We start from the raw sequence: 72,089 nt of genomic DNA, 5'->3' as shown, positions 1-72,089 counted from the left end.
TGGCTTGGACATTTCAATTAAGGCCATTTAAAATTCAGCATTTGCAAAATTGACCCCAGCTATATTGAACCATGAATTGGTTAATTATGAGGTGGTCATTTATGCAAGAATAACAATAACTAAAATCATAATTTTAAAACAATTTTGCCAAAATGGCACAAATATGCACATATATCAATAATTCAAAGCTTGAGGGGTAAAATTATAAAGTCTCTTAATTACTCAAATTCCTTGGATATAAAATAAAAATAAATTGCCTTTTATCTATTTTTTCTGATTTTACCGAATTAAATTAACAATTGTTTAAAATTGTTCTGCTATTGATAAATTATAAAAATATTGTAAAATGCTGTAAAACTGCTGATAAATTTCTGAATAATTAATAGAGCCTTGAAGGTTCCCCCATTAATTTAGAAGTAAAATAGTGACCTGAATAATTGTTTAAAATTATTCGGAATTTCTGTGAGTGTGCAAAATTGTCTTATTTAGTATCCAAGGACCCTAAGTAATAAAAATAAATTACGGGAGGTCAAAAATCATGTGTCAACCTGTAGTATTTTGGACCTTTTCTATTTTGTTGACAAAAACTTCATTATCATCAAATTGGTTGCTCTTGATTTGAATCCGTCTTGAACCTGTCTTCAACCTTGTTGAACTTGGCACTGATACCACTTGTTGGGATCAAAATAATCACGGCGTCATGCGGAAGCTAATAATTGCAAACCTTAGATAAATCAGACGACAAAGAAAACTATACTAAAAGAACCATACTATTCTAATAAGGTTTGATCAACTGAATACATATGAAAAATTAATATTAAAACATAAAATTATTGAGAGAAACACACCCCTCCCCCCCCCCCCCCCAAAAAAAAAAAAACAAACAAGACTCTCTAAATGACTACATTGTGGATGCTAATTTGTTGTTGTGTGAGAAGAAATGATCTCCATTTATAAAAGTACAAAACTTCTCCTCCAAGAAAATGATAGATATAAAAGAGTCCTTTTCTACCAAGTAAACCTGTTCCACCAATAAAACATGTTTGAAGTAAAACACAATTTGTAGGATCTAAATAAGGTAGAAAAATTCAGGGCAAACCATAACAGGCCTAACCGCATTTAAAATCTGAATCTTCTTTGTAAAATGCTATCTCTAGGCAAAAATGTTAAATCCAGACCTTGCAGTGTCAAAACAGATTCTGAGATTTCATTTGTTGTTTCGAATTTGTGAAAGTAGGAGCTGAAACTTGTTTGTCTCACTAAGCTAATTAAGTGAATAAGTTAAAGAAATCCAGTTGTTTTTGAAGGTGAGACACAATAATGAAACCGTGGCTTCGTGGTGATTACCAAAGAAAAAGAAAACACAGCTTATGATGATTCCCTTTTTCTCAGGGCATTCTCTCGCTGAAAAGCGAGTGTGAAATGCCTTATGTACTTTCTTTGGGGCTATACACTAAGCAACTCACGCCAAAAAGGGTCTTGATCAAGGCACCGGCCTTCTGCCTTCTCGTGCCACAACTCAATCCTAATGGATTGTTCTTCCACTATTCACAATTTCCAGTTTGAGCAAAAGCGGTTTTTAGATAAAATAACGAAAGACGAAAACCGATCTGCTGCCTTAACTTTAGAAAGATAAAAAAGGTATTCCTATACGTTGCAACTCTTTAGATAAATAGAAACTGAAAGTGTCATATGTCGAGATTCAACTATTATAACAGAAGGGACAGGGACTAACCGTGGTCAAATTTGTCAACCGTAGTCACGCTTGATGGAGAAGAACCAATCACGAGTTCAGCCATTAGACATAGTTGAACCGTGTCATTGAACTACTGCGAGTTACAAAAGGAAGAAAAAAAAGGAGGCTTGAAGTTCACAGGCCGACCCCGGCAATGGTTGCCCAAACGTAACCACGGTCAATAATTAAGGATCATGGGTCGACGGTCAACCATACAAACAGTTACTCAAACAATCATCAATTTTATTTTCTAACTTAGAAGAAAGTAGAGTATTTTGTGCAAGTCGTCTACATGAAGAAGTAAGGTATCTAAATGAAAAAATTCGACAAGTTTAAGGGTCGCATATATATATATATATATATCATAGGCTATTATAAAAGAAAAGTAGTTAATCGAAATTATTCATTTGCAATAAAAAAATTAACTAGAAATTTCAGGGATACAAGAGCATATACATAGAAGAAAGGGAAAAGGATCATATATAACCATGTACTTTGGGAAAAGGTCTGCATTTACCCTCCGTTATGATTTTACCCTTGCCATTATACTTTTGACTAAATGTATCCCTTTTGACTAACAGACCACTAAAAGCTTGGATATCCAAATTGTTGGCGAAGAAATAAGTACTTTTGAAAATTGAATACCTTTTTTTATTTTTAAGCGGAAATTGAAAAAGTTAGCTTTACAACATTCTTAGTTTTACGACTTATTGAGGCTAATGTATATAATTAAAAGAGGTTATATATTTTACATGATTAACGTGTCTAAGCAATGGAATTTTGAGAACACGCACAAAAACTTTTTCAAACTTTGAGCCAGAAGTGTCTAATAGAAACACTTTATCATGTTTGGTGCTCTCAGTACATGTCGTAGTTTGAGTGTTTATAAATGAAATTTACTGGCAAGTTTAAAGGCCTATCGATGTATTCTGCCAAGCAAAAAACATGCATGTTAGAAAACTAAGGTGTATATCCAAACTTTTGGTGAAGAAATAAATACTTTAGAGTAATAGTGAAAATGATATTTCAGCTTTTAAGTAGTAAAAGAAATAGCTTCTCTAAAAAAAAAAAAAAAAGAGTTTTTATTATTCTTTTTGTAGAAAAGGACAAAAATGCTCCAACAAGTAAAAGTTTTGTCTTGGTTCGAGTGGGATCATAACATTTCTCTTCTGCATATCTATGGAGTTTTAAAAAAATTCAAACATCTCAGAAATAAATAGCGAGATAGGAATTTCTCGAACGAACTGCAGTCCTTCGTATGTGTTAGGAGTCCATTGATGAGTTTGTGATTTTTTTTTTTATACTAGATGTCACTGCCCTTGCTAGCATGGTCCCAACAATTTAGTTGTTTGTTTTTTAAATTTAATTATTATTTTCTTGAGCTAGAAGTTTTATCTCTTCTACTTTGCATTGTTTGTTTTCTGTTGTGCAGACTATTTTAGCCATGACTCATTGTTGTTGGTTCTTATTAAATGTTTATTGCATTTTATTTCACAATTTATTTTTGTTACAGTTTTTTTTGGCCGTCATTCAAGTACTAATTAATAATTATTAGGTATTAATATTGCTGCATATCAGGGAACCAGCATGCTCAGAATTTACCAATCACAGAAGAGGAAGAATTTTTCAAAAGTAAAGTTCTAAAAGTTCTATGTTATGCTGAAATAATTTTTAAATATATTAAATTTATTTAAACGTTTGGTCTATAAGTTTTGTCGAATCTCATTTAACTAGAGGTAGAAGGCTCGACTATTACAATACCTGAATTTTCAAGAAATTACGCTTAAGTATTTTGCACTGATCCACAATGGATATATGGAATATTTATTTTTATATTTATCATTAAACATTAGAAATTACATTTGGCGGTTCTAAAATGTAGCAGGAATAGTTATATTTTAAAGTTGGTCCGGGTTAAAACAAAGAGAATTTAAAGTTTGTGCTTTAGAGTTGAAGGTTTATAGCTCTTGCATTAAAATGTCAGTAGTGATATTTTCTAGAAACGGGTTAAACTATGCACTACTTACACGGACTTTTTTGAGCAAATTTCACTTAACATTTTTAATATTTTGGACTTGGGAATCAATACCCCTTCACCTTGTGAAAGATATAACAGGCCCCCTTAATCTTATAACGGCAAAAAATGAATTGAATCATTGCATGTATATTTAAAATGTCAAGAATAGCCTTCAATTAATATGGACTATAATATGTACCTTTTTCAATAACTAAATACTTTAAGCAAGTGCAATGTATCGTATAGAATTTTAAATTTTGATACCTCTAATTTTTCTCATTTAGCTCTTCTTTTGATTTTCAAAACCTCATTTTGCTCCATGAAATATTCCTTGTGTAGGTTGCCTGGATGATACAATCTACACAAACATCCTAGATGGTGAAAAAACACCTAAAGCAGCCACTTACCCGGACCAAATAGGAGTGCCGGAGCATGATCTCAAACAAATTCATAAATTCCCTATCAAATGGATGTATAACCAACTCAGAGGTGAATTCCAAAACGCAACTTGGAGAAAGCTTGTTTGTATCAATTATGGCACTCCCAGACGGATATTTATCATGTACTTAGTCATACATGGCAGGCTGCAAACTAAAGATAAAGAGTGGCTAAATGGACTGACATTGATGATTTATCATGTTCACTGTGTGCTAGCCAACCTGAGACACTGGACCATCTGTTCTTTCTCTGTCCAGTGTCAAGTGCAATATGGAACAAGGTTTTACAATGGCAATGAATGAAGAGAAGTCCAACAACCTGAAGTGATGAAGTAAACTGGGGAATCACCAATGCTAGAGGCAACTCAGTATGGGGACATATCTATAGGATGAACCTGTTGGAAATTTGGGAGAGCAAGACAACACAAACACTCAAAAACTCCCAAGAAGAGAAATGGAGGAAAGATGATTTTCTATTTCAACTTGACTTGATCAAATGGCTACATGACTATTTATAGGTGAATTCATTCATGTATCTAGTCTAGCATACATGTATCACTATTAATAGGTTCATACTTCACATCCTCCATGTATATGAATAAGAACTCACTAGACTAGTCTAGAACTTTCCACCAATTCATGTATCTCCTAATACATTAATCTACTAGTTCATGAATTAAATTAAATATAATGTGAACAAATTTAATAATGTGAACAAGTTTAATGTTTTCAACAGAACCTAGCTACCGAGGTATACATGATATGGAGAGAGGAATCTCGGGCACTTTTAGCAGAAGAGTGGCAGCATCACCAAGCTGAAAGCCACAATTGTGCAAGTGGTTTATTGCAGAGGAGCTATGCAAAGGAATTTAGCAAACAGGATGCAACATCTAGACAGATGATCTTATTAGGAAGAATGAGGAACCAACTGTTTTGTTTTGACAATTTTGATATGTAGTTGGTAGGTTGAATAGGATGCAGCACCAGAGTAATGGGACAATTGTCCTGTCACGATTCAAATTCGCAGTCATGGTGACACCTACACCATCCCACCAGGTAGGCGAGATCATCCCTAAAATAGCAATTTCGTTATAAAATAAAATAAAGAACTGACTACGCCTACAACATTATCCAACAGTCTGAACATGTATATATATATATATATATATATATATATATATATATATATATATATATAAATGGTATAGGGTTTTGCTATCTTACCGCATTCATATTGTAGGATTAAAAAATCCTATTAGCTAATTAAAGTAGAAACTTTCAGGGGTAGTTTGGTCTTTCCCTCAAAATCCTTAATTTCCCTCCAAACATTCCTAGACCCCAATCTTCCATTGGTTCTCTATTGAAAGCTCTGGCGAGAACTCCATCTGCAACTATGATTCGTTTTATCAAAATTCTAACCTTCCATCTCCAGCCATATGAGATTTGTCCAATTCTAAAATTTCTTTTAAGGATCTCTTCTCTTCATTACATTCTAAAGGTAAGAAATTAGTGTTCCTTTTCATCTGGTGACCAGCTTGTAGTGTAATATATTTCATTTTCTTGTGGCATGATACTATCTAAAATTATAAATTTTTGTTCAAAAGTTTATTAATAACATAAATCTTTACATTTAATTTTTCAATGACATTCAGCCTTTTTGTTATATTTGCAAGGAAAATATACTCCCAGCTTCCCTATTTTTCTATTTTCGAAAAGACGCTCCTAACAAGATTCAGAAGTCAAAATATTAATAGATAAATGAAAGGGAAATTTAAACTAAATCTGTCAGATGACCATGTTGGTTTAAGAAGGCGAGAACGAAGGAAGAGTTGCATCAGATCCTCCTGAACAGAATCTCCAAGTGAATCCATCTCCATTGGATGCCATCAGATGAGAAGTAAAAGGGAAAATTGAAAGAGGGAGAAAAGAGTACTGTGAATTTATACTCACTTTGTGAAGACAAAAAACCCAGGTATCAATATGTCAGTACTAGTATGCTGCTAGGGGTATTTTAGAAAACAAAAAGTGGGTACAATGCTAACCTACTATCTTCATGTAGTAGGTTAGCAGAAGCCATATATATATATATATATGTGTGTGCGCGCGCGCGCGCGCGGGGGGGGGGGGGGGGGGGGGGGGGGAGAAGTAACTTGGTCAAGTACAACCCAAAACCTGGTCTAACTCGTACAAGATCTTCAAATAGAATTTACAAGTCTTAGAAGATACGAGAGAAAGAAAACTCTCTCAAAATATAAAGGAAAGAATAACATAAGCAGAGGAAATCCAAGGCTGCTGGTCCAACTGTACTCACCCTAGAATCTCCAAGTGAATCGCCTCGGGATCAAATTCGAGGCCTAGAACTGGATCATGGAATGACCCAAAATAAAGTGCAACAAGTGTAGTATGAGTACAACCACTAGCAGTCGTAGGAACCATAGGCCGACAACGAAGGGACACATATATAATAAAAAGGTTGAATCCAACACTCAGAACATCAGTTCAACTTAACTTCACCAACTATGCCTTTTTAAGTCATGTCTCACACTAAGGCAGGTAACACGTATCACATACGGTAAATAAGGATAAATGGATGTATAAATACATGAATGCAATGCATTGGTCAATATCAAACCTGGTACACACATGCTAATGATCATAATATTCCATCTAGTCGCGTCCATATACCGTGTTGCGGCATGCAACTCGATCTAGGATTATTTATATGTTTCAGCATGCAACCCGATCCATAAATTTTATATATATATATGTTACGGCATTCAACCCAATCCCACATATCATCATAATTTGTAAACCTCAATCTTGCCTCTTTCACCACTTATCCATCAGTATGTAAGAATGAATGCATGTATGTAACATATAAAGTACCATATGTCATATATGTAGGAATGAATAAGCACGTGTATATCATGGACCCTCAAATATTTCAACTGAAGCACCAACATGGATCATTCTTTCACAAGTCATATAAGTCATGCAATGATGAGGTAAATAATATCAAATAATTGCAAGTATTTATCAACACGGATCTCATGACCCACATAAATAACAATCATATCAACCTAGCAGATTTATCACCACAACCATGCCCGGAAGCCCTAATATGCATTCCCCGTCTCAATTACTATTCACAATAACAACCCATACAGTTACACAGGTATCCACCCAAGTGCTCATCACAATCGCTAAGGTGGGACACCCCTTTCACGCCAAATAGCCCTCAACATTTATAAATTATATGTGCTCTCCAATCGTAGTCTAAAGAAATAAACCGTAACCTGCCTCGGAGCTGAAATAGGAGCCACGAACCCTCAAGCCAGAGCCTTTCCCTTTTGAAATGTTCCCGAATGATCAAAGACTATCAAAAATAAAATCTACATTAAAATACGAATCCGTAGATACTTATATTGTTATATTATTGTTTTGGACCCAAAAAGTCACCAAAAAAGGCAATTCTGACCCTCGAAGGTCAAAACTATAATTTCGTTGCAAAATCGTGTAACATCTCGGGTCCTCAAACTAAGGTACGAATCATTTTGAGAGTGTAAAACGAAATCTAGAAGGTTTCTTATTTTTGCAAAAGTGGCCGAGGGGCCTATTTCGGGCAACCATAACCCCTTGATTAGTTGGGAAATTGGAAAGTTACCTCAATAAAAGTTGTAGTACGTGAAAATAACTTCAATCTATATAAATATTAGGCCGAACGGATATCGGAGGAAGAAATTACGATCATCACAAAGACGCTCAGTGTGGCAGGCCACCTGCATTGGCCACACGACGCCAAAGTGTGCGTGTGCATTGGCCACGCGTCATGGGCTAGAGTGGAACAACCTGCTCTCTGACAAAAGTCTGAGTGAGACCCTGCGTTGGGCGTGCGACATGGGCCCAACGCGCATGGGTCGGATTTTCGCATTTTCTCTTATATTTAAGCTTGGGGTTTAGTTCCCTAACACCCCTTATCAAGAAAAATCATCCTAAGGCAAGAGAGAACAAGTCCCAAGCCTCAAGGACCCTCCAAGGTAAGTTCTATAATGATTCTACGTTGAATTCAAGTCCCTAATAACCTTTGAACTTGATTAAACCCTTCAAATCATTAGATATTCTATTGAGACATCATTGTTGAGCAAAGAAACCCTAGAACTCAAATTCAAGAGGATTGAACTTCAAAAGGTAATGTTTCTACTCTCTAATCATTTGTAGTGGAGAATTGATAATTCGACTCTAAGTTCTTGGACCATAAGTTGATGGGTTTGATAAAGAGAATCATATAAACTGTGGTAGGGTTTTGGATTGTTGACTTAGAATTTTTGTAATCATATGGGTGATGAAGAATGATGTTGATTACTTTTAATTGAGATTGAGAATTGCCTAGAAGTAATAGAATGGGAGTTGGGCGAAGAAAACACCATTAATGAAGGTTGTGGAGCTTTATGCCCACTAAGTGATTGATAAAATGCTTAGATGACCAAAGCATGAATATTATTGCTAATATGGAATCCCTTTGACACTTATTGCTATAGATTAAAGTTGAAGGGTTGACGAACGTTGTATTACGCTCAAAGGCAGGAAGTTAAGGTATATGAGGCTAACTCTTTACGTTTGGGAATGTTAATGATTCTCCCTCCGCTACATTTCTTTTACAACGTTACGAATTGCCTCGAAATATAGTTCGGCCTTAGTCTCCTTGAATAGTTGCGAGTTTCTACTCTCTAGTCTCGTAAATTCGTTCATGACTTTCATTCCGAACGTTGTGAGCTCAGTACGTAATCAATATAGACTTGTGTTTGATACCTATGAGTCCCAGTCTAGGATATTCAGCATGTTTATAAATAGTCAAAGCTTCAGTTCTTATAATTAGTTCATGACTATGTCTCAGTGAGTCATTGCTCAGTATGTTAGTGTTGTACTTTTCAGCATGATTCTCAGCTCTTTTATATAAATTGTTTATTGTTGAACAACTGTGTTTTGGGCCTAAGGCCACATTTATTTATAAGTATACTTGGGCCTAAGGCCACAGACTTGTGCACTTATATTGAGCCTGAGGCCACAGATTGTGATCTCAGTAAGCAGGTGATTCTCCATTCAGAAAATGAAGTATTCTTATCTTACTTCTTCTGTTCACTTCAGTTATCAATTATCAATTTAGTTTTAGTTTGAGTACTTACATTTCCTTCTTTCAGTGGCTTTACTTACCAGTGCAATTCAAATGTACTGATGTCCTTTTTGCCCGGGACTTGCATCTCGCAATGCAAGTAACGATTTACAGGACGACACATCTGCTTGCTACGATTTCCAGTATCAGCTGATTGGTGAGCCCCAGTTCTTTCGAGGCCTTATCATTTATTTACAGTCTTTACATCAGTTATAGACAATCAGGTATGTCGGGGGCCTTGTACCGGCAACATTTAGTATTTTCAGTACTTCATTAGAGGCTTCATAGACTTGATTGACAGTTAGACATAGTCGCAGGCTTTTTCAGGTTAAGCCAGGTTGGCTCCAGTTTATGATTCAGACATATCTTAGCATTTTCGCATATTGATTTATATCATTCAGACTTTCAGCATATTAGCATGTGTTGGTTTATTTTCCGCATTCAGTATGTTATGATACCACATGTTGATTCAGTCAGCCAATTAGTTAGCTCGGCACATGTAGTCAGGCACCGGGTGCCGTGTTACGTCCAGGCCCAAGTTGGGGGCGTGACAAATCGGGTCCAATATAGTCTTTTCTTTTCTTTTTTTCCTTTTGTTTTTTGAGGTCCAATATAGTCAAAATAGTAGTCTATGAGTTTAAACGAGTCCAATAATACTCATATTTCAATACTTTGATTCGGAACCCAAAAAGGTAATCCGAGCCCCCCAGGGACAAAATGGAATTTTATTTTAAAATTGGTTTACCCGTAGCTTAATTAGTCTAAATCCAGAAAATCCATTCAAAAAACCATCATCTTTATCTTCAAATCCATGATTTACCACTTTTCATTTTTGCGTTCAAAACCCCAATTTCTACAACCCAAACACGGATAAAAATGATAACCAATGAAAATAATCATGAATAAAGGTTAGATACTTACCCCCTCATTGAGACGAGAACAAAGCCACGGAAATCACTTCAAACGGGGCTCTAGAACTCAAGATATGCTCAAAATACTAAAATGTTCGATTTGTCCATTTAAAACATTGTCCAAGTGATTTTTACTCCTCGCCTTCACGCGATACCTTCGCCTTCGTGAATAGAAATTTTTCGTGTTGACTAGTCAACCCAAAAGTCCTTCATCTCGTTCATGAAGCACAAAAGCTAGCACCAGAAATCAGCAATTTTTCCCCATACTAAAATAGGCATAACTCCATCATACGGCGTCGAAATTCAATGATTCTTTTCGTATGGTTCCATAATCACGATACAGATTTAATGGTTCAATCGAAACATAAATAAAAGGTCGTTTGCTCAATATGGTACCGTTTATGGCCAAACAAACGACACTGAAACTTCAAACATGAGCGCGTCACAACCCATATATATCCAAAAACTCATCAGAATCTCACCAAAAATTGCGGACAAGTCCAAAATCATCATACAAACTTGTTGGAACTTTCAAAACATCGACACGGGGTCGTCTTGACCCGATGTTGACCGTGGTCAACTTCAATTCCTTAACTTAACTAGTTTCTCGGCCTATGACCCAAATCACATCTGAACCCTTCAGGAACTGAACCAATGACTCGACTAAGTCATAAATCACATTCTGGACTTAATGGAATAGACGAAACTTTGAAAAAAAACTCATTTACCCCCGGTGTAGACTTTGGTCAAACTTCTTCATTTCCTTAACTTAAGCATTTCCAAAATATCCTTTTCTTTTACCCAAAATTCACCCGAAAGCTTCGGGAATTGAGCCATCCATTCTCGCAAGTCATAAAGATCAATATGAAGGTAACAGAGCCAACAAATTTCCAATCTGGGTCTTATTTCTTCTCTTGATCATCTTTTCGCCATAAATAGGCATATTAAATACTAAAACTGACTTAATTATCAAAACCCAACCAAACGAACTCTAAAATTAGCTCTGTCAATTTCTACATGTTGTAAATACTATTACAAATCTAAAGAAATCTTCAGATAGCCAATCAGAGCACGTTTTCCTAAAATAACTAATTAATCCAAATAATTAAATACCGAGATTTTCAAAATGAAACCTTCTCCCAAAGTGAATCAAAACTTTGCAAACCTGTTTGACTTCAAACTTTGCAAGTCAGTCAAAATAATTATTATGGAGCTTATGGAATAGACGACATGTAAAATACAGCATCGGTTCTCAAGATGACCAACCGGGTCGTTACATGTCCATACTTGGGTCCGAATCCGCACATAAACGTTCACTTTGGTTTGTGAATAAAATGTTTACTTACCAAGAACAAAAGTTTGTCGTGAACCATCTTGTAACTTGTATTAGTATTAAAACTTTGTTTCAACTAATCATTTTTTGCAATGCATTTATTCTATTTCATGTCAATATTACATATTTGAATTTGTAATTATTTTCTTTAAAATACTTCGTTAGTAGTTATTTTTGAAAATAAAAATGTAACAATTTCGAATGATAATATAATTTATAGCTAATATAATATATAAAGATTCTGAAATTACCAGAAAATTTTAATTCAAATGATTTTTTCTTTCAAGCAAAATACGAACGCATGTTGTATTATTTCTCAGTTTTTAAGTTAAATGAAATTACTCAGTTTATACAATACATCGGGTACTTTAGTTATTCTTTTCATTAAAAAATAATAGTTGTTCATAATTGAAGGTCATATTTAACAATTTAAAATTACATGCAATAATCCAATACAATTTTGGCTGTTGATTTATGATTTAGTGGGTTTATTAGCCCACTCAAAAGGTGAAGGGGGTATTATTTCCCAAACTTGAAAGGTAAAGGGGTTAAGTGGGATTTACCTTCTTTTTTTTTTCTAATCGAACATTGTTTATCGTATGCCGAATCTTACCATGGGATTATTTCTCCTAATTTCAACCAATCGACTCCAGAATAAAAATGTTTTTTTTAAAAAAAAATTGTGCTTTGAAGTTGTGATGCGGCACTAATCTGCTTTTGAGTGTTAATCGTTGATTTTTTTTTTCAACGTTCTTAAATATTTTGAATAAATGATACTTAGTAACCTAAAATCTGATGGGACTTTTTAAATGGAACAAAGTGGTCTTAAGAGTATTAGGCGTACAAATTAATCAGTAGCCTTTTTTTTTTATTGAGTAGTACAAAAATTACTCAAAAATGTGATTAGAAAGTATAAAATAAATCAATCCAACATTGAGTTAATTCCTTAATTGGTCAATCAACTTAAGAAAATTACCTAGTAAAGTCATTTATCTTTTTTTTTTTTTGTTCTTTATAAGGTAATTCAAATTTATACATTTGTCTTATAAAGTAACACGGGCTAAAAGTCACTTTAAAAATAAAAGAAAAAGGGCCAAAGTAGTCCCTAAGTTTGAATTTTCAAATAAAATAATCCTTATTCTTTAACATAAAACACTAACATTTTAATAATACAAAATAATATAATTTTAGTTGAATTCTAATTGTGGTATTAAAAGTAACGAAACATACAAAAATTTGTGATTGATAACTTTAGAAATGAAAAAAAAAAAAAAAAAACTTTTTCATTTATCATTGGTAAAAAAAGAATATGAAATAGCCTACATGTACTCCATTTGCTAGGAAACTTAGGAGTTCATCAATAAAATATTTGCTCTATTTACTCAATTTATGAGTAATCTTTATTTTGATAAAATAGTTTTAATTAGTTGTTTGTTTCTTCTACTCTAAAAATTATTCTCAGAAAATTCATAATTAATAAGGAAGACGATGAATTTCTTCAACGAAAAAATAAACTAGGTCCCAATAGGCAAAAAAAACTTATATGTAAAGATTATAAAAGGTTTTTGTAAAGAAGAAAAAAAAAACATAGATGCATACTATTGAAGGATATTCAAAAAATATAAATCATTCGACATCACATAAAATTAAGAGATTATACCATCATTGTGTACTAAATTTTTAAAAAGTTCAAATATTATTTTTGTCAATCTCGTAATATTATTTGGGTGAAAATTATCCCCCCCCCCCTCCAACCTTGCTAAAGAAATTAAGTATCTCTCCCAACTTTGAATAATAGTTGTTTTGCCCCTTTATCTGATTTAAAATTTTTAGTACCTATTTTATCCTCTTTGTTAACAATCTTCATTTCTTTTTACTTTTAAACATTATGGTTTTTTTTTTTTTTAATCTATATTATGAACTTACCTATAGACGAACACAATCTAATTTACGAAGTAAGAAAGTGAAAAATAGTTGGAGGACTATTATTGTTCGGTGTTAAAAAAATAAGGGATGTTTTAACTGAAAGTCCAAATTTAAGAGGCTACTTTGGCCCTTTTTCTTTTATTTTAAAGTGACTTTTGACCCTTATTACTTTGTAAGGTAAATGTATAAACTTAAATGACCATATGAGAAACAAAAAAAATTGATAAATGACTTTACTAGGTAATTTTCTTAAGTTGAGTGACCACATGAAAAATTAACTCATCCAACGCTCCAACTTAGGATCCATATCAAAGAAAGGAACATAGATTTATGAGGGTACAAAACAGAATAAGGGATGGATTGGGAGAACATCTACTTAGTGTTGTGTTCGTCCAAGCCTTGTTCACTTCTAAATATGTTAAATTGTCCTGCATTAATCTATCGGCTTGTAAAAGCCCCTAACTTATCTTGTGTTTCAAATGCAGCTCTTAACAATTAAATAAATCTAAATATTTCCCTGGGAGTAACGATAAAAGTGTAGAGGTATATTTGGACCTTTTAAATTGTCCAGAAAAATATTTGAAACATTTTCAATTGCTAATGAATATATTTATGGCAAAATTATTGCATTTTTTTACAAACGGAAAAGGCTCAAAAAGGCCATTAACCTATTGGAAGACTCAAAAATACCCTTCAGAAATTGCCCCAAAAAAATGCCCTTCAGTTAACACAAGTATTACATGGAGTTTCATTAAACAAGTGACCATTTTTTATTGGTCCACATATATTTCTAACCCAATAAAAAAAATCCGACCCCAACCAACACCCAAACGCTTTTTCTCTTAATTTTGGGGGTTTTCTTTAGAGGTTTGTGCTTTCTTTCCTATTTTTTGGTCCAAAATTTTGTCTTTTAATTTCTTAATTTTCTATTCCCAGATGTCACTAATAAAATGTGGAAAAGGGTATTTGTAATTTAAGTGTTTCTGCTAGTATTAAGAATCTTGTATGTGTCATAAATTCTTGTATTTGCTATTCATTTTCTTGAGGAAAAAGAGAATTGAAGTGATTTCAGTGTTTTAAGAGTTTAGCTGTCAATTTATGTGGAGTAGGAAACTCAATAATCAATATTCATTTCCTTTGCCTCGGTTTGGTTGGTCGTTACCCATGGTTTCATAATGTACGGTATGGTATGGTATTGTATTGTATTTGTAACGACCCTTCCGGTCGTTATGGGAAATTAGGACTCCATTGGGAATTCTGAGGCCGCGGGTGGATTCGCAGGGCGTCTTTTTGTATGTATGCATGTTTTGTGTTGTGTTTTTGAGGCTTTGGAAGACATGTGGGGTGATAGGGGTAAAACTGGACAGAAAACCAAGCTCACTGCCCAAAATGCACCGCTGTGGCGGTGGGAGTACCGCTGCAGCCGTACCACTATAGCGGTGGAAACGGTCAGCCACTTTCTCTTGGGGCCGCTGTGGCGGGCCATTGCCCGCTACGGCGATGCTGCTATAGCGGGGTAGTGACCGTTATAGCGGTGAGCGGATTTATCTTGGGTCCGCTATAGGCGGTCGTCGCCGATAGCGGGACGCGGGCAGTTAGCCGCGTAGTGACCGCCGCAACGGTCGACGGGAAGGCAGAATCGGGTTTCTAATGCCTTAGTTTTATATTTTCATTCATGACACACCAACACACTTCCCAACAAGCACCTAGAGAGGATTTTCAAGCTAGGGCAAGTTAACCTTAGAGGTAAGTCTCTTTGCTTTCCATTCTACCATTCCATTCCCTCCGTTATTGTCTAATCATCTTCATGAGTCTTTAATGGTGAAAGTGAAGTAGGAACCCTAGAATATCAATAAACCTTCTAAACTTGATGGGTTGGGATTATTAACGCGTATTTATCTTTTAAATGGATTGATTAGTTGCTATTTGTCATAAATTGAACATTTAGAATAGTAAACTAAGTGATTGAGACCTAGGGTTCTATAAAAATGGTGTCTTTGCCATAAAAAACTGTTTGTAATGGGAATGTTTGATAGAATGTGGTATAAATTGATGTTTTATGAATATTTGGGGCTTTGATAGGTTGTTTATCACCTAGAAAATCATCCACCCTTAGAATGGGGAGAGGGAAGGATATTCTTGCCTTGGTATTTAAAAATTGAGCAATGTGACTCATTGAGCCTTCTATTTTTAGACCGTGAACGTATTGAGGCTTTGAGGAAAGGAAAGGTTGTAGCAGAGTGACAAGCATTGTTCCAGCTCTACTTTGAGGTAGGTTACGGTTTACTCAAGTTAGACTTTGGTTAGTTGAATGTATGTTTGGTGATCTCCGTAGGAGAAAGCATGTCTAGTTTTCATGCATGATATTATGTGGTTTAATTCCTACGTGAATGTGATTGATTGATTGTGTAAGCTCCGTGCCATTATTCCTGTATGGTAAAATCTACAGTGGATGTGTTGTGATGAGAAGCTAATATAATCTTCTCAAGGATATTGTTAAATGAAATGATGAGTTGATTCTTGGTATTGGAGAGGTAAGAAACACTGTCCTGTAAGAGGTATCAAAAGGCACTCATTTGACCTAGATTATGGGCTCGTGGTCCGAGGATCGTTCGAAAATGAGAGGCTTCGTGATATGTCCCGCGACCGAGGTTCGTTCGGGAGGAGGTTTGTGCTCGTGTCCGCTGGTATTCGAAAGGAGTGGTACATGGGCGCACGGGTCCTCCGTGTGTCAGTCATAGCCACATCGAGCTAAGACATCAGTTAGTATGTATGTACAGTGCGTGCGGTTATTGTGGTAAATTTATTTCCGTTGTTGACTTACGTGATTGTGATGCTTGACATCTTGGTGATTTGATTTTGATTGTTCTATGTTCACTTGCTGTGGTTTATTGATATTCATGACTGTTGACTAGCTTATTTTATTCTATTGATTTTAGGAAATATGCATGATACTAATCTTAGTCGGCCTATGATGCTTATCGGTACATAGTGTTTATACTGATACTACCTTGCTGCATTCTTTGAGTGCAAATTTTGATATAGAGACCGCTGATCGTCCTCACATCTAGCGTGGAGGATATTTGTTGACGGATTTTGGGGTGAGCTTCTTCCTATGCCAAGCCGCCCGAAGATCTTCTTGCTATGATGTTTTTTCGTACACTAGACATTATGGATTACTTACTTGTTAGACTTCAGATTCTTAGACATGTTTTAGCTTAGAGTCCTGTACGATGACTTTCGGATTTTAGGCATTGTAATAGTTAGAACTTCCGCACTTATTTCAATATTTATGGCATGATTTACTTGTTCTTTTGTTGTTAAATGAGTAATATTTGTTTAGCTTGGTCAATATAAGACCGGATTGAATGGTTAGGTGTCTTGTATGTTGGTTCGCCTACTAGGATTTAGATGGGCGCTTACCATGGCGTAGTTGGGTCGTGATAAGATTGTCTTGTATAATACAATGTTTGAATAGACTGTATCATTTGTTACAGTCTAATAACATTTTTTAGTGTTTGGTTTGACATTGTATTGTATAATAATATGTAAGTTTACTAAAATACCCTAACACTTGATTATAAAAGGTGGTTGGTGTAGAGTGAGGGTGGGTGGTGGTGAGGGTAGTGGGTGATAGGGTGGGTGTGAGGTGGGGGTGGGGTGGGTTTGGATGTGGTGGAGGAGGGTGGGGGTGGGGTATAATGGGGAAATGAAATACCTAACCGCGCAAAAACCACCAAATCTGTGACTTTAGCTAGTTAATAGATTTACCTTCAAATTTTGCTAACTTTGTTGTAATTTTTCGGCTCCAAAGGTCAGCTAGTTTATCTGATATTCCTCTTGGGGAAAGAAACCGGAGGTAACTAATGAAAAAAAATATCCAAGTTTTTTTCTTTATGCAATCGATTCTACTGAGTTTTATTTGGAAAAGATTATGAACCGAATGTTGTTTTCAATTTCAAAGATGCGACACTGAAGAAAGAGGGCAAATTCAACCATCAGTATCATTAAACAAGGACTTGATTTGGTTCGGTAGCTGGTTTAGTTTATTAGAAACGGGTTTTGCGTGTTGGTTCAGGTCAGATTTTTTTATTGGGTCAGAAATTTATGTGGATTGGCCACTTGTTTAATGGAACTCCATGTCATACTTCTGTTGACGGACATTTTTAACCCAATAGATAGAATGAGGGCATTTTTGAGCCTTTTCCGTTTACAAATATCCACCAAAGATCTAGGAAACATAATGATTATGGCGAATTGTTATTACAGAACTTTTGCTAGTAGGTGAAAATGAAAATAAAGTGGCGAGTTTCCGACTAATCGAAATTGGCACCTGTAAGGCTTAAACGGCGCATCTATTGTTGAATTTTTTAGGCATATTTGTTGGAATCATAGTTTTGTTTTTTTATAATCCTGATATCGGTATTAAAATGAAACGTTGTTTATGCAAATTGTTTATTTGTGAGGAAATCACAATCAACATACTGAATCATTTACCTTTAAAAGCGCTAGCTAAGTTTAAATGCGTATCAAAGAACTAGCGAAAGTACATTGCTGAAATTTACCGTTATCGCCTTGGGTGGCCTGAACCCTATCTAATCGGTTTCTTCCGTGTAGAGAATCGTTCACAAAGTCGTTTTGTCTTCTCTTCGAAGGAAGCGCCTTTGGTAATCGGTACTAGTTTGGATCAATCAATCAATTTTATCGGCGAGAGAGTGTATGTTGTTGCTTCTTCCAATGGGTTTCTTCTATGCAATAAGCTTACAAGCAGGCAGGGGGTTTATTATGTTTACAATCCTTCTACAAGGCAGCGTTTGGATGTCCCGAAACTCGAATTCTTATGGAGGATCCATATATTGGATTTATTTGTAAGGTTGATGAAGATGAGTCTGCCTCCTTTACTATAGTTCGCTATGAAATACCTGCAATAAGATTGCATAACTTATATAGTTTAACAATTGAAAGTTTCTCTTCGGAGACTAATGTGTGGACTGCTACTAAGGTAGATGTACATTTCCCATTGTTCTCTTCTAGGGATATGACTTCATCATCATCGGTTGGTGTTGTTGATGGAGTATTCCATTGGCTTGACAATCATGGATGATTAATCACTGTTTTTGATAGTGTAAAAAAGCATTTTTTTGGGCTTTGCAGTTGCCTGAACAGATAGCGGTCGATCATAGTAGTTGTTGTCTTGGATTATCAGGTGGGGAACTCTGTTTTGCATCGAATGATTGGAGAACCATCACTGGATGGCAACTCAGTAATTCTCCTAGTCGAGATAATGTAGTATGGGTTAGGAAGTATGTTGTAAATGTTGCTACTTTAATTGCAAAATGTCCAGAGGATTTGGGAGTTGGAGGTTGTAGCAGTATTAAGATTCAGAACATGATTTTTCATCCTGTTGTTCCGCATATTTTGTATTTGCATATAAGACGCAAGGTTATTTCTTATGATTTAAGAAAAAGTACTGCAGAACTTGTGTATGATTTTAGAGAAGCTTGGCGGAAGACAAAACACTACAATTTTTCTTCTTATGAGTGGCATCAATGGCCGTGCCTTCTGTAGACTATCTAACAGGTATTATTTATATGTACTTCTTCTTATGGCATTTGCTAGCTTATTATTCTATTTATTTTGAACTTAGATATAAATAAGACTTCAGTATTTGAATTTGATATTAGAACTCTTTTGATTTATGATGAGAAAAATAAAAATATGGATATCACCAAGTAACTAACAAAAGAGCGGAGATGCACAAAAGAGTCCTCCACAGTTTAGACATTCTCTTTATTGCGAAGTAAATCACAGTTATTGTTAGTATCATTCGTAATGTAATGTCAAGTTTGACTTTTTAAGTTCTAAATTGTACTTCTAAAGAAAGATGCTATATAGCATTGATTATCCCATCATTCCACTATGAGAAATTCTAGAATATACTTTGCCATAGGTTCTGTTGCTTAACTTTTTTTATTACCCTTTTCTTGCTATAGTCCTACTTAAAGATGTCAAAAGAACATTTGGGTGGTCTTATAAAGAGGTTATATGGCAATTATTGGAATCATTGAGTGATTTATTGAAATATTGGGTTAAGAATGAGTGGTAAAATATTAGAGGGGATATTATTATTTAACTTTTAAAAATTCACTTCTTAAAGATAAAATAAGTTGTCAACAAATCTGGTTAAGGATTTTTTTTTTCCATTTTGAAGGCGTCTAATATGTATGGTATCTTGAGTTAGAACTATGAATATAGAGTTTGAAAAGCTGGAAGAAGAGCAAATTTACTATTTATAACTGCATTTTCAGAAGAGATACCTAGCTCTGTAGTTTATAACTATCCTATCTATTATTTCTCTTAATTCCGAAATCACAATAATAATGAGCTTTACATATTATGAACAGAAAATATAGTGGTCAACTTTCAATTCAAAGCATATCAATACTTTTCTTTGAATGAATACATAATAAGTATAAGGCAGTCTTTGATGGCAAAACTTATCCGAATTTGGTGTTTACAATAACTTATGTTAATTTATGATGTTGAGTTATTAACTAAGGTGAACATGTATATTAATTAGCTTAAATTTAATGATAAGAATGCATATGAAGATATATGTCATGCATTTATTAGGTTGGTATAAATACCTAATGATAAGTCTTTACCGTCTTTGATTTCATAAATATTTTGTTGGGGTACATTGAATTGGAATAATTTGATTTAATATGCTAAAACAAATAAGACTTTATTTAATTTCTTTTAATATTGGCCGCGCATCGCGTGGATACGAATACTAGTTTAAAAAAAAATAGGTGATAAGGGCATTTTAAACCTTTTTGAATAGTACAGAGGCATTTTTGGCCCTTTTCCTTTTTACAAACATCCACCAAATTTTTTATTATTACAGAACTTTTTCTAGAAGATGAAAATGAATGAAAAGAAAGGGGAGTCTGGCAAGGGTTTAAGTGTTTGAAAATTGAAGTGGCGACTTGTGTTTAATCTTTTCCCAATTGGAGCCGGCAAGGCTTAAACGACACGTGTCGAGTTGTTGCATTTTTAGGCATATTTGTTGGAATCATAGTTTTGTATTTTGATAATCCTGATATCAGTATTAGAATGAAATGTTGTTTATCCAAATTGTTTATTTGTGAGGAAATCACAATCAACATACTGAATCGTTTGCCTTTAAAATCGCTAGCTAGGTTTAAATGCGTATCAAAGAACTGGCGAAAGTACATTGCTGAAATTTACCGTTGTTGCCTCGGGTGGCCTGAACCCTATCTAATCGGTTTCTTCCGTGTAGAGAATCGTTCGCAAAGTCGTTTCGTCTTCTCTTCAAAGGAAGCGCCTTTGGTAATCGGTACTAGTTTGGATCAATCAATCAGTTTTATCGGCGAGAGAGTGTATGTTGTTGCTTCTTCCAATGGGTTTCTTCTACGCAATAAGCTTACAAGCAGGCAGAGGGTTTAGTATGTTTACAATCCTGCCACAAGGCAGCGTCTGGATGTCCCGAAAACTCGAATTCTTATGGAGGATCCATACGTTGGATTTATTTGTAAGGTTGATGAAGATGAGTCTGTCTCATTTACTATAGTTTGCTATGAAATACCTGTAATAAGATTACATAGCTTATATAGTTTAACATTTGAAAGTTTCTCTTCAAACACTAATGTGTGGATAGCTACTAAGCAAGATGTACCTTTCCCATTGTTCTCTTCTAGGGATATGACTTCATCATCATCGGTTGGTGTTGTTGATGGAGTATTTTGTTGGCCTGACGTTTATGGACGATTAATCCCAGTTTTTGATAGTGTAAAAAAGCATTTTTCCTTTTCACGTAAGGAAAAAGGAGACATCAAAAAGTACGAATGGAGAAAGATGTTTGTACACAATGACCATTCCCTTCCTACTATAGATCTAAATCCATCCTAAATTTATACTTGTATTTTCCGAGACTGTCACTTCCTTAGTAGGAATTTTAAACGAAGCCCACACTCTTCTTCGCGTCTACTTTTTTCTCTCTCAAGATAGAGAAAAAACAAGGATTAAATTAGAAGAACTTAGCTGAAATAAAAAGAAGTCCACAAAATCTTCTCTATATCTAAGTTCAAAGTAAATAGAATACTAAGCTAGCAAATGAAATAAGAAGTACACATAAATAATACCTGTTAGATAGTCTACAGAAGACGCAGCCATTGATGCCACTCATAAGAAAAAAAATTGTAGTGTTTTGTCTTCCGCCAAGATTCTCCAAAATCATATACAAGTTCTGCAGTACCATTTTTCAATTCATAAGAAATAACCTTGCCTCTTAGATGCAAATACGAAAAGTGCGGGACACCAGGATGAAAAACCAAGTTCTGAATCTTAGTACTGGTATAGCCTCCCACTCCAAAATCCTCTGGACATTTTGCAATTACAGTAGCAGCATTTACAACATACTTCCTAACCCATACTGCATTATTTATACGCTCAAATTTACACTTTTAATAGCGTAAAGCGGACGATGTCAAATATAGTAACCCAACAAGGTTGGGGTCGAATCCCACAGAGAATATGGTGTGAAAAGTTTACTAAACAAGTATTATACTAATCTTGTGGTCCTGGTGTATTCCAGAAAAAGGGTTTTATAGTTGTTTTGATTTGTGGACTAATTTAAAATGACTAGAAATTTAAAGTTTTAAATATATGGGTAAAAAGAACCAAGGTTGTGTCCCCGTCAGATAAAGTGTATGATCATGGGTATCGATCTTGATATACTTCTAATGGATCGTTTGTATGGATGCACTTAACCTCTATGTGAATCTGAACTATTTCCCAATAAGAAAAGATTATTTCTTTCTATGTTTTTTCCAAAGATAAGAAAGTATGCATGAAGAACGGTTAATTATGCCAAGTAAATTCCTCTTATTCCTAAGTAAATTTATTAAACAAGATTTAAAGCCTTGAGTTCTTGTTATTTGTTCTTACCTAACCCTAGCTATTTTCCCAAATAAACTAAAGTTTATGGTGTTAGCTAATGTTTGCATCCACTAACTATATGATGAAAACGAAGAACAAATAAACCCTAACAATCCATTATGTGTATATCTTTCACGATCCCCAATCACAACACACCCATCCTTGGGTTCACAACCTTAGTAAAGGTGTTTAGCTACTCATGGCAACAAGAAAATAATAAAAGATTAAAGATTGCATAATTGAATTTTGTATTGAACTTACGAATAAAACTTGAAAGTAACGAATGTAATTTGTTTGGAAAATCTTCAAAAGTAATTACTACAAGTCTAAAACTCCATATGTCTGAAAAATAAAACCTAAACAGGTATTTATACAAGTTAAACTCGGAATAATCAATCCAGTCCTGTTCCAGCTCGGTTTGCACTTTGACGGGTCGTCGTTGCACTTTGACGGTCATCGACATGTTCTACGAGCATGACGACAATCTAATGACATATCTTCACTTTGCAGGACTTCCATCGTCAAAGCACTTCGACAGACCGTCGATCATGTCGACGGTGCAAGTCGACGATCTGATGCCTTTGTCACTTTGCAGGAACTTATCGACGAGGAAACTCGACCGACTGTCGAGCATGTTGACGGTCCGTCCTTAATGCTTATCATAACAGATCACTTGTTTTCCTCATTTTTTGCTTTCCGAGCATTCTAACTTCGAAATACCTGCACAACACACAAAACAAATCAAACTAACACAAACTTGCTCGAAAACAAGTAAAACTTAGAGTTAAAAAAGCATTAGATATTCCATAATTTCATGGCACATCAATTATCTCGACTAGGAAAATTACTGTATTGATAGTATATCGTTTATTATTACAAACATCTTTCTCATTTTATATCTCTCTTTTTCCCATACTTGAAAATGGATGAAAGAAGTTCGCTGATTGGCACGCCTCTTCCTCATACATTGAACTTACATGGTTACCATATGCCCTTCAATTGTTTTGTCCTTAAAGGACTAATTTCAAATGGGATGAGAATTACAAGCTTGATATTGCCTTTAGTGTAGGTGGACTAAAGCAGTGGCCTGAAAGCTAATTGCCTTGTGGGAGGCAGCCTTCATTTGTGCATCTTCTGTAGGTAAATGAGTTTAAATTCTAATAAAAGTGGGAAGACTTCACAAGACTTGAGTGACATGACCATCTTAAATGACATCCTCTAAACGCTTCTATAATTTTTAGTTATTCTTCTGCATTTGCATACCTATGCGGTTTTCCAATGAATATTGATCTAATTGATGTTGAATGAACTCTATAGTATATACATATTCACACACACAGTGGATTATCTCTGCTCATTAGGTGTTTATTTAGGGATATTTAGGTAGCTCATTGCGATTTCATCTTCACTTTCATGATTTTCGGTGCCAAACTATCTATTTTGTTCCTAGTTGCAACTTCATCCCCCCCCCACCCCGAATTTCATGTTTGTTAATTTATTTTGTGTTCATATTAATTTATTTAGGGTTTAGGATTATTCTAGTGCGATATTATATGATTTTTTCTTTGAAGATCGATATAACTGATGATGCCTTCCAACTATTTGTTTAAGGTATCTGCCTAAACGGCTCTATAAGTTTTAGTTATTCTTTTGCGTTTGAATGTTTAAGTGATTTCTCGATGAAGATTGATCTAATTGATGTTTGAATCTTTAGTAAATGTGGATCTAGTCCTTTTGACGGCTTTAACTGAGCTACTGCTTCGGACTTGAACCATTTATATATATATGGGCAAAATAATATAAATACACACACAGTGACAGTGACAGTGGATTTATCTTTCCTCATTAGGTGTTTATTTAGGGCTCATGAACCTCATTGCAATTTCATCTTCATGTTCTTCATTTTCATGATTTTCACGGTTGAACGATCTGTTTGTTCCTAGTTGCGACTTAGTTTTATGATTTTCCTTTCTTTCTGAATTTCATGTCTTTTTCTTTGTTCTGTGTACATGTGTATGTACCTTACTTTAATTGTTATTTTGATCTTTCCATAAAGATTGATCTAACTGATGACGCCTTTTAGCTATTTTCTTAGGGCTCCTCATGTAGCTACCAATTTCATCGTTTTGTTCTTAATTTTCATGATTTTCTTTGTCAAACTTCCTATATTATTCCTAGTTGCTATAGAAGCTTTAAGAGACGATGAAAGATGAGTTTGTATTGAATATGAAGCTGTCTTTAACTACATGAAATAAGCAACTAACTTCCTGAGAGTGCTACTTACATGAAAGATATTTATTCAAAAGAGTTTGAATGATAAATACTATCAACTAATCTGGTAGACAAACATAATACCTAATCTGGTAGATAAACATAAGCAGTAGGGAGTAACATCTTTAACAATTGTGACTTAGCTTCTCTGTTTGCCATGTATATTTCTCTGTGTTATATAAAAGTATATACTATGTTACTATGAGGTTTATGGTTACTCGCCGTGTTTCTATTTGATTTCTCCGTGTGATTGATCTAATTGATTATGCTTTCTAGCTATTCTTTTAGAGCTTTTCTGGTGGCTCATTCTTTTATTTTCCTGTTCTTCGTACTTCTATTCTTGGTCAAGCTATCTATTATATCCCTAGTTCTGACTTAGCTTTTCAATTTTCGTGTATATTTCTCTACGTTCTGTGTAGGAATACCTGTATGTTATTTTAAGTCTTGACGTTTTCGACCTCTAATTTGCGATTACTCTATTGCATTTCTGTGTATTCTCTATGTGATTGAGCTAATTGATACATGTCTCCATGTGTGCTTCTTTAGGGCTCTGTAGTTGCTCCTTCCGATTTCACCTTGTTCTTCATTTCCATGACGAACTATATCTATTCCTAGTTGCATCTTAGTTTCCAATTTTTGTGTCTATTCTCTTGTTTTGTGTGTATAAGTGCATGTAGTTGTATGTCCTCTAGACTAGCACAGCCATAGATACTCCAGTCTAGGAAGCAACGGAGGCTAATTGTCCTCTTGACTAGCACAGCCATAGATGCACCGAGCTATATGCCTCGGAGGTCAATCGTCCTCTGGACTGACACATAAATACTTGTATCGATATGTTAGGATCCATAACGGCTAATCGTCCTCTGGACTAACACAACTTTCTCATACAGGCCCAAACACAAATAAGATACAAATCATAGCATATTAGCCGAATCATCAATTATGGGATAGAAGCCGAATCCCAAGTCATATCATGATAGCCAAATTATTCCTCATGGATTATGTTCATCTTCCCATTATAGGGGTACATTAATTCATTTCAATTTTAGAAAAACAGACTCACTTCTTTAAACAAGTTTCACGTTCAACACAATCCATTTATAGAGCATCACATGAGATAATCAAGCTTTCCAAATCTCAAGTTTAAACATCCCTTAAGGGTAATTCGATTTCAAATACCAAAGCTTTATGTCTCAATATTTAATCATCCCTTAGAGAGGAAAACAATCATGAATACGTATATATGGTACAAACAAGGTTTAATGTGGGCTTGTCCCTAATGCACACAAACCACAACCAAAGTCACACAAATCGTTTCAAAAGAGTATGTTCAAAAAGACACATACAAATCACCTTTGAAGTCAAAAAGGATTTTTAAAAAAGACATACATCAAAAGAAGGTTTTCAAAAGAGACATACATCAAAGAAGGTTTTCAAAAGAGCATACATCAAATCCCGCTAAAAGCTAGCAAAAAATGGAATTCCCAAGGTTCAACAATCATTCTACAATGGATTTAGATGAGAAAGATTAAAGCTTTATTCGTTTCTACGAACATTCTTTACGTTTCGAAAACTAGGGCTTTCTAAGACTACAAACGTGTTCTTGAACCTCATATGAATCATTAGTGGATTCCAATCGTGTAGTCTAATCTATACTAGCCTAAAATTCATCAATTAAATAAGGGAAACCAAAGTTCACACCTTTTAGACGAAGTTCTACACGCCCATTCTTCTCCTCTCTTGAGTTTGCAAGAATCTAGGGTTTGGAGAGATGTACTAAGGTTAACTTGATATTAGATTGATGAAGTTAGATTGATGAAGTAATGATGGGAATTGATCAAAAACTTACCTTATATGTTTTGGGGAAACCCTAGGGTTGTTTTCTCTCAAAAAGTCGGCCAAACGAAGTGAGAATGAATATAACGAAGTTAGGCTTTTATAAAATTTGAGAAAAATCGCTTTTAGGCATAAAATGGCCTGGTGCGTCGCACACGGTATGTCTGTTTCAACGGCATCAAAATTTTGAGTTTTCTGAAAATTTGGCCTGGGGCGCCACGCACGCCTAATTTTTACACTGCACTAATGATGTTCAGTAAAATGGGCATAACTCCTAGGACAGAGCTCCGTTGGAGCTGGGAAACCTACCGTTGGAAAGGTATTTCAAAGATCTACAACTTTCATGAAGAAGTTTTCCCAAATTCCTAACGTATTTTCACAAAATTGGCTTAGAAGTCAGACCTACCAAAATTTAGACAAGTTTGAGAACTCTTACGAACTTCACTATTTGGTTTGACTTCAAAACGACTGCTTATCACCCAAATTAATCCCGAATGGATTAATATAGCTGAAATATCATCTTTATACTAGTTTTACACATTGACACCTAACTCAAATTTATGAAGTGTTACAATCATAGAATAAATAAATGCATGTCATGAATGCAAATCACAACTCAGTTCGGTAACATTATCCTTCTCCTTTCCATGTAAAAGTGATATATCAAGTGACATCGGTAAATAAAACAACAATCACAACTTATCAATAAACATGACGACAAGCCCACATAACAACATTCATACCAAACCTATCGATTTATCACCACAACCATGCCCAAAGGACTATCATGCTTTCTCTATCAAACTCTACCATCTATATGTGATTCTCTAATCGGAGTCTAATAAAGGTAAGATGTAACCTACCTCAAAAGCCGAGCAGGAGTCACGAACAATCAAGCCAATGCTTTCCCCTTGTGAAGAGCCTCTGAACAATCGAAGTCTATAAAATTAGTAATCTACGTTAGGTTACAAATCTAAGGATACCCATACTGCTACATTTCTAAAATGAACTCAACAAAAATGACCTTAAAAAGTGACCCCGGGCATACAAGGGAAAAACTGGAATCTTAAACTTGGAACATGTTACTCATAATCTAATTAGTCCAAATCTTAAGTTTCATGAAAATCTAACCCCAATTGGGCCTCCAATTTCATAGATATAAAAAAAAAAACCAATTATGGAGAAACCCTTAATTACGCACTAAGAATCTTGGGTTTAAATAGAAAATACAAGCTTAGGGATAGTTACCCATTGATTTAAATAGTCAAAATCTAGGAGATTACTCAAATCAAACCATGATATATTAGAGAAAACCCAAAATTCCACCTAGGGTTCATAACCCCTAAAACATGAATTCTAGCATGGATTCTCTAATTAATCAAAGATAGAAACATAAAAGGACGATAAGAAGCTTACCCAATAGAAGAGTCTTGAAAAACTTCACAAAATCGCCCTTACCCAAGCTCTCTAGGTCTCAGTTTGTGAACGAAATGAACTAAACATGAATTGGGAATTAAACAGTCACAGGCAGTGTTTTTCGCTATTGTAGGCCCTTTCCCCGCACCTACAGAGAAAAGGCCACAGATGCGGTCTATACTTAAGTACCAAAATCCGCAGATGCGGGGTTAAGGTCCGCAAATGCGGGCAACCCCCATCCCACTATGACTCACCCCTCCAGACCAAACCCCGCGGAGGTGGGCCCACAAGTGCGATTACACCAGAAACCAGAAATCTAATTTTCACCAAATCCAATCCAACACTCAAAACTCATCAGATGCCTCCCGGACACAAACCAAGCATGCATATCTATCATAAAACATGTTGTGAACTCCCTCGCGCCCAAAAGCGGTCTCCTTAACCCGGTGTTGACCAAAGTCAACTCCAACCAAACCAAAACCAACATTCCAACCAATGACCGAAAATGCCACCGGACGCCTCGCGACCAGAATCAAGGACCCAACTTAGTCGAAAATCACGTTTCGAACCTACCAGAACTATCATAATTCGATTCCGGATGCAATAACTCATAAGTCAACTATTGGTCAACTTTTCTTCTCTTATTCAACATAGAAAACTCTAGAATCCTCAAAATCAACCAAGACTCGCCTGATAACCTTGGGAACCGCGCCACCCACTTCCGCAAGTCATAAGCACATAAAAGAGACTACGGAAAGTGTACTTGGGGAAAAGAGAGTAAAATGCTATAAACGACCAAATGAGTCATCACACTTTGTTTTTCTCTCAATTCCACTAGTCGGAGTATGTACATGTCATAAGGGGATATTAACTATACTAGTTGTAAGCCTATAAGCTCGACTTATTATATAGTACAAAATCACTATAAATATGCAAATATGTGCAGATTCTTTTCCTCCTTTCAAATTATTTTCTTTATCTTAATATTAGAGTGTCTTGATAAATCACAACCTTCGATACAGGTACTTCCTCCACCACAGGATTGGAGCTAGAAACCCATATATGGGTTCGGCCAAATGCAGTAGCGTTTGCTCAAATATAGTATTTGTGCTAAATAAAAGTGCATTAATTATGTACAAATGTTAGATTTAGAACCCACATATTATCTCTTGAAGTCGTCATTCTAAAATTCAGAATACATAAAGTTAAAATGGCTTCGCCTCTATTCAACCATTCAACCTTTTCTCAATCTTCACTTGGTCTTCCAAGTTCTTCTCTAACTAGTTATAAAAGATTTTATTACTTGTTACATTAACCTTTTATTTTATTAGCCTGATATATTAGGCTATCCACAACGATGTCATTGAAGTCTTGTGAACTTTTATTGCATTTGAACTCATATACCTACAGAAGAAGCACACATAAAGGCTGCCTCCCCCACAAGGCATTAGCTTTCAGGCCATTGCTCTAGTCACCTACACTAAAGGCAATATCAAACTTGTACCTCTCATCACAATTGAAATTAGTCTTTGGGGAGAAAAACAATTGTAGTTTCGATATCAACGGAACTTCGTTTATCCATTTTCAGATGAGGGAAGAGGATAGATATAAAAGGAGAAAGATGCAAACAAAAGCATCAAAAAGTATGAATGGAGAAATATGTTTGTATAACAATGATAATTTCCGAGCTTGTTACTTCCTTTAGTACGGATACAAATCTTAAACGAAGCCCAGACTCTTACTTCTAGTCTTCTTTTATTTTCTTCTCAAGAAAGAGTATAACCAAGGATTAACTAAAGAATTTAGCTAAACTAGAAGAAGTCACAAAATGTTATTATCTGCTACAGAACAAGTGGCGATTAATGCCACTCATGGGAAAACAATTTGTAGTGTTGCGTCTTCCGCCAAGATTCTCCAAAATTGCACATTGGCCACCGACAACCTTCACCATCAAAGAAAAATCAACGGGACAGAGGAGTGTAAACCTCCACTCCAGATTTCATCTCTCACAAACTATCGCCACAAAATTTAAGTCTCCTCCAAGATTTTCATTTCTATTCAAAGTTTTCTTTCAAAATTATCTATAACTTGATTTTTTCTTGATCTCTTTTGGTTGCAAAAAGTAGATTTTCTTTTTATAATTTTGGTTGCGAAAAAAGAGGAAAGAAGATTTTTATTCTTCCTTAACCATTGAACAATCACTCTAATTTTTTAAGAGTGAAATAAAGTGTGCTTTGAAAGGTATTGATCGACAGAAGACGGTGACAATGGGTGGAAAGTGGGAAGGAGGTTTTTTAGGTTTTGGTTTTTCTTTTTCTGATGTAGATATGATGTGGCATGCATGTTAAACCGAGTGAGGAATATGCAGTGTCAGTAGGGTTTAAAATGTAGTTTTGATCAAGTAGATGGGTTTAAAACATAGGTTTTGATGAAGTAGGGGTGTCTAGATGAAACTCTATGAAGTACAGATACCAAGATGATAAATCAGAGCAAGTAAAGGGGTCTCCCAAGCCATTCTGTCTTTTTATTATGACTAAGATACTTTAGAGTCCACTTAGGCAACTAATGATACAATCGAGGTGCGGACAACCTAACCTAAACATAACAATTATAATTGTCAATAATCAAAACTAGGTTGGTGCATGTCATTATTGTCGATATCGAGAAAGAGAGAGAGAAAATGTGCTTTATGTTTGAGGTAAGTTCAAAATGATGCCTTATTTGAGTAATTTTGACCCTTTTAAGTTTGTCAAAAGTGAACACTTTTTTATCACAATCAAATACTTAACAAACTATGACAGTTAATCTTTATGGGATTGTACAATATAAGATTCAATCAAAAACATCATAAAATGCTCATCAAATATCAAAAACCGTAAGACAAGAATATATTAAAACTAGCAGAAATTGCACTTAAAAAAGTGAACGAAACTGCAAAAAAAATTTTAAAATAGCAAAAACTACATCTTCAACTATGAGTTCATGCAAAAAAAAATTCCACAATATCTGTTAAATCTAACAACCATCGTTCATTAGATATTTGTCAAAGGCTTTTGGCAAAATTAAAGAACTAAATATGCTCTATATTTAAAGAAAACCATTTTAAACCTACCCCAAACATAAAGGATCAATTTTTGTCATTTTATCGAAGCTGACATCCCAAATGATTTGGGGGCCATTAGGCTAAACCGACGTAATTGCACGACTTTCCCTTCAAATGAACTGGTCTTAAAAATTTATCCTTCACAATCGAACATTCAAACTTATGCCTAGCGGAACATAAATTCTTTAAGGGAATTGATATAACTTATGGATATTATGATATGTAAATTAGGTCCCTTTAGATATAAGATCGATTTTGAAGGACAAAAATTAAAGATCAGCCCATTTGAAGGATGAAAATTAAAGACCAGAACAAAATAGGGCAAAGTGCAAATGACCCGACTAAATTTAGGTTCAATACAAACAATAATTGGACGTTCATATTTAAAATGGGCTCCGCTTGGGCTAAATTGGGCTTTTATCTTCTGATGGGCTTTGAACCATTTCCTCTCTATAAAATGTCTGATATTATATTTTTTCTCAAGAGATACTTCTTTTCTCCGTCACTGTTTCACTCTGGTTTTTCAATGGCTACAGACAACAAATCAAAGCAAAAAAATGGCAACAAAAACAAGAATAGGCAACGTTATCGTCCCAACAATGTAATATTTCTTTTTCTCTATCTATACATGTAATAATACTGTAATTTTTTGCAAGTTAATTGGTAACTAACTATGATTATTTTCCTTTTTTTGTGTGCATAAAATAGAAAGCAGTGAAGAAAGGTGGATACCCTTTAAGGCCAGGAGTACAAGGGTTCTATATAACATGTGATGGTGGTAGAGAAAGACAAGCTTCTCAAGAAGCTGTTAATGTTATTGACTCTGTATGTACTACAATTTTAATGTTGCTTTCTTTAATATTATTCTGAGGTTATTGTGCCTTTAGTACTTTAATGTGTGTGAATTCTGTTCATTTTTTGCTTATGAGAGTTAATTTGACTTAACTTTTTGCAGATAAGTAAGACATAGTGATTATGTTGTTGTCCCTGAAATTATTGTCCAGTTTATTACTTTTATGTGTGTGTAAAATATTCATTTCTGCATTCTCTAGTTAAATATGTGGAAAACATTCTTTAGGAAAAGAAGTTCCTTAAAAATTGAGGAAAATGACTTCCCTAGTGGAAGGAGGGAAAACGAGTTCCAAAAGTGGCTTTTCACATTGATTGTGTCCTTCCCATCCTCCAACACGCCTCTACCCCCGTAGCCACCATCCCCACCACCCAGCACCCCTACCCCTTACCCCTATCCCTTACCCCTACCTTCCATAGTATTTGTCTAGATTATATACAAATGCTTGTAGGATAATAATTTTTTGCTTATGTACTGAACACAAGAAAATAAGTAAGAAACTAACTTATTTTCCCGGAAAACATTTTCCGTGGAGAACATTTTCCATCATACCGAACACACGCTTAGGCTGATTTATGTTGTTCAGAAATGCAATTTAGATATCTTTGAGACTACATTAGAATATTAGAAGTTGGTTTATTACTTGAATGAACATCACACTTACCTCCCTTATGGACAAAGTACAAGTAACTAGATTCATAAAGACATTTGTTTGTTTGTATCCCAGATTGGAATTTACTCTCTGCAAATATTTCTTTTAGTTCTAAATAGGTTAAAAATTAGTACTGCTACACTTCTTTGTAGCATTGAATTTGCAATAAGTAACAGTTTGATCTTTAGGTGACTGATCCCCTATTTAAAACATGAAGAGAAAAGAAAGTGATTTAAGCTAGTATTTTACTGTGAAAAAAGTTATGAGCTAGGCTAAAAACAATGCCGAAAATGTGTTGTCCAGAAAAACCACCATGTTTGTTGCTATTGGCAGGGACTACAAAAGCAGTGGTGGAGTTAAGTTTCTCACAAAGAGGGTTCAGTTGAATCCCTTTCATCTGAATTTTATATGATGCAAATAGGAAACAAAACATCTTTACTTGTATATGTATGAATTTTTGAATCCCCTTGACATAAAGGAAGTTTAAAATGCAGTAAAGGTGGTTCAAAAAATTGCTTTATGACCTAGGTGTGGCATTCTTGCATTTTTTTTTTTGAATCCTCTTGTTAGGAGTTCTGGTACTTTCACTGTCTGAAAGGATAAAAGGATATTGTGGTGCTTGGTGATCATCCAATTCAGGTTTTGTACTTTTCAAAGTTATCAGGTTGAATCCCTCCTAGAAGATCCAAGTGTCCAAATTAGATACTGAGTAAAATTTTCCATGTCTCCGCAATTTTATGAGAAAATGACAAAAATGGTCCCTTATGTTTGGGGTAGGTTTGAAGTGTCTTGTAAACATGTCCCTGATTAGTTTTGATCCTTTAAGTTTGTGAAAAGTTAGCATTTTCAGTTTTTATCAAATATTTAACAACTGTGGTTGTTAAAATTTAATGGGAACTGTGGACAAAGAAAGATCTATGGGAACTTACATTTGGAGGTGAATTTTTTGCAATTTTTGGTCTATCTTTTGGGGTCAGATGGAATATTTTGAGGCGCATGTTCTGCTATTTTAGGTCTATTTCTGGTATTTTGTGCAATTTTTTGTTTTGCAGTTTTTGAGATTTGATGGACTGGTGTTTCTAGTTAAATCGTTTTTTCATAGTTCGAGTTATATCTAACAACTAGATTTGAGTTTGTAAAATATTTGATGGAGACCAAAAGTGTTCACTTTTGACAAACTTAGGAGCAGAGTTGCTTAGGTGTACATTTCACTATTTCAGGGACTATTTTAAACCTATCCCTAGGGACTATGTTTGTCATTTTCTTGCAAATTTACTTATGCTATATAATGAACTTTTGACTTTATAATGTTTCAACGTCATCCATTTCTTTATCGTTTGTCTCTACCACATACTTTTTGATAAGGTAGTTTTAAATATGTATCAGCATCAAAGAGCATGTTGTCATGTACTAAGAGTACATCAAAAGAAGGGCCTTTACTTTTGTTATTTCACAGTTTCAAAAAAAAATAAAAAAATATCAGTCTCAAAAATAAAGTCAATCATGGCCTCAAGATCGTGAGTATCATATCATGTACATTTGCCATGTTGCTCCAAAAAGATAGTAAAGAAATACCACATGTTACCCCAAGCAAATCAAGGATGAGGATGTGTAACCAGTTATTCCATACTATGCTAGTATATGTTCTTTCTTTTGTTCAATTTATTTCCTGTAAAAGTTGATTCCTTAGTTCTGACCTCACAAAGAAGATAAAGTGTCACTTTGGACCAAAAAAGTGCCACTTTGGACCTTCTTAACGGCTGTTGGTGAACGTGTAGTACAAGCATCACTGTAAATTTGTGTTTCTCCATGTTTCTTTGACTCTTTGTGGTCAAACAAGTAGTTAGTTTTAATCCTGTATGTCCTCAAATGATTGCTGAATTGCAATTATAAGCTTGGTAATTATCTTAGGCAAAAATCAAAGTACAAGGTACAGATTAAACTGTGAATCTAGAGTAAGAAAGAATGGACAAAGTTATTTAACGATGATTACTTCCTTGGACTTCAGTAAGTTGCAAAGGTTCCATGTCTGTGAGTAAGACAAGTTTCAATGCCTGAACACCAGAAACGACAAGCTCATAAGGTAGCCTTGGAAGAGTCTGAAAGCACACTTGTGTACTCGACATTTTGTTCATGGGACTTCCTATGTTCTTCCTGTTATATAGAAAACGTCAAATTGGAACACTCATCATTTAAGAATTAAAAATTGTAAAAGAATTTTTCTTAAAATATTTTTGGCCTCTTTAGTGTGAGTTCTGAAGCCTTTGCTCAGATTTTAAGCTTGGCTGAAATTTGATTTGTGGACCAGTACTAAATAAGAGAGAAAGTTTGCTCTCTTGTTTTTTGATTGGTTTACTGTAGGCTGTGGTAGATGTAACCATGATTTTTTTTTTTAAAATTTCGTGCAGTTTTATGAAGAGCTGGTGCAGGGGACAAATTCAAAATTCGGACAGGGAGAATTATCAGAAAAACCTGTAAACAAAAAGACTGTTTTCAAATATTCTGATTCTTCTAGCAGCGATGATGATGAAGATGACGACAACGTTAATGATGAGAACCAGACCAAGGAGGAGACTTCAAAAGTTGAGCAACATGAGGAGAAAACTGATGATGAGGTTGGCAGCTTAAAAGCTGGTAAATCCGAGCCTGAAAACAAGGATAACATCTCTACTGATGAACAAATACAAGGAAATACTGAGAATAAAGAGGAGCCAGTCGAGGCAACTCATGAACAGAAAGATATTGACGTTGGGGAGCCACCTGCAAAGAAACAATGTGTTGAAAGAGAAGCACCAGAATCTGGAAATATTGCATCTGGCAAGACAGAGGAGAAATCTATTGATAAACTAATAGAAGCTGAGCTTGCTGAGTTGGGAGACAAAAGCAAGGTAAGTGGATATACTTTTTTCTTAGTGTTTCAAGTAAGCTATAACTTTAATTCCTATGCTATGTAAGTCTATTACTTATGGCTATTTAGTTTTTTTATGTATGTACTATGTATCTCTGTTGCACATCTTCTGGTCATCCTTGGTAGAGTGGTAGTTTTGTATTAGATGCTTGTTAGGGCCATTTCTGTTTGAGCACAGTGGAATGCAAGGCCTGTATAGTCTCTCACTGAAAGGGGATGGGATTGTTTTCCTCTCCTTTGGTTTTGTGGTTGACATAGTCCTATTTACTGTCTGAGCCAGTTAACTTAGTGTTGGTTCAATATGGTTCTTCTTACTTGTCTCTAGAACTTTTTTCGTAATATGTTGCTTTCCTGCAAACAGAGGCGTTTTAGCTACCTAGACTCAGGTTGCAACGGTGTTGTGTTTGTTCACATGAGCAAGAAAGATGGAGATCCTAACCCTAAGGAAATCGTTCAACATATGATGTCCTCGCTTGCCTCGACAAAGAGACATGTATCAAGGTTCGTTTATCTGCTTAATTTTTATTCATAGAGCTCTAAAGTATATTTACCATTGGAGTTTATGTCATATAGATTCTAAATATGGGATATGCCAGATGCCATGTAGTTTACTTTGTTTAATATATCTTACTCAAGAATATCATAGCCTTCAACAGGTTCATATTGAGAGTGTTACCAGTTGAAGTAACATGTTATGCATCAGAGGAGGAAATTGGAAAAGCAATAACGCCTCTCATTACAAAATACCTAACTGCTGAAAACGACACTCCGAAGAAGGTCATATTCATACTTCCTGGACCATTGTTTTCTCTGTGAAGGCTCCTCTCTTGGCATGTGGTTGAAACTCTATCTAATGTTTGACATGTATACCTGGAAATAATATTGAAACTTTACATATTACTGCCTTTGTGGATATGTTATGCACTTAATTGATCCAGGATATTTCAGCTACATGATGACCATTATTCTTTTTAGATATTGGAGTTTTGTTTCAATGTTTTTTCATGAAATATAATTCTCTGTAACTTCTGTCGGCTCACGTGTTAGAGATGTGAAAATAGGATGGAAATATGCGGTGCGCATTTATGTTGCAGTTAATTCGTTATTTTTGGCAGGGTGAATCAAGTTTTTAGCCTAATTAATTTTCTCTCACAGTTTGCAGTGCTTTATGAAGCCCGAGCAAATACTGGAATCAATAAGATGAAAATCATTGATACTGTGGCTAAAGCTGTCCCTTCACCTCACACAGTTGATCTTAGCAACCCTGAAATAAACATAGTGGTTCAAATAGTCAAGGTACATATCATTGCTTATAAATGTGCCCTATTGTTTTTTGCATTTCTCTGCCATACAGATAACTCAGGTTCTGAGTATCCCGGATTGGTCAGAACATTTACTATTTCCATCTTCTCTATCTGTTGATATGCAAAGCTGTATGCAAAAGATATTCTACTAGTCAGCTAAGAGCAAAAGAGGAAGAAACTGTCAAAGAGTATTGTCACGACCCATTTCAGCCTAGGTCATGCGGGCACCTACCTTTCCCACCTCGGTAGGCGAACCCTTAACTCAACATTCACAATAAACGAAAATAGCGGAAGAAAGTAAAATAACGTAAATCTCACACATAATATAATGTTAACAAGTGCGGAAGTAAATGAAATCCACCTTGGTCTGGTCATACAAGAGCATCTAAATCCAAATACTAAAGGTCTGAATAATAATACATAAGTAGTCTCAAATCATGTCTCTGAATGAAAAGCAAGACATAAGTAACAGAAAAGCCTTCGAGATCAGCGGATGCCATGCTCACCCTAAAAAACTCAAGTGGAAGCTGAAGAGTCGATCAGCTACGAGTTAGAGAAGTAGATCCGAACGATCCGCTACGCATTCATAAAGAATGCAAGAGCGAAAAAGTCAAGACAAACAACTGATCGGGTAGGCATCATAGGGTCGACTAAGCATAGTTAACACAATTAAGAAAATAACGCAGATAAATAAGTAAACCAATCATGCATGAAACAATATAATCGTAACCGAGTATCCGTCAACACCTATGTATGTATCTAACCCCAATATAATAAGTCTGAGTATATCCGATCCTGAAACAATCACCACAATAGAATCATCACAGTCCAATCATCAACAACACAATTGTCACAATACGCTCATCACGACATCTCACTCAAGTCATAATGCAATGCAAAGTGCAATAAGTGGTATGAATGTGATGCCATGCCATGCTATGCAAATGAGGTGTACACGTACGCACGGACGGAAATATCGACGTCTCGGAAGCACGACCCGGTGTGACTCGCGAGTCTAAGTGCCACCGTCCGGATCTTTGCCAAACGGGACAGACGGGACCAGCTAATCGCTCGCGACAGGGGAGTCTCCGGCACCATCTGGGGACCCGCGGAGCCATGCACTAACAATGATTCCTAATAACATCGGGATCGGCCATAACAACGATGCCCGAATATAACCATCGGACATCGGCCTCTCACAATCACTCAAGAGAGTTGTCAAGTATCGTTTCATAAATCAACGATTCCGAATTGAACCTCGACATCGGCCTCACAATCACTCAAGTAAAAGAGTTTATCAAGTGTCAATTTCATATAAACAACGATTAGGAATGGATCTTCTGACATCGGCCTTTTTCACAATCACTCAAGTAAAAGAGTTTATCAAATATCGGTTTCGCGCTCAATCAACGATACCGGAGCATCACCGGATATCGGCCATGCATGATAAATATGAGAAAATGCGTGCAATGCATATGTCAATCACCAACAGTCGAGTTCAATATCACCAATACCACAACGGTTATGCCAACAACGTATCACATCACAATACCAACAGTGGGTATGCCAACATATATCAATAACTCAAGTACCAACAGTGGGTACGCCAACAATATATCAAGTACAAGTACCAAAAACGGGTATGTCAATCCTATTCCAAATCAGGACAACGAGCAGAATTCTATATCTACCAACTACACATGGCATCAAGCCAACACAATTGAACAATCGACACGCATAAGGGTGGCTAGTCCCAACACACATCAAGGCCCAACCTAAGGCAATATCCAACACCAACAAGTCATGTTGTCTCGACATTATAATCTAAATATGTGACTATACGAAGTCCGTAAACCATAACCTACCTGGACTGCCGAACCGCAACACCAACAAGTCACTCTATCGCCTTGCCCTTCCTCTGAAGCTCAGAACCAAAGTAGTCTAAGCATAATCGAATTCTAAGTTAGAAATCATGGAGAATGATACTAATATTACTATGATATCAATTAGGTCCATTTTAACCCTAGAAATTGGGGTAACGGGCCCACAAGGACGAAACGGGACATTCGCGGGTAAAATACCAAATTGAATCCTAGGTGGAAGGAACACCCTTTTTCTGGTGGCCTTCAGCCGGAAATAACCCCTTCTTTCATCATCCTTCACTGAGTTATCACCTTCTGTGATAGTCTCAATCCTCTTCTTTCTTGTCCAATCAGAGCAGCCTTTTATTTTCCATGGAGGAAAATAGGATATATTTCAATGCAGGTTTCAAATCCTTCGACATTACCAGATGGCTAGTCGGCAGAGACATCTGGTTTGAATGGGTTGAGAGAAGTAACATGATGAGAAGATCAACTATGAGTTTGATAAGCATGAGATGGATATGCTCAAAGAAGCTTCCAAAGATGGGAAGAATGTGATTAGGAGGTGGAAATCCAAGGAGAAATTATCTGAGATCTTTTGTACAAGGAAAACAAACGAGCATGGAAGATATATGAGCATTCTTTTGCTGCATGGTATGGAGAGATCAGTAATTATTATCCCAGAACTGGCTTTAAATGCAGGATGGAAGGAGATAGCATTGAAGATAGAAAGGTTCATTCAATGCCCCAACCAACAGAGGATTGCTGAACCACCCAGATTTTCCAAAAAAGAGTACCCTTATGTCAGTGCAGTAAGGGAGAGTAAATGGCAAACAAATACTCTCAGAGAATCGACAGTCACTTCCAATAAAGGAGAGATACGTATCACAGAATCTCCTGGGGTTAAGGATACTGGAATCTTTAAGAGATGCTTAGTTGGGTCTTTTGCTGAAGGAGAAACAGAGGTCCCCACTCTGTCAGACATCAGGAGGTGGGTTGTGGTTACATGGAAAGCGGTGTTTGGGATTAACATCCACGAAATGGCCAACAATATGTTTCTATTCGAGTTCCCAAATAGAAACATGGCAGAACAGATCTTTCAAAAAGAATGGAGGTGGAAAAAGACCAAAATAAAGCTTCAATGGTGGAACCCTACAGCTGGATGCATACCTATGACTCAAATCGCAACAACCACCTGGATTCGAGCATTGGGAGTACCTCTTCAACTATGGTCTCAGAGGATTTTCACAGAAATTGGGAATCTCTGCGGCGGATGGGTTTCGACGGAAGAAGAGACTGACTTGAAGAATCACATGAAGTGGGCGAGAATTCAAATCTCAGGTGACGGTCAGAACTGTCCCAACGAAGTAGCAATAGAGAGAGATGGCATCAAGTTCTTCATTCCGATATGGGTAGAACAAAAAGTTCGCTTTGAAGTAGTTTCACCGGTGACTGATCTCGGGTCGCCGGAAGATATTGAAGCCATCGAAGAAACCAGTGGTACGAGGTCAGCTTTGGACCTTTGGGTAAAAGAGTTGCTCGTATCAGATAAAGGACAGAATGGCATGCAGTTTTCTGATAGGGCACAGAAAGGACAGAATAGCATGCACTTTTCTGATAGGGCACAGAAAGGACAGAGTAGCATGCACTTTTCTGATAGGGCACAGTGGGACCATGTGAGGTATGCAGATACAGCTGGAAGAATATTCAAAAAAGATCTGGGGGCACGTGATAGGGAGATGGCTTCACATTCCACTTATTATTTGGGCCAAAACAGCTTTAGGCCCAAACTAAAAAAGTGGTCTGGGCTTGATGGTGCTGCCCAGGTCATTTTTAATGATCCAAATGGGCCGCAGATTGAAATTAACTACGACCCTTTAGTTGGTGAAACTAAAAGTGACAAATCTCAGAAAGAAATAGAGACTTCTACACTTGCAGAACTTCCGTCATATGAAGCTACAAAAAATTATGGGGGAGAAACCTCTGTTATAAGCAACGAAGACATGCAGAGGAAGGAAAATATTGAGAACACGATGATAAACCTCGTCACAGGTAATTATGAGATCGAGGCACAAGCAAGGAAAAGTCAATTTATTACAGCGATTAGGCAAGGTGATACAAAGATTGAAGAGTGGGTGCTAGAAGAGGCAGAACCAATTCAACAAGACATGAGTTTAGTGCTACAAAAGGAGGAGAAGACAACTACATGGGTGAAACAACACATGCTTAAAATGGGGAAAATTTTTGGGGTTGATTTTAAGGGACATGAGGAGGAAGCACTGGAATTACTGATGCAAATAGATAGTTGCAGACAGGCAAGAAAAATGGAGTCTGTGAGTGTTTCAAAGAGGCCAAGATTCAAAGGGATCCAGGAACTTAAGGGACTCACCACTTTTGATGTAAATTTCAAGAGTGATGGGAAGAGAGGCAGGGGAAAAGATGGAAATTTTTTTCAATGAAGTTAAAATTGGTGTCATGGAATGTGAGGGGATTGAATTGTGGGGATAAGAGAAGGTTAGTAAAAAGCCTTATTTACAACTGGAATGCTGATGTTATTTGTCTTCAGGAATCTAAACTGGAAGGGGAAGTTAAAGAGATTATCAAAGATCTTTGGGGTGGGAGATGGGTGAAGTTTGCTTGTCTGCAAGCAAGTGGCACTAGAGGGGGAATCTTGATGATGTGGGATAGTAGAGTGTGGAAAGGGGAGACTCTGGAGATTGGAGCATATACTTTATCCTGCAAGTTTGTGGCACTCCTTCAAACTTTTGAGTGCCATATAACTGGAGTATATGCCCCAAACTGCAGAACAGAGAGGGAAAATGTGTGGGATGAACTAGGGGCAGTAAGGGGTTTGATAGATGGCCCCTGGGCTGTCTGTGGAGATTTCAATGTTACTAGATTTCCTTTTGAAAAAATCTGACTTCAAAAATGGAATTGGTAGACCCTCAGTTGCAGAGAGTGTTTTAGAAGATAAACTAAGAAACCATCCAGAATATTTAATTCTGTTCTCACATGAATGGGATGATAACATATTCAGAATATCAAAAACTGTTAAAAGACTGGAATCTGATCACTTCCCAGTTGACTGCAGTCATGGAGTGTGACAAGACAAGCAACACTAAAATTTCCTCCATTGGTTGAATACTGATGGGTTTGTGGAAAGAATCAGGGATTGGTGGAGCTCCTTTGTCTTTTGGCAAACCAGATTTCAAACTGGCTTGTAAGGTTCAAAGCTTTAACAAGCCAAGAAAAAAAAGATTGGACAGAGAAAAAACAGCCAAGGAAACCTGGGAAAAAAAAAGACTCAGATTCTGAGTCAATTGGGGCACTGGATGCTGTGATGGAAGAAGAATAGAAGAAGCTAACAGAAGAAGAATCAGTTATGAAGGCATCTTTGTTAATGGAATAAGAAGAGCATCTTAAAAATGAAGAAATTGCATGGAGACAAAGAAGAAGGAGAAAGGCTCTTTGGCTTGAAAGAAGAGGGATAGGAACAAAAAACCCAGTTTCTTTCATAAGTGGCCAATGCACATAAGAGAAGCAACAACATTGATCAGCTTGTGATACAAGGACTAGTGGAGGAACCAACAAGAATAATGGAGAAATTACTGATTTCTATCAGAGTTTGAACTCTGAGTCTATAGATTGGAGGCCTTCATGCAACCTAATTAACTGTCCTGCTATTAATGAAGAAGAAAAAGCAGCTTTAGAGGGAATTTGAAGAACAGAAGGTGTTGTCATGCTTGAAGCTATGTGTCATGGATAGCTATAAGGGTGATAACTATAGCATCCAGAATTGGATGGGTTTCCTTATCAAATGTTGGGATGTAAACTGAAGCCAGATATCATGGTCACTTTTGAATTTCCACTCTAATGGAATTTGTGGAAAGCCTCAATGGTGGTTGAATACTGATGGAGGAGCTCCTTTTAATCCAGGCAAAGAAGATTTCATTCTGGCTTGTAAGTTCAAAGACTTTAAAAGCCAAGTTGAAAGATTGGAGCAGAACTAGCCAAGGAAACCTGGGATTTCAAAAGACTCAGATTCTGAGTCAATTGGCTCACTAGATGCTGCGGTGGTGAATAGAGTGCTAACAGAGGAAGAATCAGTTATGAAGGCATCTTTGTTGATGGAATATGAAGAGCATCTTAAAAATGAAGAAATTGCATGGAGACAAAGATCTAGGGCTCTTTGGCTTAAAGAAGGGGATAGGAACACCAGTTTCTTTCATAAGGTGGCCAATGCACATAAGAGAAGCAACAACATTGATCAGCTTGTGATACAAGGAGAAACAGTGGAGGATCCAACAAGAATAAAGGGAGAAATTATTGATTTCTATCAGAGTTTGTACTCTGAGTCTATAGATTGGAGGCCTTCATGCAACCTAATTAACTGTCCTACTATTAATGAAGAAGAAAAAGCAGCTCTAGAGGGGACCCCCTATTTGAAGAACAAGAGGTGTTGTCATGCTTGAAGATATGTGCCATGGACAAAGCTCGGGTCTGATGGCTATACAATGGGTTTCCTTATCAAATGTTGGGATGTGCTGAAGCCAGATATCATGGCTACTTTTCAGAATTTCCACTCTAATGGAATTTTTGAGAAAAGCCTCAATGCTACCTACATAGCATTAATCCCAAAGAAGACAGGTGCTAAGGAGTTGAGAGACTTTAGACCCATTAGCCTTATAGGCAGTGTCTATAAATTGATCTCTAAGGTGCTCACAGAGAGGCTTAAAAGAGTTATAGGCAAGCTGGTGGATGTACAGCAGATGGCTTTCATTAAAGATAGGCAAATCATGGATGCCATCTTAATTGCCAATGAAGCAGTGGACTCCAGAATTAAACAAGGCAAGCCAGGAATTTTGTGCAAGTTGGATATTGAAAAGGCATATGATCATGTCAACTGGGAGTTTTTGTTGAAAGTGCTTTCATGTATGGGTTTTGGAAGAAAATGGATCAAGTGGATAAAGTATTGTATATCAAATGTCAGGTTCTCAGTTCTTATCAATGGTGCACTTGAAGGTTTTTTTCCGGCACATAGAGGGTTGAGGCAGGGTGACCCCCTATCTCCTTTTCTGTTTGTCTTAGCCATGGAGGGCCTGAATAATATGATCAAAGTGGCAAGAACCAACAACTGGATCAGAGGCTTTGAGGTTGCGACAAGCTCAAACTCAAATGCAAACATGGAAATCACACATTTACAGTATGCAGATGACACCTTAATTTTTTGTGATGCTGATGAAGATCAACTAAAGATTTTGAGAACTATTCTGGTACTGTTTGAAGGAATTTCTGGTTTACATATTAACTGGAGAAAGAGTCATATGTATCCTATCAATGAAGTGAATAATATGGAAGATTTGACCAGGATTTTGGGTGGAGAAGTAGGTTCATTGCCAACTACTTACTTGGGAATGCCTTTAGGTGCTAAATCAAAGTCTATGAATATTTGGAATTCTGTGATTGAAAAGTGTGAGAAGAAATTATCTAGGTGGAAGTCACAATACATATCACTAGGGGGCAGAGTCACTCTCATTAACTCTGTACTGGATGCACTCCCAACCTATATGATGTCCATCTTTCCCATTCCAAAGGGAGTTATCCAAAGACTTGATGAGATCAGAAGGGACTTTCTTTGGAAGGGTAACCAAGATAAGAAGGTATTCCATTTAGTTAAGTGGTGTGATGTTATACTGGGAAAGAAGCAAGGTGGTTTAGGTGTCAGAAACTTAAAGTTACAGAGCAAAGCTTTAAGACTCAAATGGCTGTGGAGGTATTCACAAACACCTCAACCATACTGGGGAAGAATCATCAAAACAAAATATGGGGAAGATAACAATTGGATGACTAAGGAGGTGAACACCCCTTATGGAGTCAGCTTGTGGAGATCTATAAGAAATCTTTGGCCTTTCTTGAGGATACATTCCACTGTTAAAGTGAACAATGGTGAAAACACTTCTTTCTGGGAGGACAAATGGTTGGGAAACACTTGTCTGAAGGAACTCTTTCCAAGCATTCATGGACTGGCAGTACATCAATATAAGAAGGTAGCTGAGAACTGGACTGCTCAAGGATGGGACATTCAGTTTAGAAGAAACTTCAATGATTGGGAAATCAATACATTGACAGAATTTTTCAAAAAACTGGAAGAATTTAAAGGAACACAGGAAGGAGCAGACAAACTATGTTGGCAAGAAGACAGCAAAGGCATTTACAAAGTGAGCTCAGCTTACAAATTCTTGATCCAGGGGAACCAACAAGTGCAACATTGGCCTTGGAAGCACATATGGAAAGTGAAGGTGCCTCACAAAGTTGCATGTTTCACTTGGCTGTTGGCAAGAGAAGCTGTCTTGACTCAAGAAAACCTCAAAAAAAGAAAGTTCTCTCTTTGTTCCAGATGCTATTTGTGTGGTGAAGAGGTTGAGACAGTTAGTCATCTATTTTTACATTGTAGGATTACAGCCCAGCTATGGAGGATTTTTATCAATCTAAGAGGCATTGTTTGGGTAATGCCAAAAAGGATTACTCAGTTACTTTATAGCTGGGAGGAGGCAGGAGTAGGAGCCTCAGACAGAGATAGATGGAGGATTGTCCCAGCCTGTATTTGGTGGACAATATGGAAAGAAAGGAACACCAGGTGTTTTGAAGACACCAGCAGTGAAGTACAGAAGATCAAACTGAATTGCATTAAGCTTTTTTGTTTTTGGTGCAAGCAGATCTACCTAGATGATACTGAGTCCATAATAGAAATCCTAGGTTCTTGTTAGAATTTCACTTTATGGACTAGTTTCCTGATTTTTGCTATGATGTAAATATGGTTTTCAGTACAACCTATGTACTGATTTAGTCAAATACATACAACTGTTACTTTCTCAAAAAAAAAAAAAAAAAAAAAAAAATGAATCCTAGGTAATCATAACCCAATCATTAGTTGTTGATTTAGCTCAAGAATTATCCCCAAATCTAATTTCTAGTAAAAAACCCCAAATTGGGTATGAACCCTAACTCTCCAAATCCGAAATTCAACGTTAAAAGTGGAAGATATGGGCTTACTAAGCTTAGATTCATCACATTTTAACATTAACATCATCAATTTATCAAGTATAATCTTAGAGAAAAAATTCCCAAAACCCTCCTTCAAATTCCATTTCTAAGGGATTGAAAAGGGAAGGGGAAAGTCTAAGATGATTGTGATTAAAGAGAAGTAAAGGATTAGACAAGGTTTTACCTCCAAGAATTCCTTCAATTTGTCTCCAAGAACAGCTTTCCCAACCCCCAATATCGAGATATGAAATAATGAGGGTCTAAGACTCATTTAATGAACATTCTTTTCTGGAAGGAAAATTGGAGTGGACAGGGGACATTACAACACTGTTTCCTCTTATTTTCTATAAGCACAAATCCGTCAATAGAGGAGATGTGGTCTCCCCAAGGCTGGAATTTGGTTTTCAGAGGACTTCTAAATGATTGGGAAATAGCATGGGTAGCAGAACTATTGACAGTAATTGGTGGATTTCAAGGAACTAATTTTGAGCCAGATAAATTGACATGGAAGCATAATCAAGATGGACTGTTCTCTGTGAATAGATTGTACAACAAGGGCTTGACTGAAATTTCAGGGAGGACACCAGGACCTTGGAAATCCATTTGGAAGAGTGTGGCACCAACTAAGGTGAAGTGTTTCACCTGGCTGGTCTTGGAGAGCCTACTTGACTCATGAAGCACGGCAGAAAAGAGGAATAAACATTGCTTCAAGATGCACATTATGCAAGGAGGCCTTAGAGACAAACAATCACCTTTTCCTTCATTTTAAAGTTACGGCACAAGTGTGGGCATTGTTCATTAATTTGGCCTGGACTATGCCTGAACACACTGCAGACCTTCTAAGCTGTTGGATAAGAAGGGGAGGGAGCAAGAGCCAGAAGATTTGGTGGGGCATCTGGTGGAACATTTGGAAGGAAAGAAACACAGAATTTTTAAAGGCAGAGAAAGTTCATTGCAGAAGATCCAATGGAAGGTCTTTACTTCATTAAGCTTTTGGTGTAAAGAACAATTAGAAGAGGAAGTTCAGTTAGTGGACTTTTTAGGATTACCGATTTCTCTTTCAGTAAAATGTAAATTTTTGGACGTGGCCAGCATACCCTTAATGCTGAGGAATACAAAATTACCAGTTTCAAAAAAAAAAAGACTCATTTAATGAACAGTCACTGCCCGTCACCGCTGTAGCGGTACCTGGGCCGCCCCAGCGGCCACCTGACTGCTTTAGCGGTCAAGCCTAAATGGCTCGTACCGCTTCAGCGGCAGGTCCACCGCCCCAGCGGTGCTGCCGTTGCGGCACCAGACACCAGAAACTTGGCCCAATATTTTCCTTCGATCCGATTTTTCGACTAACTCCCGAGGCCATCTGGATACCTAGTCCCACATAAAAAACGGAGGTCTCGGAATTCCCAACGGAGGTCTCGTTGATGGACTCAACCACCGATGCCTTAATTCCCATTTCCCATCAAACGTCCCGAAATGCATCCGAATGCATTGGGAACCGAACCAAACGCCCACACAAACTCTAAACGACTATCCGGACCTCTTGGAATTGACGGAATTCTGGAAAAGGTTCGTTTGCCCAAAAGTCAACTTGGGTCAACCACTTTCACTTTTAAGCCTATATTTTCACCAAAGTTACCCGACTCCGGTCTAGACACCTCGGGAAGCGTGTCAACGGGTCCCCTCGGGTCAAAAGTGAGCCAACCAATCCTCGGGAATGGGCGAAAGTGCCCAAAGGACTATAACGACCAAACGGGTCGTTACAAGTATCTATACACATTATACAGTTTTTTTTTTTTTTTTTTTTTTAATAAAAAAAACAGTATCTATATGCAGTATATCCCCCAAGAGAGTTTAGTTCAACTGCATGCAATCGAGCATTGTGCTTGAAAGCTAGATTTTACTCTCTTCCCAAGGTCCATGTGGTCCATGATTTGGGCAGTGTTGGCATGCATACTAACCATCTTCCTTTCCTGTAATAAAGTCATCAACCAAACCTGTTTTACTTTAGGCATTACCATAGCCATTTCAGATGGAGAGAACAGCATAATTCACATTCCAGTAGTAGCATTACATATCAGTATATCACTAATTAGGTGGTTAATCTGTTCATCTATCCTGTAGCACACGCCGAACCTTTTAGCAAGGTTCAACTTGAAAAAGTGCTGAGATTGATCCATAGCAAGAATCTCTGATAGGAGATAATTGGATATATCATTGGAAAATAATAAAATTCGCATTGCAGGAAATGACTATAACGTTTTGAAAATATATGCAGTCTAGCAACTAGGTGGCCTCATGCAGTGTAACAATAGTCTCCTTAGTCACTATTTATTTGTCTAGGTTGGAGTTTTTCTGACTGAATTTGATTCAGATGTTTTCTTTTTTTGTTATTCTTTATTTTCCTAGTGACAAACTTTTCAACTGTAGTACATTAATGGCAGTGTAGATTGTTCCAGAACTAATTTACACTTTTTTATCCAATGCCATTTAAATAATGGAACTTCATATCTTACCATAATATCATGCCGAAAGAAATAAAGGACAGCCCGGTGCACTAAGCTTCTGCCATGCATGGGATCAGGTGAAGGGCGAATAACATTGAGTTTATTCTACGCAATCTTAAGTTGCATGCCTTTAGGAGACCGTTTCCATGGCTTGAACCCCCGGACCACATTGTGTCTATTATGCCCAAACAAAATGAGATGCCAAAATTGGGATGAGGATTAAAGTACTACTGCTGAAAAGTCTGTTGCGAGGAAAATAGAGAAACAACTACTAGGACCTGAATCAAATGTGCAGCAATTTAGGACTCATTTTCGGTTTAGTTTACTAAGGTGAGGTGTAAGTTTAAAGAAACCCTTGCAAGACCTTGGATTTTTGCTGATTTTAACAGTGATAAGTTGTCTTTTTTGTATTTCGCCTTTACGTCTAGCCTTATAAGGTGTGGCACACCCTTGATTTCCAGATATATGTCCTCATATCTTTTACTGATTGAAATGTTAAAGAAAACTCACTTGTCTGATATTATTTTCTTCATATTTTACAGACTGTGTGCTTGCTTGGAGTTGTTGAGAAGTACAAGGAGTTGTCCAAGTATAACTTGAGGCAGCTTACCTCTAAGAATTAGTTCTACTGAGACATCATACAGAGTTTCAGTTAAAGCATCGGGATCGAAGAGAATTCTGCTGGGCGCTTTAAAATCTGCCATGTTTTAGGACAGTTTGAAGGAAGTTCTGCATCCAACTATCGATGTTTTAGGTTAGGTTTATAGTGTAATATGGTTAGAATTCCTATACCGAGGGGTTTGAAATTTTACTGGAACTTTATGTTAAAGAGTTATTATGTTTTCAGTTCTGAACTTCTGGCAATAATTAACACAGTTTAACTTTACAGTATTGATCTGTTCCCTTTGCTCTATTGCTTTGGTCTTGTTTCATGTTTCCAAATGTATCTTTCTGTAATTAAGTAGAGCTTACTGGGAATATAAATTAACATAATGACCTGCTATTTTGGGGGAACTTGAAATCCTAGTTGAACAAGTTTTTTCTTTAAAAAGGACAAAACAAAAGCAAGTTTTAAATTCTTGAAACAATTAACTAAACATTTGTTTCATAGAATTAATTTGCTAACTGGATGTTTTTTTCTAAATAATTACGTTTAAAACAATTGTTTGTCGAGGGAAAGTGTCATATGATACATTATAGGACTTTGTGCCAGTTCTTTAATTCTTTCCATATATATTATTACTCCATCGAATTTCAAACTTTCCTTTTCTTTTCCTTTCTTTAATTTCTTGGGGTTTACTTCTTCTTCTTCTTCTTTTTTTTTTTTTTTTTTTTTTTAAAAAAAAAAAAAATTGAAACTGTTTCCCTAGACCCCGTTTTACTATTTCTTAGTCTAGAATATTATGGTTATTTTTATTTTTAGAAATATAACAAAGTGCTTTCCAAGATGATGATTTCCAATTTGTATTTTCCAAGTCTAAAATATGGTAACTCTCATTGTTATGGTAATATTTTCAATTGACATAATAAAATAGAAAAACAAAAAATAAGGAAAGCATTGAGGCGTTAGTGTGTGTATATAAACAATGGAGTATTCATAATATGTCTCTTTAACATAAATCAAGTTAGTTCTAGACGTAAGTGAGTTTATCTCAGTTTTTTTTTAAAAAAAAAAGATTTTACAATACTCGTTTTTGTTCTTTGATTCTTCAACTTTTCTTTTTAAGTTTGATATTTTTTTATATGTTTGCTTGCACAATTTCCTACGGAAATACATATTCTCAATGAGGTATTTAAAAGTACTTCAGTTAGCCTAAATTTTAAGAAGTTTTATAATATGATCATGGATAAAATCAATACGTTTTGACATAAGAAAAGTAAATACATTGTCAGCATAGTTGAGAAGCTTTTATATTTCTTTTTAGTTTAAACTTTGTTGTGCACTTTTACATTGGCAGTTCTTCGAGTTTGATATATGTACCAAAAAAGCAAGAATGCCATCCTCAAAAGAAGAAAGAATTGCTGCAAACAAGGAGAAGTTGGAACAAGTGAGAGAACAAATAAGAGCTCAACGAGATTACATTGGACAACTTGAATCGATGAATGAAATTGAAGCTGCCATGACGTATCTCATTAACTTGAGAAATATAGATGCCATGCTCGTAAAACAATTGATGGATGATGGAGTTAGTTACTATGAATTTGTTTAAATAATTTCTAATAAGTCAGATTTAGGATTTAGGACTTTACCAGAATGGTTATTTGAATACTTCCATGTTCGTTTTGTTTTTATTTTAGATATTAAATAAAGATTACTTTAGCCATTTATTGATGATTGTTCTGCCTAACTTATGATTCTACTACTCATCGGACACGTGCGTTGTGCATCTAGTGCGAATATTACATCTTTTGTTTTTCAATTACCGGCTACCTTTATGAATTGTTCTTCATTGTGGTCCTTAATTCATTGTTTAGAAAGGATAAAAAGGAAAAAAATGGATTTATTGATAATCCATTCTAGTAGTGGTAGACAAAATGCAAGTTATGAAATCTTCATAAACCGACATGAGAAACTTTCAGTTTGCACTTGAGTCAATTTACAAGCTTTTACTATTTGCGTATTACGTTTACTTTTTACTTTCTTTTGCTCACTGCCTCAATTGGTGCCTAATAAATTATAAAATTAAAAGTTACAGTACATCAAATGCTCAATGAACAAATAGCATAGTCATCCATGTATTTGATTTCTGTTAGTTGAATTTGATTCCTTTGATTTCTGTTAGTTGAATTTGATTCCGGCTTTGGCATAAAAATCGTTCAAGTTTAGGCACTATATATAGCTTGTCTGTCTCTAATTTGACAAAAATTTTGCAGGAATATAACTTAAATTCTCTTTTGATTGTCCACATGATTTTAAAGGAAAAGCTGGCTTTGGTCTGGAACCTGCAAGACACTGCTTTGATGGAGATTAGAAGATGTGCAAATCAGGTTGCAGACGTCATGACCAAACGACAACAGGGACTTTCTTGTTTTCGACCCCAAAGACCTTCCCAGAAGTGCCAAAGGCCCGTACAATTCTTGCCAATCAGATGGCATCATAGTATTTTTAATATATTTTGTGAGCTGAATTTTTGTTGTATGTACTGTCAATAGGGAAAGAGTATATCTATCATGTAGTCGTTGCTGCAGGGTTTTTTTGGCAGAGGGGAGTTTGGCTTTCGCCACGCCTCTTTGTTAGGTCTGCGCCAACTGTAAGGTGGAAATTATAAAAACTTACTAACAAAACTGTTGAGAAAATCTGCATTCTGTATTTTGCCATCAGCTTCTCATGTCAATTTTGGTTCGGCCCAGAAGCTTCCTCTTTCATATGAAAGCGCCATCTTGGTTTGACTTGGTCGCAAGAGTTGAATAATCACAACCAATCACACCAATTTTCTCACTGAAGAGAACAAGTATTGCACAGAATGTAGATATTTCTATTCTTTCATACACAATCGAAATTGTTACAAAATATATATCACATAGGTCTTATAATATTTTGGCAAATGAAAGGATGTTTCTCCCAAAATAGAACTTCATAACCGTCTTTCTTCTCCTTTCCCTTTCAAGATAAACAGTACGAAAACCCTCCCTCATATTGGCCTAGTTTCAGCATTTTGATATTTTAGATAACACCAAGGAATTTAAGACGCAAGAGATTGAAAAAATAGAAATGGTGCTCTATATTCTCATATTTTGGTCAGAGTACACAACCCCCTTTTCCTCCTTCACACATGAAGAGAGAAGATTCTTCAAAATGAACAGGAAATAGCAACTAAAAGAATTCAAACTACATTTGTTCCATCCATATGAAAAAAGAATAACAATTCTGCACTAGCACCTAGCTACTACTACACACTAGGCTTGTATAGCTTCTCAACCATCTTTCTGTATTCTTCTTGGTTGCACCAAAGAGCAGCAGCTTGAGTGTTTAGAGGTGAGCTTATGTTTGGCTCTGATACATTACAAGAAAATTATGTTAGTGGTTTAAGCTAATAAAGATCAAATTGGAAAGTAACTAAACAAATTGCATAGTTTTTACCTCCAAGCAAACTCTGAATTGAGATAAGTATAGTCCTCACATCATAAGCAGATGACCACTTATCCTGTAATTACATGGTATTCCACACATCAGATCTGATGTTATTAAGATGTTAAATAAAACCAAACAACTAAGATAAGACCAGAGACAGATAAAGATTTAACAGATTATCCTGTAATTGGAAAATAAACTTGTTGAATCTATGTTCTGCATCAAAAAATACTAGAATTGATTGAACAAAGACAGCATCTACCTCTTGATGAGACTGTCGAAATGTTACCTGAAGAATGTCTAAGCATATGTTGCCATAAACATCAACATTGGGATGAAAGCAACCAGTCTCAAATTTGACCTTTGGTGGTTTAAAGGGGTAATCAGAAGGAAATGAAAGAGAGAGCTTGTATTCTGTTCCTTCAAATACTGTATCTTTGCTACCACTTATTGTCCCTTTCCAGCAGAATATGTTGTCTTCTTCAGGAAATGCAGATATTCCAGAGTCACCGCTCATCTAAAAGATGTGAAAACCAGTGTAAGTTGAAGGGAATTTTTTCTCACAGAATTAGAAAATGAAAAGTATGGTTCCTTACCATTAAAGCCATCAATTCAGATTGCAACCTAATAATTACAACAAAAGAAAAACCTCAATCAGATTTGTGAATAGCATTGAAAGTTTAGCTGAAACATCTAAAACCAACATAAATCAAAACATTCCCAAAACCCAATATAAAGAAACTTAAATCCCATAAGCACAAAAAATCACATAAAAATACACCCAAATCACTAAAACAAACAGGCACATACATAACCAATACGAAAGATTTCAAAAATCATCAAAAACAATTGAAGATATAATTTGAAACTCAAATTGAATGATCTACACATAGATCAAAAACCATGCCAGAACCTAGATGACGTTAAATAAATTGCATATATTAAACCAGATTTGCAAACACCTAAGCATAAAGTACCAAAATCCAAGATTTCAAACCTTTTGAGAAATAAATAATCAACAATTTTCCCAGACAAATCAAGTAATCAACCGATCAAAAACCATCTCAAAACCCTAAAACGTACACATTAAGCATAAATACCAAAATCATAAGATTTCAACATTTTGAGAAATCATCAAAAAAAAAAAAAAATCCAGATAGATCTTGACAATCAAATCGAATGATCTACTTTAATAACCCATTAAAAACCATCTCAAAACCCCAGATCAAGAAAACGAAATTCATAAGCACAAAATCAATTTTACAAACATACCCAGATACATAAACACCTTATTTCAAAAACCCATAAACCATAAATATCAAAATTCAAAGGTTTTTTTTAAAAAAAAAAAAAAGAAAAAAAAAGAGAGACCTTTAGTAAATCCATCAAAACCCCAGATCAATAAAATGAAATATGCAGTGACAAAATCAAATTACAAACATGGCCAGATAAATAAACACACCCATAAATATCGAAACTCTAAGATCCATCAAAACCCCAGATCAAGAAAATGAAATTGAAAAGCACAAAATCAAATTACAAAAATACCCATATACATAAACACCTTATTTCAACAACCCATAAACCATAAATACAAAAATTCAAAGATTTTCAAGAAAAAAGATAGTAGTACCTTTTAAGAACAGACTGAGTATCAACAGTCTTAGCAGTAGGTAGTGTTTGTTTAGGTGTAGGCATGACTTGAGTTGCAGTTGCAGGTGTGTTGCTATTGTTTCCACTGTTCATTGTAGCCATCAAATTATTTATAAAATCTTATCAAGAATGATTTTTTGGACACAAAAAGAGAGGACTCTTCTTCTTCTTCTTCTTCTTCTTGAGTTTTTGTGAAGAAGAAAGAAAGGGTTTTTATTGAGGAGATGAAGAGATTTGTGACAAGACTATATAGAAAGGGTTTTTTGAACGTTAGGGTGTGTGCGGCGCAATTGGGTGATATGTTCTAACGGCTACTTTCAAACCTGATTCCTTTCTTGGGAGAGGATGGATAATTTTTTACATCTGTTTAAATTTTTAAAAAATAAAAAATTGTATAAACATCTTTGTGAATTGGACTTGTAGCATACTCACTCCGGTCCAAGATAATTGAGATTTTAAGCTTGAGCATACGAATTACGAAATTTACTAACTCCTAAAAGTTAAGAATGGTTTTGACTAAAACATTTTTCTTTTTAGGTTGACATGATTATTATGGGGATACGAGAATGTCTCAAGGGTAAATTTGAGAAAGAGAATTAAATACCTTCTTGATTTTGTGAAATTTCAATTATTTTGGACCAACTTTTAGAGGCTAAAACCTCAATTATTTTGAACCGGAGGAAGTAAGTAATTACTTGGGAATGGGCATAAATATCGTCAGACTGTTGTCGGATTTCCAAGTTCCAACTACACACGTAGGGGTTGTTTGGTAGGTTTGAAGGTGAGTTATGCATGTATTAACAACACAACAATAACAACATACCCAGTGAAATCCCACGGTATGGGTTTGGGGAGGGTAAAGTGTACGCGGACCTTATCCCCATCTCAGAAGATAGAGAGGTTGTTTCTGAAAGACCCTCGCCTCAAGAGAAAACATGATGAGAAAAAGTTAGACAAGCACAAACAATACAAAGCAAAAAGGAAATGAAACTAACTAAAGCGACAAAAGCCATGATAAAACAGTTTGAGAAAAAGAAGCAGTAGCTAGCACAGATAAATATGATAATTGTGGTACAAGAAATGACTACTATTTGCATGTATTAAGTCCTGCATAAATAGTACCACGTTTTGTAGCTGGTTAGGAGGCAACTTAATTCAAGTATTAAATTAATACGATGTTTCGTTTGTAATTTAGAAACCCGCATAACTAATATATGTATAACTTATGAGGAGATCTATGTATTATTATATGCAGGATAGAAGGTGAAAAACTAATAAACGACTAACTAATCGCTGTATAACTAATCTCCACACAATATAATACATAAATTCCCTCACAACTAATTTATATATATTACTAATACTTGCATAACTCTAAACAGCTTCCAAACGACCCCTTACTTTTTGCAAAATTTTATCACTCCTAAACTGTTTAAAAGTAGCATTGTTAACCCCTTATACGTTAAGGTATCATATAGAGCGAAAAAGTAAAAATAAAATAAAAATGTAAGAAAAATATTTATATAATATCCCGGTCAGTAGCCCTGTTTCTTTACGTCTTTTACTTCACTTTTAATTGAGATTCAGCTCTTCATCGCTCCGATTCGTCCCTCCCCTCCCCTCCGATCAATTCAATTTCTCACTTCACTTTTCTGGCAAAGAACATGAATATCAACGACTTTTTCCAGTGAAATGTTTCTCATTTCTTCTATTTAATTCCTCTAATTTCTACCCCTCGCTTACAATCACCTCAGCACCTCCATTTCACCTTTTTATACCTCTTTTTCACTTCTCATCCATTTAATCTCCACTTCAGCACCATCACTTCATCACACATCACATCGATACCGTTACCCCCAAACCCACATCTAGGGAAAAAACATAAAACTCCATTGCCTAGATGTGTATCATAAACAAAAGAAAAGGAAAAGCAAAAATAAAAATTAGAAAAAAACTTGTTAGTTCAATGAAAAAACTCAGCGGAAATATGGAACTTGGAATCATTCCACATGCATAAGAACTCAATGTCACGCTCTAAAATAGGTTGAGACGTGGCACGGCATCTCATATATGTCAAGTTGCATCGAGTGAATCGATTTAGTACGAACGATATTCTATTTGTGTTTATGCCACGACCCTAATTACCGATCGTACGGGCACCTACTTTATTATCACTAGTAGGCGAACCCTTACCCGTTAACCCATTAATCACTAGTCAATTTCAACTTCATTAATCATTTATACTCCAACAATCAATAAATAAGTGAATAAATAAATAGTCTAACCAAGTCATAAATGATAAATAATATAAGTGCGGAAGTCTAACTATTAAATTCCCAAATCTGAAAGTCATCATACAAGGACTCTAACCAACAATATTTAAAGAATGAAATATCTGTCAAATATAATAATGAATAATGTCTGGAATGACAGTAGACATCTGGAAAGAAAGATCTTCAGGCGGCATGGCATGGATAGAAGCACACCCTCTGATCTGATCAAGCAAACTAGCTTCAAGTTAGAGATGTGGTCTGGGTGAAATCTTTGGAACACAATTTGCACTCAAAAAGGGTGCAGCAAGGTAGTATCAGTACAAACACTATATATCGGTAAGCATCATGGGCTGACTAAGATTAGTTCACGCATATAAGCATAAAATCAACAAGATAAACAGATAGGTACATAATACTCAAATCCAAGTCGCAGAATATCCCATAACTAAATCACAACCTAAGATGAAGCTTCTAAACCACTAGTTTGTCCAATCTTAATAAGCTTACCCGATAATCACAAATCCAAGTTCCGACCCTAGGTAGAGTCACTAATCCACAATTTCACTCAGTCAATGATCATATCTATACCACAACAGCCGTTTCAACAAACCATACCAAAATCAGAAATAAAAAGCCAGGTGATGATGCAGAATAAAATGTAATGATGTGCAATGCAATGCACTGGCCAAATACTCCAAACCTGTACACACATGCTAAATGATAATGTTTTTCCCAAATAGTCATGACCTGCAGGGGACCCATGGTGTCCATGTACCACTCGTTCCGGAACGAACCTCGGACCACGAGCTCACAACTAGGCCACATCGTCACCCGTCAAATGTGCCTTAATAGATGTATATGTTTCATCTCAAAATCTCATCAATAATGCCTCATGATCGTATCACAATGAATAACGAAGAACACGTATCAAAGCCGAACAATGAAGTACGGTCATAGTAACGCAAGTCATAACAAGACTCACCAATAACTCTGCTCAACCATAGCCTACTTATACAGCTATCTCAATCAATCAGTGAAGGGTATCTATGAACATCTTCCTTTCAATAATTCCAAACCATTTCCATAATGTATGAATGTGTGAATACGGAAATAGGTGTAAATATGGTATATCAATGCACTGAATTAACGATGAAGGTACAAGAAGTCATAATGCCATAAGTCATATCAAGACTTGGATAAATCGACTCAACTATAAGCAATGATCAATCAATGAAATCAAGTGCAAATAAAAGTGCAAGTTACAATGCTATAAGCCCTTCCGAACTTTAGATAAGTCTTGTATCACCAACTCAACCATGGAATGAATCATTCAAACCAAGTATAATATCACCATGAACCAACATAAAGAGTCTATGTCCCTCTTTACTTCCAAATATAACAAGTACACCCCAACTAAGTCTTGTATCACCAAGTATGTGCTCCATTTTCTCATATATCATCATCAAGACCAAGTCATAATTCAATATCATATACATATGGAATGAGAATGCATGCCAAGTATAATATCACCATGAACCGTAATTCATACATCAAGTTTTCATATGCATATTATGATACGTTTATATCATAATTCAAGTCTAAACTCATTATCCTTCCTTTCTCCAATGGTATGTGTCAATGAAAGAGAATTGGGTACAAAACATATCACAACACAACCATTCAGGTAGTAAGTTTAATCACATTAACAAGGCGGCAAGCCACCATCAACAACAACCAAGCTAATAGAATTCCATCCCGAATCGCCACAGTATGAATACAACTACACCTTCACAATGCATAAGTAACAGCGACAAGCCCACATAATCAGAAGTCATACCAACCTAGATAATATCCAACCAAACACCATGTCCGAAGACCTAATCATGCTTTCTCCCGTCAATTCTACACAACATATACGTTTCGCTAATTAAAGTCTAACTGAAATAAGTCGTAACCTACCTCGAATGCAGAAGCCTTCTATTTTCAAAGCGCCTCAGAACGGTCAAAGTCTAGCAATATGATACTAAGTAAGCAATAAACCTTCTATTCAAATAAGAACAACAATTTGGGGAAGAAGACCCAATTACTTCCACCTTTTTCAGTTGGTTAATTAATCCTTAGGACCATAATCATCCTAATTCTAGTCTCAGTCATCATATTGAACCAGTTAATGGGTTTTCTAATCGATTTAACCCTCCTTACATAGTTTTTAGGCCAAAGATTCCATTTTTATGAGAACCCTAGGTTTCAATTAAAAAATTTCACCATTTAATTTCAAATTATCATCCTAAGAAGTGATTAAATAAACTTCTAGATGAACAATTATCAATAATATCAGTAACCCATTCATTATTCTAGGGTTTTATAAACTTAGGTGTTCTATCCTTCCAATTCTCCATTAACAATCTTTTAATGATGCTAACAACACACACAAGTTATCGATTGAAGAATGAATAAAACTAATGGTGGAAAGTTACCTTGATGAAGAAGTAGTGACCTAGCCTTAGAAAATCCGCCTTAAGGGTTGGGGACTGTTCTTTGGAGTTTTGTGGGGAGTGGGGTCCAAATAAGGTATATAAACAGGGTTTCTTATTTAATAAGGACCGCTGCAGCGAGAACCACTTCCGTTGCAGCGGACCTTTGGAAGTTCGACCTTTTGCTACAACGAGACACCTTCTCGCTGTAGCGGCTTCATTGCAGTGGCAATCCTTCCGCTGCAGCAACGCCCCTTAGGCAGTGAGCACGACAATTTACTAACCTTTCACCCGACTTCTCACAATCAATCCGAGGTCCTAATAACACAAGCTAATCATGTAAACCAATAAAAATATGCTACGGACTCACCCGCGGCCTCGGGATTCCTAGCGGAGGTCAGAATTATTAAGTTAACCCCCAAATGAATACACAACAAGTTCAAACAAAACACATAGTTAACCGAATCAAGTTTTAAACCTTTAATTTATACTATCTGAGTCGTTGTTAGCTTATTCCTAACCTCGGGAAGATACTAGTGAGGGTAAAAGGGTCAAAGTCTCCATAACAACCGAGCAGGTCATGTACTATGATTCATTTAATTAATGACAATATTCAATTATAACTACTCATTAGGTCATAATTTTTAGGGCCCCTTTCCCCTATTTGAGACTTCCCGTATGTTTATTTGATGTTAGTGACACAAAGTCCCAAGGGGTTTGGCCAGTGACAGAGTCAGAATTTTTGTCAAAGGTGTTCATACTTTTAGGACAGGGGTGGATGAGAAACGAGGAAGAACAGTGCATTAAAAATATAACATATTAATTTGAAGGTGCAAGACTGACCTTAGTGTCCAAATCTGAAGAATAATATGGGGAGGAAGTGAGAGACTCATTGAGTGAAGTTGATCCAGCAGAGAAATCACAACTTCTACCTAAATCTATTCTGATATTTATTGGCTGCAATCCCAAAGATCATCCTTGTTCGTGCTCATATGAAATCAACTAACTATCCAAAAATAAAAAGGAATCTCAAAAAATAAATTAGCAAAACATTAGTGGATAACTAAGGAAGATGAAGTATGACAGTGTAAGAAAATGGTTACTTATTTCAAGCTAGAATATGAACAAGTAGAATGAAGTTAAGAAGATACTTGTACAAAACATAAAGAAGTCAACAAAACAATTTATATTAATGGAAGCTTAATTAAAATATATAATTACAATTGCACTTGACGACGCTTCATCACTTGAATTTTTTTATAATGCACTCACTAGAAACATCGTTAAATACTTTTTTTCTACGTAAGATATTATACAACCATCTAAGAATTCATCGTTCGTTTGATTCCGCAGGTCATTCTTGATAAACTTTATTATGAAACAGCTCTTTAAATTGTTGCAATGGTAACTGGTAGAAGCAAAGCATCACTGAATGGAATACAAGAGAATAGTTTAAATGTTTCTGTCATGCCCCGAACCATGGCCTGCGCGTAACACAGCACTCGGTGCCTGACAACATGTGACCGAGCGAACCACATGGCTTGCTGAATCAACATGGGGCATGAACTGACTGTGGAATATAACTTGAAAATATGAATAGTTTGAATAACATGAGTTATCATAATACTGATGAAAATACTGTTTAAACATGATACGAAAATAATCTGAAAATATAAAAAATGTTGAGCCAATACTGGCTATACGACTCTGGCCATCTGACATGACATAAATGACTAGTCTATGAAACCTCTGACATGAGTCTGACTGCTAAACCGTTCACCGGGAACTAACATGAAATATAAATGCTGACTAAATCCCGAATGAGATGGGGCTCACCAAAAAGCTGATCTGCTATCCTTTAAATCTGCATCGTGAAATTCAGGCCCCCAGGCAAATAAAAGGAGACGTCAGTACATTCAAATTGTACTAGTATGTAAAGCAACTGAATGAAATAAGCATGGCACATGGAAATAATAGAACTAAAACTGAAACTGTATCTGTAAGCTGAACATGAACATGAGTATCATCTGACATGAGTGTGTGTGTGTGTGTCTATATATATATATATATATTGAGTATAAGCATTTTTAGTTGGGAGAGCATTAATATAATCGACAACATAAATCACCACGTGAGTACATAGAGTCTGGTACCTGGCCCGACCAGCAGAACAATCTCATACTATATATATAAAACGTGAGTATCAGCATTTTTAGTTGGGAGAGCATTAATATAATCGACAACATGAATCACCACGTGGGTACGTAGAGTCTGGTACCTGGCCCGACCAGCAGAGAAATCTCATATCTTTCCAGGGGTATGAGACATAAACATGACATGAGAGGATCCAATCAATAAACCATGAAGGAATCGAACTAACTGATTCTTATTCTACGGTGGCAAGCGTAGTTTCAGGCTATCTGAGACTTCTCGATAATCTGTGCAACTCCCAAAAACATGAACATGAAAATAGGTGGAATCTAAGCCCATGGTTTTCTTAAACACGATTTATGGACATGAATTGTAAGTATAATATAACATGAATATATAATTACATAATATACTTGTATGAAAACATGGAGACATGTAGGATTTTCATGAAAATAAGAATAATGGTTCATCTTTTGCATTTAAGAACCTATGGAATGCAAAGTATGGGTTTTCATGGATTATAGACAGATTCTCAATAACCAAAATGGAATATCAAGAACACAATAACGAATTATTAATACACACATGGTATATCATAGTACATGTACTTAGGTTTATCATGAACATGTCTAGAACCCTAGTTTTTTATGAGCTTTCGTATAATCATGGAAGAACACTGTGTGGGGAAGAACAATGATGTTCCCAGACGTAATAGAAACCCTACATACCTGTAATCTCTCCAATCTAACGAACTAAACTGCTTCTCTGAACAAGAGCACCAAAACTCTAGCTTTGAATCGCTTGAGAAGGATTTACCTTGGAAATCCTATGTTTTGGTTAAAGAATCATGTTACTAATCATGAATTAATGTTAGAATTACTTAGGAATCATTAGAGCGACCTTACCTTGACGTGGGAGGATGAGGAGAGGAGGAAAATGGCTGCTTAGGGCTTTAGAACGAAGTTGGAATGTCTGATAAATGAAATTTTGATGTAAATGTTAAATTTATAGCATGGGGCATTCTGGACCCCCAGGCTCGCCGAGCGCGGTCTAAAGCGAGCCCTTGCCTCGCTTTGGGGCGAGCTCCCTAATCCATTTTACACTTAGATGATTTTTCTCAATTTTTTTTCACTTTTGGACCCCTACCTCGCTGAGCGCGGTCTATGGCTTGCCCCTGCCTCACTTTGGGGCGAGCTCCCCTGTCCATTTTACACTTAGTCAAAATTTTACATTTTTCTGCTCGTTGAAAACATTCAGTAAAATGGGCATAAATCCTAACACAGAACTCTGTTCGGGCTCCACAATATACTGTTGGAAAGTTATTTCAAAGGGCTACAACTTTTATTAAGGGTACTTTCCAAATTCCCAACTAATCAAGGGGTTACAGGTGCCCAAAGTAGGCCTGTCAACCATTTTTGCAATACGTACAAACTTTCAAATTTTCCTCTGAGACTCTAACGTCACGGTTATAACCTTAGTTCTAAGGTACGGGGTGTAATATTATCTCCCCCTTGAGATCACTCATCCTCGAATGATTGTTCATGGTTAGGAATGCAACTGGATATGGCTTGAATACATGAGCGTGAAGAAACATGACATGGAACATGGGAACTGAACTGACATAACATGGTTTCGTGAAAACATGAGCACTAAGACTTGAGGCATGAGTAGAGAGTACATGAACGTGAACGTGAAACATGAGACATGAATTCGTATGGGACATGACATGAATTCGAAAGGTATTTACCTTGAACGATTTCTCCTTGCTCTTCCAACAAATGAGGATATATGGATTTCATGTCCCCTTTCGGCTCTCCATGTAGCCTCTTCAATTTTTTGACTCCTCCACAAGACCTTTACTGAGGCTACTTCCTTAGTTCTCAACCACCTACCAGCTAACCAGAGCACAACACAAGCCTCAAAGGGCATCATAACACACATGACATGACATAATAGGGTATTGAAACATGAACGTGACTAACATAAACACTGAACTGGCATGAATACGTGAATAATAACTTTCATGAATCCCAATCTGACATGAACACATAGATATTGGAGTGAATGAATACATGGATACTATACGGGACTTGAGAAAGAATTCGCGAGCATGAATGACATGAGTACTGGAACACGAGCATAAACATGACACGATTGCATGGACGTGAGGAGCATGACATGGAACATGAATACATGAATACTAGCCGACGTGGATACGTGAGCGTTGAACTAACCTAAGACTTGAATGCGTGAAAATATGGATATCATATCACAAAATTTGAATGTTGAAAACATGAGTTTTTACAACAGGAGACCTGTATGCTGAGCTGAGATGGGACCTGAACACTTAGAGACTTGATCATAGATGTTCATATACCACCACGATAGACATATGAGATAGGAGTACGACTTAGGCTTTGAATGTGAGCGCAACTCGGTGCGAATGAGACAGACATGAGTCATAGAACACGAATATGATCCTAGTCCAATGCTCTAGTATAGACATGACATGAATACGTCGAATCTGAGTGTAATACTTCTGGAATAAGTACCACAAGGTACATGAAAGGATCTCTTTTTGAAATGGGAACATACCTTACTTCGAACCTTACCTTGTTCGTTCTGAACATAGATATGAATACCTTGGCTTACCTTGCTTATTATCGTGAGCGGATCATAAAGGATTTGAGAGAAAATGAATCATTCGTATGAATCGTAGGAGAAACATCATTTCATATCATAAACATGACACGGGTACATTGAACGATGAAGGACATAAAACGGAACATACATACATGGAAACGTGATTAATATGGCATAAGTGTGAGCGTACGAATACTTGGGTACTCGGAGTAGCAAATAACATGGAAGGCATGGGGACATGAGAAACATGGCGTTTACGAGTGCGAATACTTCGTTTTTTAAGCTACATAGTCTCTCGTCGTTTGGACATGAGGTTATGAGTATTGAAGTGAGAATAAGGCATAAGTGTGACTTGCATGGGGTACGATTGTAGGCTTTACTCTTGGGTACTCAGAGACATAGGGAACAAATAAGGTATCACCAATGGAACTTAGATATACTTACAGAATGGGACATGGTTCATCATAGTTTACTCTTATCACTGTGAGTCGACACCCTCATTATAAAATAAGTCTCATGAAGAAAAGGATCATAGGCACGAATACTTCGTTTTAGAGTATAGACGTGACATGGGTACAAAGTCTCTCTGGACATTATCAAGGCATAGGTACTCAGGGGAAAGAAAAGGGAATCATTTGCGTCAAGTTATGAGATAGTTTAAAACATTGGTTAGAGGAACATAAGTACAAATTACATCGAATCGTGGGTAGGACATTCATCTTGATTTACATTCATCATTACCAATCACAATCATTGTTATGATACCGCTATAAGTGGGATGCATGAAGATATGGGTTGGGGAACGAGTACGTGGATGATAGCATAATCATTGGGGTCAAAATAAGTCACTTACCTTTGGCATTCTTCTCTTATTCAAGGCACAAGTGCAGATCGCATAGGACTTTTGTCTTTAAACATTTACATTATTTTCTCCCTAATTCTCATCAAAATATCATCACATTCAAGATTACTTAAAAGCTAGAACGTAGACATGGGTATAAAAGCACAATAGATACGCGTGACATGAATATGGCTTTAGCTTTAGACATAAGCATAACCTGATGTGCAGAACATGAAAGAACATTTCTTTTGCATAGATTACTATCGTTACTGAGTCTTCATTCTTGAATCATAAATATGGAGTGTAAAGCGCTAACATGGGCATGATATAGTACGTAAGGTATGAGTAAAGTACTTCTGGGCATAAGTACCACCTAGTACGTGAATTACTCCAAAATTGGAAACGTTACGCTACTCTGAACTTTTCTTTCTCGACACTTATTGATATATGAACACATGATATAACTTGGTACTTTGTCGCACCATCTCCCCCTTAGTTCAAAAGTTGGCGTTTTAACACCGTGTATCCTTAAGTCTAGCAACAAGTCACCGTTTGATCATTCTTCTGGTTTTACCTCTAAGACTATCGCCACGAGACTTATCTTTTCATTCCCTTACCTACCTCCTCTACGGTCGCATACTATCTTTTTTGAACTATAGACATAGGTCACACTTAGGGAAATTTCATCTGTCTTAACGAAATTGGAATATCTAACCCCGAACTTTCTATACACTTCAGAATCATATACGACTATCCACATATGGGGCAAACACTTACTCACATACCCTAAAAGGGAACTGTCACATCTCTTATCTCATAATAATATCTATTTCTTATAGTCATTTACTAATGTTGTAATCTCTGGTTCTGATATAACTAAACTTAAACAAACTAAAACTATTTCTAGAAATTTAAAACCATCGGCGCCTGGTTCTCACTCCGTACATCATATCCTCTTAGCAATGTGCATGACTCGTACGAAAAAAAAAACACATCTTTGGTTATATCAAACTTTTCTAACTCCTAGGTATTTTGCCCTTAGGCTTTTTTCTGTCCAGAATTATATGGTCAATTCTATACCTATTGTAGCTAAATTCTTAACCTGTTACACTGTGGGGTCTGACATCAGAGCTATCATCATCCTACATGTGGCTCCATTCTCAAAAATAAAAAATAAAAAAAAGAAATTATTCTGTAAGGTAAAGCACATATGGATATACTATCATGCACAAACTTGTCCTTCAGAGTATACCATCATCTGATAAATCACTTCCCGCGCCATTCGACGAGTCTTGGGTCCTAACCCGAACTTAGAACATACAAAGATTTTGCTATAGTCATCATTACTTACACTTTATTTTAGCACCCATAGGTATCATTGTATACTCACAAGTCATAAGAATTCGGATATACTGAAAATTGAAAATCTGGTTACTAAATAACTGAGTACTGATGAATTGAATAACCATAACTCTGCTAACTGAAGGGTTGCATAACTGATAACTGAGATAAACTGATGGCCATAAAACATAATAATTGTTTTTGAATTCTGATAAGGGTTATACTCCAGTCTATAGTAACTATGCATTTTATCTCACTTTCAATATCATCTCAAGTCTCATTCATTACCATCAGACACTTCACAACCATACCCCAAAAGGTAATTGTCCTCACGCGGACCTTGAACTCCCTGCTCATCTCTTGCCCATTCGGTACATACCAAATTTGATAAGAAAAGAAGGTTACCTATTGCTCTAAGCTTCATGGCACGATTTAGAGTAGAAAAAAGTGAGACAATCCTAGATGTCTTGGTGGTCAACTGTTTATATGTGTGGCGCGCACACACATATAGAAGCGACCCCACCGGACACGGTTTCAAAGACTCCCTAAGACACTTGAACCTAGGCTCTGATACCAAGCCTTGTCATGCCCCAAACTATGGCCTAGGCGTAATACGGCACTCGGTGCCTGACTGCATATGACTGAGTAAACCACATGGCTTGCTAAATCAACATGGGGCATGAACTGAATGCGGAATATAACTTGAAAACTTGGATAGTCGGAATAACATAAGTTATCATAATACTAATGAAAATACTGTTTAAACATGATGCGGAAATAATCTGAAAATATAATAAATGTTGAGCCAATACTGGCTATACGACTCTGAACATCTGACATGATATAACTGACTAGTCTATGAAATCTCTGACATGAGTCTCACTGCTAAACTGTTCATCGGGAACTACCATAAAATATAAATACTGACTAAATCCGGAATGAGATGGGGCTCACCAAAAAGCTGATACGAGCAGTGTCCTAATGAGCTAATTCGTCGTTCTGTAAATCTGCATCGTGAAATGCAAGCCCCCATGTAAATAAAAGGGGACGTCAGTACATTCGAATTGTACTGGTATGTAAAGAAACTGAATGAAATAAGCATGGAACATGGAAATAATAGAACTGAAACTATATCTGTAAGTTGAACATGAACATGAGTATCATCTGACATGAGCATGTTGTTGGTTATATTAATGCTCTCCAACCTAAAATTGCTTTTACATATATACTCTCTCTGTTTCAATTTATGTGAACCCTTTCCTATTTGGGGAGTCTACGAGGTAGTTCTTTGACCACGTTTTCCTTACATTTTTCCTAAATTATTTGAATTATAAATTATCATAACTTATACTACTTCTAATGTAGTTTCTAAATATATAAATTTTATTTTTACAGACTTGAAAAGTTTATGCAAAAATTTAAGGTCAAAGTTATAAAGTTTGACTCTCGTACTCCGAAAAGATTCACATAAATTGAAACGGAGGGAGTATATATATAAAATCCCCACGTGGGTATGTGGATTCTGGTACCTGGCCCAACCAGCAGAGCAATCTCATACCTTGCCAGGGGTATCAGACATAAACATGACATGAGAGGATCCAATCAATAAAACATGAAGGAATCGTCCTAACTGGGCGGAGCGATCCTTATCCTACGGTGGCAGGCATAGTTTTAGGCTATCTAAGCCTTCTCGATAATCCGTGCAACTCCCAAAAATATAAACATGAAAATAGGTGGCATCTCAGCCCATGATTTTCTTAAACACGATTTGTAGACATGAATTGTAAGTATAATATAACATGAATATATAATTACATAATATACTTGTATGAAAACATGGAGACATGTAGGATTTTCATGAAAATAAGCATAATGGTTCATCTTTTGCATTTAAGAACCCATGGAATGCAAATTATGGATTTTCATGGATTATAGACAGATTCTCAATAACCAAAATGGAATATCAAGAACACAATAACGAATTATTAATACAAACATGGTATATCATGGTACATGTACTTAGGGTTATCATAAACATGTCTAGAACCCTAGTTTTTTATGAGATTTTGTATAATCATAGAAGAACATGGCGTGGGGAAGAACGATGATGTTCCCACACGTACATAGAGACCCTACATATCTATAATCGCTCCAATCCAACGAACTAAACTGCTTCTCTGATGAAGAGCACCAAAACTCTAGCTTTGCATCGCTTGAGAAGGATTTACATTGGAAATCCTATGTTTTTATTGTATAATCATGTTACTAATCATGAATTAATGTTAGAATTACTTAGGAATCATTAGTGCGATCTTACCTTGACGTGGAAGGATGAGGAGAGGAGGAAAATGGCTGCTTAGGACTTTAGAACGAAGTTGGAATGTCTGATAAATGAAATTTTGAGTTAAGTGTTAAATTTATAGCATGGGGCATTCTGGACCCCCAGGCTCACCGAGTAAGGTCTAAAGCGAGCCCTTGCCTCGCTTTGGGGCGAGCTCCCCTATCCATTTTACACTTAGACGATTTTTCTCAATTTTTTTCACTTTTGGACCCCTACCTTGCTGAGTGCGGTCTATGGCTTGCCCCTGCCTCACTCGCCTCTGTCCATTTTACACTTAGTTAAAATTTCACATTTTCCTACTCAAAATTTCACATTTTCCTACTCGTTGATAACGTTCAGTAACATGGGAAAAATCCTAACACAGGACTCCATTCAGGTTCCACAATATACCGTTGGAAAGTTATTTCAAAGGGCTACAACTTTCATTAAGGATACTTTCCCAAATTTCCTACTAATCAAGGGTTACATGTGCCAGAAGTAGGCCTACCAACCATTTCGTAATACATACAAACTTTCAAATTTTCCGCTAAAATTCTAACATAACGGTTATAACCTTAGTTCTAAGGTATGGGCTGTAACAGCTTCTTTGTCTCAACTAACTCCTTTGAAATTTCCCCAAGTTCACTTAAATTGGAGAATCTTTTATCAATATCACAAACATCAATAATATAATTCACAAGTTGCTTCCTAAGGGCTCTCATGGTAAATCCAACAAAGTGATCAGAATATAATTCAGTAATTCTCACTATCTTTTTATGTCAAAACTAGAAAATGAATCAATTTAATTCAAGCAGGTTACTCCATTAAACAAATAACTTTGCACCTCATTGAAACGGTCATTAAGTTCTTGTAGCTGCCAATCAATAATTTTATAAAACACATCTACAAGGTAATGATGCAAAGTAGTATAATCAACTACTTTAGATCGTGATCTCTCAGAGCTAGCATAGGGATAATCATAATTGGGTAATCAAATTTTATGCTTGATGCAAAATGTATCTACCTTTTCTTTAAGTGAATCTCATCCAATTTTTTACGAGAGTATATCGTTCATTATCTCTTAAAGCTTACAACCTTCTCTTTGCTACCTTATCAAAAATCATGGCATTTGCAATATCCTGCTCTATTTTCTATAATGACATATTAAGATTATATGTGATTCCTAAAACATCAGTCATCAAATGCAACAAGAAAACAGTATCAAACGTTTGACAACTTCTGAGAAATCCCGATGCACTAGCTCTTTCATTCGTAGTACTTCCATTCATAACAAGAGTAGCTAGCACATCAACAATAGAGGCAAAGTTAATAAATTTTCCAAATGACTAGTAGTTAGATCCTCCAACGAGTATCACCGGCTTTAATAAGACTGAATTCTTGATTCAAGCATTTACTCATTTCTAGCTCACCCATATCTACTGTCTCTCAGAGTTTTTCTTTTTTAGATTCTCGAAATTCATCCACATGTTTAAAAGAAGCTCTCAACACATTTAAAATATTTGAGACCAATTGTACAAGTTCACCCACTTGTACACACTTCTTAGAAATCGAGACAAGAGTCAATTGAAATTGATGAGCAAAACAACGAATAGAATGAGCCGATCTACTTTCTTGTCTAATCAATGTTTTAGGACCACCTACCTCACCTTGCACGTTGATTGCCCCATCATAGCATTGCCCCTGTACATAAAATAAAGTTAAAGAATGGTGAGCAAGTACATCCACAATTGCTTTCTTTAGAGACAAAGCACTAGTATCTTTAACATGAATGTAACGACCCTTACCTTAGCTTTATTTTGGCATATTTGACTTGTGGGAATGGGTGGCACAATTATCGAGGCAATCAGATGAGTGTCGCAGTGAAAGACCTAAGTTTTGATTTTTTGAGTTTTGATTTTGGGAAAGCTTAGATCAATAGTTGACTTTTGGGTAAACGTATTCGGAATTAAATTTTGATAGTTCCGTTAGGTCTAGAATGTAATTATTGGCTTAGTAGAGTAGTTGGTTTATGTCTTAAGAGGGTTCGTAAAGATTTTGGGTGTTTGGTTGCCAAGTTTTGGTTTTTGATGAAGTTAGAGTATTTTTCTAGAAAGATGTGTCTTAATGAGTTGGATCAGTATTTTTAATGACCCGCTACGTCGTTATGTGCGTTTTGACCATTTTACCCCTGCTAGTTCCTTTTCCAGACTAGGAGCGAGCCTAGTGATAACTTAAGGAGCTAGAATTCTGAAATAAAGGCATTTAATTTTATTCTGTGCATTTGGTTGAAAGCTTGTTTTAATCCGTTGGAGGGTTGACTTAGTAAATTAGACCTTTGTTCGGAATTCTAAGGCCACTAGTGAGTCTGTAGTGTGTTTTTTCCGTGTGTGTGTATGTTTGGTTTGTGTCTGTAGGGCCTCGAATTGATGTCGGGATTTCGGGTTTAATGAGGTCCGCTGTAGCGATGGGATTTTTTGCTACAGCGTGACCGTTGCAGTGAAGCAATGACCGCCGCAGCGGTCGGCGGGAGGCAGAAATTCACTTTTATATTGCAAATTTCGAAGTCATTCACCACATAACACCAAAAACAGTTACCAAGAAAGTAAGAGGCGGTTTTCCAATGGCTTGAGCTGTTTCTTCTTTGAGGGTAAGTCTTAACCTTATGTTGTTCATTTCCTTTTCTTCTTTAAGTACCATGACTAGTTAAGGTTCTTCAATGATCCTAGAACCCTAGAATTGTTAAACCCATGAATAATTGATGGGTGGTTGATTTTATTATTGTTTAATCATCTAGGAGTGTAGGTGACCACTTTCTAGGGTGGGAAATTGATTCTTTATGATGAGAATTGTGTATTGAGACTTAGGGTTCCATTCAAAAGGGAAGCTTTGGCCTAAAATCTGTTTCGAAAAGGGTAAATTGATTAGAAACCCACAAATTGGAAGATTATGATTGTTGGGATTGAGATTATGACAAATTCATTATTAAATGATTGTTGGGATTGAGATTATGTGAGTATAGTTGAAGATGATCTGAAAGAACAAGAGGACTATTGGAAAACAGCTTTATAGGTTATGTGATTGGAGATACGCCCTTTGCTAAAACTATGGACAACTACATAACTAATGCTTGGCCTTTCATGAAAAAACCACAGGTCCTTCGACATGATGACGGGTATTTCATCTTTCATTTTGACACGATTGAGGATTATGAAACAGTTATGGAAGCAAGTCCATACTATTTCCATAACAAACCTTTTGTCCTTCAAAATTGGGACATTAACTTTGAATTTGACCCTGATTGTATTACAACTATACCTTTATGGGTAACCTTCCCTGGATTACCAGTAGGATATTGGTCTACATATGCCTTAAGCAAAGTTTCTAGTGCAGTAGGTCGACCATTATATACAAATAAGTTCACTGCTGCTATGAATAGAATTTCCTATCCTAGAGTTCTAGTTGAAACTGATGTGGCACATCCCCTCCCAAATACTATTGAATTGCTCACCCCTACTGGCCCTTTCCAACAACAAGTTGACTATGATTGGAAACCAAAGTATTGTTCTGAGTGTTTGAAGTTTGGTCATGTTGCTACTGATTGTTGGAATGTTGAGAGACAAGACCACAATGAACAAGAATTCCATGCGGTTAAGAAGAAGAGAAGAAGGAGAAATAGAAAGAGACATCAACAGCCTGAACAAAATTGGAAAGCAAAGGGTGTAGTGGAACAAAAGAATACAGAAACAGTTGGCAATACTGAGGCAAATGATGGCCCTGAACCAGCTGGCCTTGAACAAGCAATTGCTCAACAATAGGTTGCAACTGCTCCTAACATTGATCAAAGCACTGAAATTATACCAGCAACCAACCATACTGCGTCCACTAGTGCTGCTGGCCATCAGGAATGTAGAACTGGTAAAACTATGTCTGCTAATTGCTTTGGGATTCTTCAGGTAGAGGTTGCAGGCCAAACTAGAGATCCAAGGGTTGATAAGAACCCTTCATGATAGTCTCCACCTAGAACATTAGAGGGATCAATCAGCCCACCAAACAGAAAAAGTTGAGGCTCTTTTTGAATAAG

The 72,089-nt window shown here is 36.1% G+C and overlaps 2 protein-coding genes and 2 pseudogenes across 2 annotated transcripts; 3 read left to right on the top strand and 1 right to left on the bottom strand.

Moving 5' to 3' along the window:
• Positions 1–17,959: 17,959 nt before the first annotated feature.
• On the top strand, positions 17,960–19,097 carry LOC132062402 (F-box protein At5g49610-like; annotated as a pseudogene).
• A 1,548-nt stretch (positions 19,098–20,645) lies between these two features.
• LOC132062401 (F-box protein At3g26010-like) lies at positions 20,646–21,461 on the top strand (annotated as a pseudogene).
• A 10,028-nt stretch (positions 21,462–31,489) lies between these two features.
• LOC132065793 (uncharacterized) lies at positions 31,490–49,131 on the top strand. Its single transcript, XM_059459330.1, has 7 exons — positions 31,490–31,717; positions 31,825–31,941; positions 35,027–35,506; positions 35,888–36,027; positions 36,183–36,303; positions 36,682–36,822; positions 48,783–49,131. Exons 1-7 carry the CDS (start codon positions 31,505–31,507, stop codon positions 48,861–48,863), a joined length of 1,293 nt encoding a protein of 430 aa, XP_059315313.1. The 5' UTR covers positions 31,490–31,504; the 3' UTR covers positions 48,864–49,131.
• A 2,645-nt stretch (positions 49,132–51,776) lies between these two features.
• LOC132063028 (ubiquitin-conjugating enzyme E2 19-like) lies at positions 51,777–54,172 on the bottom strand. The gene is made up of 5 exons (XM_059455475.1): positions 53,946–54,172; positions 52,909–52,936; positions 52,602–52,829; positions 52,322–52,385; positions 51,777–52,234 (listed from the first exon to the last, which is right to left on the bottom strand). The coding sequence occupies exons 1-5, from the start codon at positions 54,065–54,067 to the stop codon at positions 52,131–52,133; spliced, it is 546 nt and encodes a 181-aa protein (XP_059311458.1). The 5' UTR covers positions 54,068–54,172; the 3' UTR covers positions 51,777–52,130.
• Positions 54,173–72,089: the final 17,917 nt, after the last annotated feature.

This window comes from Lycium ferocissimum, chromosome 7, assembly GCF_029784015.1.
Source record: "Lycium ferocissimum isolate CSIRO_LF1 chromosome 7, AGI_CSIRO_Lferr_CH_V1, whole genome shotgun sequence".
NCBI lineage: Eukaryota > Viridiplantae > Streptophyta > Magnoliopsida > Solanales > Solanaceae > Lycium > Lycium ferocissimum.
Note: the sequence above shows the minus strand (reverse complement) of the source record. Positions and strands in the feature narration are given on the sequence as shown.

Excerpts from the sequence above, each read along its gene's own strand:
- LOC132065793 (XM_059459330.1), top strand. The coding sequence starts at position 31,505 with ATGGGCTCCGCTTGGGCTAAATTGGGCTTTTATCTTCTGATGGGCTTT. Across the intron at positions 36,028-36,182 it reads ACAAAGAGACATGTATCAAG|GTTCATATTGAGAGTGTTAC; the intron begins GTTCGTTTATCT and ends AGCCTTCAACAG. Across the intron at positions 36,304-36,681 it reads AAAACGACACTCCGAAGAAG|TTTGCAGTGCTTTATGAAGC; the intron begins GTCATATTCATA and ends TTTCTCTCACAG.
- LOC132063028 (XM_059455475.1), bottom strand. The coding sequence starts at position 54,067 with ATGGCTACAATGAACAGTGGAAACAATAGCAACACACCTGCAACTGCA. Across the intron at positions 52,937-53,945 it reads ACTCAGTCTGTTCTTAAAAG|GTTGCAATCTGAATTGATGG; the intron begins GTACTACTATCT and ends TGTAATTATTAG. Across the intron at positions 52,830-52,908 it reads CTGAATTGATGGCTTTAATG|ATGAGCGGTGACTCTGGAAT; the intron begins GTAAGGAACCAT and ends CACATCTTTTAG.